Source organism: Centrocercus urophasianus, unplaced genomic scaffold (genome assembly GCF_019232065.1).
Source record: "Centrocercus urophasianus isolate 14NV4802_14NV808 unplaced genomic scaffold, USGS_Curo_1.0 seq_13, whole genome shotgun sequence".
NCBI lineage: Eukaryota > Metazoa > Chordata > Aves > Galliformes > Phasianidae > Centrocercus > Centrocercus urophasianus.
The window spans coordinates 32313374-32377456 of record NW_024884475.1 but is presented as its reverse complement, the minus strand read 5'-3'; the positions used below and the strand labels follow the sequence as shown (position 1 = coordinate 32377456).

General features: G+C 42.5%; 2 protein-coding genes across 3 annotated transcripts in view; one reads left to right on the top strand and one right to left on the bottom strand.

Moving 5' to 3' along the window:
- The window catches only part of PITX2 (paired like homeodomain 2), a 10961-nt gene extending 6764 nt beyond the window's left edge, over positions 1–4197 (top strand). Inside the window, exons 1-3 of one of the 2 annotated variants that reach the window (XM_042812151.1) lie at positions 263–517; positions 1524–1729; positions 2943–4197. In XM_042812151.1, coding sequence (XP_042668085.1) covers positions 286–517; positions 1524–1729; positions 2943–3506 — 1002 coding nt within the window. In that variant the 5' untranslated portion in view covers positions 263–285 and the 3' untranslated portion in view covers positions 3507–4197. Of the gene's footprint in view, positions 1–262; positions 518–1523; positions 1730–2942 lie in introns of those variants that run through there. The other variant, XM_042812152.1, reaches the window with a different exon arrangement.
- A 25930-nt stretch (positions 4198–30127) lies between these two features.
- On the bottom strand, positions 30128–61861 carry LOC122156792 (glutamyl aminopeptidase). The gene is made up of 20 exons (XM_042811909.1): positions 60955–61861; positions 56177–56318; positions 53522–53653; positions 51024–51144; positions 49088–49242; positions 48345–48458; positions 46446–46580; positions 43082–43147; positions 41267–41332; positions 39920–40071; positions 36845–36924; positions 36344–36471; positions 36144–36199; positions 35178–35328; positions 34341–34414; positions 34143–34244; positions 33878–34048; positions 32304–32444; positions 31270–31348; positions 30128–31024 (listed from the first exon to the last, which is right to left on the bottom strand). Exons 1-20 carry the CDS (start codon positions 61569–61571, stop codon positions 30887–30889), a joined length of 2820 nt encoding a protein of 939 aa, XP_042667843.1. The 5' UTR covers positions 61572–61861; the 3' UTR covers positions 30128–30886.
- Between the last annotated feature and the right edge of the window lie 2222 nt (positions 61862–64083).

Here is a 64083-nt window from a genome sequence, read left to right as displayed (position 1 = left end):
GCGCCGCCGAGCCCCGCGGCGGGCCGGGGGCCGCCGGCCGGGGAACTGCGGTGTGGCCGTGACGGCTCTTGCGGGACCGGAGCCTCTCGCTCGCCTGCCGCCACCGCGCCCCCCCGGGCGGCGGGGGCTCCGGGGCGCGCCCGCCCGCCCAGGCGCTAGCAGAGCCCCGGGAGGCCGCCCAGGGAGGGCGCGCCGCGACGGTCCGGGCCGCCCCCCCGGGCACACGCGCTCCTTCTCCCGTCAGCCCTCCCGGGCGCGCCCGTCGGCTTCGGCGTCCTTTCGCCGATGAGTTGCATGAAGGACCCGTTAAGCCTGGAGCGCCTGGGAGCCGGGAATAATAAGCTGTGCTCTTCCTCACCTTCCTCCTCCTCTTCCTCGTCCTCCTGCCATCACCAGCAGTCCGCGCTGGCCATGGCGACGGCGCTGGCGCCGGGGCAGGCTCGCTCCTCCCTGGAGGCCGCCAAGCACCGGCTGGAGGTGCACACTATCTCCGACACCTCCAGTCCCGAAGCCGCAGGTAAGAGGCGGCGAGCGGCGCGGAGCCCCCGGCCCGCAGCGCCTCGGTCCTGGCTCGGGGCGGGTGGTGATGGCTGCGGGAGAACGGTGTAAGTGGAGCGGGTGAGAGATCGTGTGTTGAGGGCGAGTGATGGGGGAGCGAATGGGTGAACAACGTGGAGAGTGAAGTGAGTACAGATGAGCGAATGTTGGGACGCAGAGGGCGGAATATATTGATACAGAAGGGTGAGTAATGTGGATAACAGACAGGCGAATATGTAGTGAATAACGTGGATGCAGATGGCCGAATTGTACGGGTACAGAGGGCAGATAAAATGGGTACAGGCTTACGAATATATGTCGAATCGTGTGGGTGCAGATGGGTAAATGAAATGGATACTGAGGACGAATGACATGGATACAGTGGGCAGGTAATGTGGGTACAGAAAGGAGGTAATGTGGATACAAATAGGCGACCGTATGACGAGCAGCGTGGATACAGATAGGCGAGTAACGTGGATGTGTATAGGCGAATAACACGGGCAGATGGGCGAATGGTACAGATAAAAGGATATAGGATACACAAATAACATGGATGTAGACGGGCGGATAACACTGTTATGGAACGTGAATAATACGGAGGCAATAGGGTGAATAACACGGGTATAAACAAACGAGTGATACGAACAGAGGATGAGCGGTAACGGACGACAATGGGCGAGCGCTGCGGTAGAGGCGGGCGGCCAGCGCTGGTGGGGACGGGCCGCACTTCGGCTGTCCTCCGGCCGGTAACGCGTTACGCGTACGCGGAGAGAAGAACACCGCCGGCGTCGGGAGCGCAAACGGACGGGAGAACGCAACTCCCGTAGCGGGCGGCGGAAAACCCGCAGAGGAGAGCGGAGCCGGCGGGGGCCGGGCGCGGGTTAATGATTAGCGGCGCGGGGGCAGTCCGCGGGGAGCGGGGCGAGGCTTAGGAGGCTGAGGTGCCCCTGTTTTCCGCCCCGCTGTTTTCTCTTCCCCCCTCGCAGAGAAAGAGAAGAGCCAGCAGGGCAAGAGCGAGGATGCGGGGCCCGAGGACCCCTCCAAGAAGAAGAGGCAGCGGCGGCAGCGGACGCACTTCACCAGCCAGCAGCTGCAGGAGCTGGAGGCCACCTTCCAGCGGAACCGCTACCCCGACATGTCCACCCGCGAGGAGATCGCCGTCTGGACCAACCTCACCGAGGCCCGGGTTCGGGTGAGTCTGGGGGCGGAGCGGGGAGAGAGATCCGCGGCCTCTTTCGGTTTCGGGTCGTCGTGGAGAGTGGCGCTCGGCCCTCCGGCTCTGTTCTTGCTGCGGAGCGCGGCCCTCCGCGGAGCTTTCTGCCGTCACGGTGCCGCTCTTTCCGACGAGAGCCTACGGAAACCACTGGCCGGGAGAGCGGCCGGGATCAGGCTGCGACCTGCGCGGCTTCTAACGAGAAAAAGATGTACAACACACGCGGGCCGTGGCCTCGCTCCCGACGTGCCCATCCGCACATTTTCTTTCGCTTCGCAATTCGCCGAGCGCCTCTCCGCCCTTTCCCCTCTCTGAGATTTATGGGAGCCATCGGTGCGCTGCGGACTTCCCGAGGCCACATCCTGCGTGCGTGCAAAAGCTGGGAAAATAATAATAATAATAATATATAATAAAATAAATTAAAAGATATACAGTGAGCTGAACCGAACCTCCCAAATGTTCGGGAAAACAAACCAACAAAACAACACCTAAACCTTCTCTTCTCTTGGAGAAGGCAGAAGGCTAGCAATGCGGCGCGGCGCTGGGAACTGTGCGTCGGTGTGCCCGGCGCTGTTCTCCGCTCCCTGCTCCGCTCTGCCGCCGCCGGCTCCGCACCCCCCGGGGTTCCAATCCACACCGACTCCGCGGCTTCGCCGCCGCCGCCCGGCGCTCAGACACCCGCGTGTGGATTGGAGAGAGCGCGCTGCCCTTTGTCTGCGGGGAGGCTCCCTCAGACCTCATTTAGCACGTTGTTAAGAAGCGATTTTCTTTTCTTTCTTCCCCCCTCGCCTCTCCCCCCCTATTTTTTTTTTTTTTCCTTTTTACTAAAGAGCGGTCGAACGAGTTTGTTTAGAAGTGGTTCCCGGCTCTGGAAGCTCTCTCAGGGGGAACTCGGAGCTTTAACCAAGTGAAGCAACGATTTATGAGTTGCTGGCTTCCCTCTCCCTCCCCGTAATAGGAAACATTGCCTTAAAGTTCCTCCGCTTTCCAGGCTCTCTGCCGTCCGTTTTTGCACTCTTGTATTTCCCCTGGATGGTGGTGCTTTGGATTGAGCCAAGGAACGGGGAAAAAAATAAAAGAAAGAGAGAGAGAATCGGGGAGGGGGAGGGAAGATACAAATCTAGGGATGGTAGGCTCGGGGCAGCCCCCACTAACACGCTTCTCCATCTCCCCCCCTCCCCCGTTTCTAAAGGTTTGGTTCAAGAACCGCAGAGCCAAATGGAGGAAAAGAGAGAGGAACCAGCAGGCCGAGCTGTGCAAGAACGGCTTTGGGCCGCAGTTCAATGGCTTGATGCAGCCCTACGATGACATGTACCCCGGGTACTCGTACAACAACTGGGCGGCCAAGGGCCTCACCTCAGCCTCCCTCTCTACCAAGAGTTTCCCCTTCTTCAACTCCATGAATGTCAACCCGCTGTCCTCCCAGAGCATGTTCTCCCCTCCCAACTCCATCTCCTCAATGAGCATGTCCTCCAGCATGGTGCCCTCGGCGGTCACCGGCGTGCCCGGCTCCGGCCTCAACAGCCTGAACAACTTGAACAACCTGAGCAACCCCTCCCTCAACTCAGCGGTGCCCACGCCGGCCTGTCCATACGCCCCTCCGACGCCTCCATACGTTTATAGGGACACGTGTAACTCGAGCTTGGCCAGCCTGAGACTCAAAGCCAAGCAGCACTCCAGCTTTGGCTACGCCAGTGTGCAGAACCCTGCGTCCAACCTGAGCGCCTGCCAGTATGCCGTGGATAGGCCCGTGTGAGCCCAACCCAACCCCGCTGCCACGGACTGAGCTGCGCTGGAGAGCGGTGGGCACCGTGGAGGAGGAGAGGGGGTAAACAGAGAGGGGAAAGAGGAGAGAAGGGAGTAAAGGAAACCACTGAATTGAGATAGTTCCTTTGTTTTCAAAGGACCTCCTACGGATCGGGAGATCTTCGCTAAGAGTATTTCAGCAGTTACAAGGACATATATATATATATATATATACGGACAAATGGTTGACTGGATATGATATGACATTTTAATGTTCCTATAAGCTTGTTATTTTTTAAGTTTAGCGTTGTTAACATAAAAAATGACGGAAAGGATGTATATATATCGAAATGTCAAATTAATTTTATAAAAGCAGTTGTTAGTAATATCACAACAGTGTTTTTAAAAGGGTAGGCTTTAAAATAAAGCATGTTACACAGAAGCGATTAGGAGTTTTTCGCTTGCGAGCAAGGGAATGTATATACTAAATGCGACACTGTATGTTTCTAACATATAATTATTAAAAAAAAAAAAAACATTGTGTGAATATCGGTTTTAGAATAGTACCTCTGGTGGATGCAAAGATGTTTCTGATATTGCAATGTAAAACATGCCCTGTGTATAACATTTCGTACAATATTCTCGTTTTACTTTTCAGCCGACATGAAAAATAATGTGTTTTATTTCATGGGAGTAAAAGATGCAGCATTCACTTCTTCTGTCCAGCGCTTTATTTCCGAAGGGGCGCGCAGCGGCAGCCGCTCCGCAGCCGCGGATGTCTTTCGCTGCACTCTTGCGGCGCCGCTTTTGAGCGCGGTACGAAACAACGACGCGCTTTTTCGTGCGGAAAAAAATACATATGGAAAACCCCTTTTCCCTCTGGAGGTGCGCGGCACAGAGCGGAGGATATCCCTCTGTCTGTCCCCCTGCGCACCCCAAGAGAGCGGTTGCAGTGGTGCGCTCGGGAATTGGCGGCCGCAGAGCCGCAGAGAGAGCTTTTATCGCCTTAAAGAAGAGGGAGGGGGAGAAAAAAAGAAAGAAAAAAAAAAATCGAGAAGAAGAAGCAAAGCCCGTCCGCAAAACAACCCGCTCCCGTGCGGCAGTCGCCCCCCACGCTCACCTTCTCAGCGGAGCGGCAGCTCCTTCACGCAGCGCTGCATCGCTATTTCCGAAGCCCCGCGCGGATGGTACGGAAACAAAGAGCGGGCGCAGCGCGGCGCGGGGTGAGAGGTGAGCCCCCGCTTCCTGCCGCGCCGCGCCGCGCCGCGCGCTCCAAGGGAAAGGTCGTGCTCTCGCGTGTTTTGTTTTAAATACGGGTGACCCATTAATTCTAAACCTGCTTGTTCCTGAAATTATACGGGATTATAGCTCGCGAGCTCCGGACAATGAGGCAAATCAAGATGAATTGCCGCTCGGCCCTCCCGGCGGTTCCCACCCGGGCTGCCAGGAGGCTCGGCGGAGGGAGCGGAGGGTCCCTCCAGAGAGCGGAGCGCGCTCGGGAGCGGGGGGGACTCGCGGCGGCCGGGCCGAGACCCCCGGGCGGGCGCCCCCCGGAGCGGGACCGTCGGGGCGCAGGGGGGCGGGGAGTGAGCACCTCCCGGCGGGCCGGGGGGAATGAGCGGCGGGATAGGAAGAGGGAGAGAGGGACCGAGGCCTGGGGAGAGATCGGGCCCACGGGATAAGCTCCCCCCGCCCGATACCGGGATCCCCCCGCTCTGAGGCAGGCAGCCTCCTCTCTTTTCTTTTTTTCTTCTGTTATTGTTTATTTCTTTCTATTTCTTCACCTTTCCCCCTACCCCCCCGACACTCTGTCGGGTCGGGGGGAGGTAGTGGCCCCCCCGTGCCCGGCCGCGCTGCCCGCTCGGCCCAGCGCTGCTCCCGTCGGTTTTCCTGCGCCGTGTCAACGCTTCGGACGGGTGAGTGCCAGCGGCGCGCCACGGGGCCCCCACCCCACTCCTCCCCCTGCTCTGCTCAGCGGAGCCGGGGGCGACCCAAGGAGTCCCCCCGCGGGGACAGCGCGGTGACGGCGGGCGCCTCTTTCGCCTCTCGGTTCTTCTCGGCGCGCGGTTATTTATACCGCTCTCCCTCCCTGTAGAATGTCTGCATGTGTGTTTAGAGGATGTGTGTGCGTGGAGAAAGAATATACGTATCTAATATATGTATATATACGTTGAGGGTAATATATGGGCCGTTTCCGGAGCACAGAAATATTGGATCAGAGTTTTCCACTCTACTGTGTAATGGCTCAAACGATGAAAAATCAACGTGACCGCTCGGAGCGGACATAAATCACTCCGAGTGTGATCTGAATTTCTCTCTCCGCCTAGCTGAAGCCTGGAGGGTCATCATTTTTCTGCGCCACTTGACCAAAGATATAATGTTTTGATTAGGTCGTAAATCAAAATCTTGGGCTGCGCTTTTCTTCCTTTTTTTCTTTCTTTTTTTTTTTTTTTCGGGGGCTTTCCTTCTTATCAGCGGTGGCAGCGCGAACCTGGAACAATGGAGGCCGTGCAGAGGAGAGGGGGGCGAAAAAGAACCACAACGAAACAGGGAATTTGCAGCAGACCTCTGTCGGGCGGCAGCCGCGGGGGGGTGAACCGCGGGGCGCCCACCCCCATCCGCCCCCCCCGCCCCTCGGCACGGCCGCTCCCGTCTCCTGCTGTGCGGCCCCCGCGCCGGGCGTGCGAGCGGGCAGCGCCGTCTGCTCCCAATCCACATCCCAATCCACAGCGCCGGCGGCCCGCGCAAACCCCGCGTAATCCCAGCGCTGCCCCCGCCGAGCCTTGCAGCCCCTCTGCCGCCGGGGCAACGAGGTGCCGCCGCGCTCTTTTGTTTTCGGACGCCTCCTCCGCGTACTTTCAACGCCGGCGGCGTGCGAATGGCCCGTGCCGGGCCGGGCCGCAACGAGATGAGCGGCGGGGCTGCTCGTCTGGGTCAGCGCGGGGCTCCGCGCTGTGCCATCGTTCCTCTCTTGTCTTCCCGCGTTATTTTCGCTCGCACGCACTCATCCGGCCCCTAATTTTCCCGAACGCGCAGGTCTCCCATACCTGCCCGTTTCTACACCTCCGAAATTAAAGAACCTTTTCACTCCTCTGCGAGACCCATCGGCATTTTGGGAAGGAAGGAACTTCCTTGGGAAAACAGCTGACATTCGAGCCCGGCCGAGTTTTCTGGAAGACACTCTGCAGCCGGGCAAGGGCGCAGCCCGCTCCCCCCAGCGCCGCACTCCGCACAGCGGGCGCTCAAGATGTGCTGGTGAGGAGATGGTGGGGCCACCCTGGGGGTCGGTGCAGTCAGGGTGTGGTTTTCCCCCTGCGGATACCCGCGTTGTAGTGGTGTCGGTGTGGGCAGTGTGCGCCCCGAGGACCGAACGGTCTTTAACCCTGAGCTACAATGGGTTTGCACCTACGGAGCTCAGTGCAGCGCCCGGTTAATGGATCGCTGCATCCTGGGTTTGTAAATGCAACCCATTGCCGTATTAATTGCCGCAGACATTCGTGTCTTCTCCTCGGGAGAGGAAAAAAAAAATAACAGGGGAAAAGAAAAAGAACCTTTCATTCTTAAATCACCGGCGGCAAAGCCTTTACTTTTTTCTTATTCTTATTTTTATTTTTAAGGTGTTGGAGGCCGCATTTCATGAGCTCGGCTCTCGCTCGTCCTAGGCAGAGACTCAGGGCAGCTCCGCGCCTGCAGGGAGAAATGCGGGTACGGCAGCTCGACTCCTGCTGCCAGGGGGCTTTTGCTCGCCTTCTCCCTTGGGGTCTCGGACACCTTTTGCCTGCCGCAAGGTGGAGGCTGAGGTTTGGAGTCGGGTCCGTGTAGGTGGCATCGTGCGAACGGGGCTCCGATGGGGGATGCGGAGTGAGCTGGAGGTGAATCCCCGGCCCGCGGCCCCGGTCTCGCGCGGCCCGAACCGCCGGCGGAGGATGGATGCATCGCAGCGCTGGCCTGAAACAGGAGGAAAATTATGCAAGGGGAAGTAATAAGAACGAAAAACACCGAAAGAAATGAAAATAAAAGGAAAAAAAATAATAACAATGAAGGGAGGAGGGGGGAGGGGGAAATAATACAAGAGTAAATAATAATAAAAGGTTAAATAATAAAAGGAAAATAATAACAGGAAGAAATAGCAAGAAGTAAATTTAGCAAGAAAAAGCCGCAGCTCCAGAGGCCAGGGTGGAGCTGAGGAAGAGCCGCAGCCCTTCGGCCTCAGCCCCCGTCCGAGTGGCGCTTGGGGCCGTGTGAGCGCGGAGCTCCGTGCGCAGCCGGCCCGCTCCTGAGGATGCTCCCGCGGGTGCCCACAGAACGCCAGATAACAGTGGCGGGGGCGGACCACCAGCACCGCCCCTCTGCGCTCCGGCGGGGTTTGGCCCCTTCCCGGGGCTGCCGGGCGATGCGCGGGGAGCTGGCCCGGCTGGCAGCCCGGTCGCGTTGAACATTAACCGGCTCCACACGCCGCGGAGCAAAACGAATCATCTAGCAGGTTCTAGCAAAACGTCCCGTAAAGGCCACCTATAAATCCTCTCGGCGTTCTCGGCTTTGCGTCTTGCCGGTGCGACGGAGTACCTATCTGCCACTCCGCTCCCTCCCACCCTGCTCCCAAATACCGCCCGCGGCCCTAATTCCGACCCCGCACGCCCCTGGGTGCCTGCGTGCGGCTTACGGGAGCTGCCTCATACAAGAGAGCCCCTATACACCCCGGCCTGGCCCCGCCGTGCCCAGTCGTTACGTGTTTTTCTCTGGATTAAAAGGAAAATAAAAAGATTTTTTTAAAATCCCAATGTGGCGCGGTGCCGTGCAACCCCATGGGCGGGGATCGATGAGCACGCAGGGATCGATACCGCTGCAGCTGAGGTTTGTGCGGGAAAGAAGGCGGGGAAGGGGGGGGGAGAGGTGGGAGAAGAACCCGCTGTGCAAAGCCCCGTCCTGTGCGGTGTGTGGGGGAATGCGAAAGCCGAGAGTGGGGCCGAGCTCACCGCTCCGCGTGTATATTCAGTGTGGCTGCAGTGCTCAGGCTCATAGGGACTACTTCCATGCTTAAAGTTATTCGCATGCCTGAGTGATTTGCTGGATTGTGGCCATATGTAAAGCAATAAATATAAGTGGCTACTTCTGTGCAAACAGATCCAGAGGTCTGGCAAGTGATTTTCCAGCAGATCTCGACCTTGCACCGTTGAGATAAAAGCCAAGAGAACTCTTGGCTTGCCTTGTCTTTCGTTCGATTAAACAAAAACCCAAGACAACAATTAAGGTCATCGGGACAACACAAGCACAAGTCGTTGCAGAGCACTGCACAGGGATCAGCAGCCCCACACCTGGGCTGTTGCTCTCAGCCCTCTGAGCTGGATGCGGAGCTGCAGAGCACCTCACACACACTGAGTGGTGACGGCTCTTTCGGTGCCCTCTGAAGCTCTCGGGGCTTCTCCTGCAACGCCGAGAGGAGAGCAGTTCCCAGGCAGCAGCAGCTCCTCCCGCGAGGATGGGGCAGATTCCCATCATTTCTCTGGGGAAGGTCATGCGTGCTTCCCACTCCTCAGCTGGGATGGGAAGGGCCATGGGCAGAGGTGGCTCTTCTGCCCTTTATTTGCGGAGCCAAAATCTCGAGCAATTTGCATTTTTTCATTGCAAAGTAAAACAGAGCTTGATTAAAATAATAATATCCAGCTTTTGGCAATGCTTCCTATAAATTCATAGCTTTAGCCTGGTCTGTCTCATGGCCAGACAGTAAATTTTTGCATTCTAACTTGCTGTGACAAATCTCCAGTCATTGTTATTTCCTTCAGCTTTCACATCCTTCTGGCAAAACCTCCAGCTCTGGTATTCTTCCCCAAAACAGAAATTCCTACCATGAGGACTATTACTCTGAGAACATTTTTAAATAATCTTGTTTGGCAAATGAAAACAAGACACACAAGTATATGAATACAAGTAACATCAAGTGAAGGCTTGGAAATGGTATCAAGTCACGTTACAGTTAGGAAATAGCTTTCCAGAGATAGAAATGTGTCCCATGTTTCGTGAATGCCAGAGCTTGGTCCATCTCAGTCCCCTGGCTTGTTTGGGCGCTGTGGGACACTGTTGCCCACTTGATGTGAGTGTAGCTGGGGGTTGAGCTGCGAGACTGGGAGCTTGGTGTTGCTAAAGTGGCTGGTGGTATCCTCAGTGAGTTGTGGGTGACAGTCACCCCCAAGGGCCAAAGCCACAGGAGCAAAGGAGGTTTTGGAGTGCAGATCCCTTCCCAAGGTCCTGGCCCGCATACCTGAGCTGCCACTCAACACCCTGACTCCATATAGAGCAAAAAAAAATGGCTTCTGCCGGCACCGCTGGTGTTCTTTTTACAAAAAGGGCCATTCATTACCCTGCGGAGCAGCCTCACAGCGGCTTAGTGACAGTCAAAGACTTTCAGCGTCTTGATGGGTGTTTTCTTTTAATTGTCTGTGGCATAGGGAACACTGCATTTTTCTGTCCTCCTAACAAAAAGACTTCAGAAGCTGGAGCACAGCTCTGACAGCTTTCTGTGACAATAGCAGTCTTGGTTCTGGCTATGGACAAACACTGCCGCTGGAGTTCAAATCCCCTTGGGCAGAGCTGGAAATGCCAAGGACATAAATAATGCAGTTGCAGGACTCCAGCGAGCACTGCTCACACATCAGTATCATGGGTCTGCTGCGCTCAGCATGCTGCTATCCCCTCGATCTGGAAAGGGAAGCAGCTGCAAGGCGCTCCTCAACCCAATGGGGTGCGTACATCTGTGTTACATCCCATCAGCTTCCAGGTTCAGATAACACACTGGAAGTCAGCAGGAGCTGCACTGCATCAGGAACAAGCTCCACTGCTGGACCCATCCATGGGCTGTGGAAAAACAGCACGAGCAGAGCACAGAGCACAGCCCAGTGCTAGAAATTAGCTGCACTGCAAATCACAAAGCACTTCTGATGCTCTTCTCTTCTGCTGGGATAAATGAGGCCAAAGGAGGAGAAAGAAGAAAAGATGAAGCAGCTTGAGAAGGAGATCTGGTTCTGGCTCTTGGGAAATTTCCACTGAGGAATCTGTCATGAGCAGCAGCCCTTGCTGAATGCAGTGCCGCTGAAGCCAAAGCGAGGTCATATAGATAAGGCAATACATTGTCCTGAGCAGCTTTGTGGGGTGGGTTACAGGAGTGAGTCTTGTAAGTCTGAGTAAGTCTTGTTCTTTGGCATCCAATCAGTTGCATATTAATATATATTTTTTTTAATGGCAGTTCTTTTCTTCTTAAAAAATATCTGGTTGAAATAAACTCCTGGAGGGAAAACAGGACAACTGAGGTCGTGATCTTGACGCAGTTTCTGTAATGGTGACAATGGTTCCCATCGTTTATTCATATTCTTTATGATTCCTGACTGAAATTTCACAGCAAAATTAAGTTCATATCTTCATGAAAGTAGAGTGTGTGGAGATGTGGGCAGAAGGCCCACCACTGATATCTTGATTATTACAGACTCAAGATCATTATGAGGAGCATGGCATAACCTAGAAGAGGCTCTAAGAGGAAAACCATGCGGTCAGCACCACCATAATTCGCATTAGATGGACACATGGGAATTTTTCCCTCTGGAGAATCCCAGCCCAGGGAACTGTACACAGTGGGACAAAGAAAAACCTTGCTCTGTCCATTGGTAGGTACCCATCTTGGGGCTGCAGTCAAGTGAATGAAAATCATGAAATCACACAAAGCAGTTATTGATACCCAGGAGAGGAATTCAGGACTGCATCTGACACCCAGTGCACATCATGCTGGTTTGATGCTACTTAACTCTTGGGGACATGGTGTTGGGTGTGCTGTTGTGGCTGGGGGGTCTTTTGGTTAACATGCTGCCATGCAGGGTAGTAGCAGTGCTGCCACCTGTCCTATACAACAGTGCAGCCCTAAGGCTCACTCCAAATGGTGCAAGAGTGACTGTACAGCTGCAGAACCAGCTAAACTCAAGGTGCAGGAGCTGGTGCCCATTTCAGGTGTCAGGCCAGTGAGAGATGTTTCAAGGGTCTGTGGTGCTTCAGCACTGGTATTTCTAAGCACTGCATGATTCACATGGTATGCAGACTTAGTTCATGTGTACTCTGATGTGTGCTAGCTTTTTCTGCTTTTATCTGAACTGGAATAACAATTGTCTTCTGGGTGATGTGAAGACAAAAGCATGTTGGTTCTTGTGAAATGCTCAGCTGACTTAGTGGGGAAGAATACTTCAGTATATGGAAGCACATCCATAATTTCTACCTAGTAAAGGGCACTTACAGGGCATAATGCACACATTCCTTTTAGTTAATGTTGCTTTATTGGCATAGCTAAGATTAGCACTTCCAGCTCCAGGTCTTTCATCCAGCTAAGAGCATAATCCTCATGAAAGGCTCTCTGGGCAAAGTGGCATATAGACCTGACCGCCTGACATGGCCCGCCTGCACCCAGCACACCAAAGGGCTCCATCCAAGAGGTGAAGGAGCTGATGACTCACAGGGAAGCAGCCACCTCACCACAGCATCATTAAGGAAAGACTTTAATAGGCTGGGACAGGTTTATAATAATTAATACAACTTGCTCATTATCTGAGACAAGGCATTTACAGCATACTGCATGTCTCTGCGTGAAATTTTAGACTTATTTGCACAAGTGTGGGCTGATTACATTACATGTAAGTAGCAGGGCAAAGCAGGACATTTGGTCCAAGCACATGTAAATAGAGTACCTAATAGCTTAAAGAAAGCAGTGCCACGGGTGATTTATGCCTCCCGCTCTGCCAAATCACAAAGATGATGTTAGACGCTTGCATTTCATCTCCCCAAGGAAAAGAGTGCAGCATTTCAGAGACTCATCTCCAGCAAAAGTGCCACCATGGCGATGATGCCAGCTCCTCATTTTCCCAGTGGGTGGTCTGCTGTGAAATCCCCAAAAGGCAAAGGATCTCAAGCTAGCCAGGGCCCCCTTAAGCTGGGGTGTTTAAGAGATTTTTATGTGTAATTTAAGATGTTTGCTGAGAAATAGAGACTCTGATTTAACTATTTGCAGCTTATAATTTTTCCATTAAAAAATCTTAAGGAACCATCAGCACATTCCGTATTTGACTGACCACAAAATCACATCTTTTTCCCCTCAAATCTAATGCCCCACAGCAGCGTCCTTTGTTCTTTCCCTCTCTCATTCGTCTTGCACTTATTTGGAAACTGTTGGGGTGGACACAGCCACTGTTATCCACACCAGGCAATACGAGTTTCTCAGAAGATTGCCATCACCTTCTTCTGGGACAGATTGCAAGATAGACGTTCTGTCTGCAAGGCTGAGCAGACCGGCATCCCTGCTTAGTGTTTAATTCAGCTCCAGAAGCACTGCAAGGTTTCCCCCTGCCCAACTGCACAGCCAGCCCTCTGCACCACAGGGACTCTGCTCTGTGCCACATGCAGTATCCTTGCACGTATGCACCCCAAAGTGCCAGAGGCGTTGGAAATACATGGCAGAAGACCATGCAACATCTCATTATCTCCTTATTTAAGCGCTGTATTTTTATAGGAGATGCACTAGTGTTGCCTGGCAGTGCAGCGGAGTAGTTCTCTCTAAGCATCCCAAACAACCTGGAGCTGTTTTCCTTTCTTGCTCCTCACATTAATTTCTTTGCAAGGAAGTAGATGTGCAAAGGAGCAGCAGACAAGATAGACACTGGAGCCAGATGTTCCTCCAAGAGCTGCCTCCTGACTGGGATAGAACTCCAGCTGGTGAACTGCAGGCAGAAAGCTCTGGCATTTGCCAAAGGAAGGCAAATGTTGGATAGGTCATTTATATTTTAACAGCCACGCTCCTCTGCCCAGACTCCTCCAGGCTGTAGATAGAGGGGGGAGGTGAGCGCTTGGCTGGGGAAAGGATGCTCCAGCCCCTATGCTGTGCTGATGGGGTAGGTGGGCACATCTCTGCTGATACCTGCAGCAAGAAATCCTGGTCTGGGTAGTGAACCATTGAAATCTGGGCATTTGACTCATTTAGAGGAACAATGCTGAGGAAACTGCTCTGCTATGGATGCAAGCTGGCAGCTTGTGCCTGGCTAGTAAAATGTATTAGATATTTCTGGGCATATTTACAAACATCTAGTTAGGCCAAAGTCAACATAAGATGCAGCACATTATATCCCTGAACAGAACATCACTTCCATCCAAAAAGTATGGTTTAACATCCAGAAAATTACCCCATTCAAACCTGCACTTAATACCATAGATCTGGGGGGAATATAGAGTTTTCCTACAGCATTATCCATCAGATGCAGTCCCTGACTTAGGAGACAGCCCCACAGACAGCACAGATTGCATGCACAGAGATGTCTGCAAAATAACATGCCATGAAGAACGAAGAAAAACCTGTCCTTGGAGTGATTTTCACTTTATACTACTCCTAACATACAAAAGCAACCACTAAACATGCAAATCCTCCACAAAATGGATGTTTGAGAGATGCCCTATTGTCTGGAGGACATGCATGGCAAATCTGAGTTACCCATACCTGTTCTAATTCATTAGGCATTTCACAAGAGGCACACTTTCACTCACAGCCAGGATTAGGAGCACCTCATCCTCACTGATAAACCGCAGCATGAGAGCAGACCTGACTTGCACTTTGGAGCAGTGCAGTTCAGCAGCCTCAGTGTGGCCAGTCCTGCTCTGTGCTGCCTCCAAAAATCTCTCTGGAAAGCGTTGGTGATGCCACATCACAGTTCCTTGATGGGAAGAGCAGCAGAGCTGAAGCACAGAGAACTCCCTGAAAAGAAACCCAGCCAATGCGAATTTTATACTAGTGCTTCAAATTGGTAGTGAAACTCACCAGATTGGCAGTGCAATAATCCCAAGGAAGGCATAGTCACATTCAGCTAAGGACTGCTAGGTGAGAAATTCCCTGCTCATCAGGGCTGCCATTTAGATAGATAAGGCAAACTGCAGGAGGAGAAGCAGGGTGAGAGAAAAGTGAAAAGACTTGCTCAAGGTCACATGACAGGGCAGTGGCAAATCAACAAAACCGTCTGGTTCTCTGATCAGTCTGTCTGCTGTCCTGCAAAATCCTTGGGGAAAAAAAAAAAAAAAGGCTCTAATAGCTGCTGCTATCCTCATATCCATGGTGAGGCTGCATAAAATATATATCACAACACCAGTTCTGACATCTCAGAAATCAGAACTCCATATTTTATGCACTCAGATTATGACCCCCTTAAAGTGTCTAACTTGAAAGCATAATGGCTTGTTGGATAGGTCATTTATATTTTAAAATTAACTTTTGGAAAGTTAATTTTGAATCTTTTGAAGTTTTTATTCCATGGGCAGAGAAACATGCTGGTGACTATAATCATGGCTAAAATATAGGATAAGACACTCTTCCCCCCCACACCCGTGTACTATTTTAAGCTGGCATGTGTTTACAGAGATAACGTTTGATGTCATAGTTGCCACATTCGACAGAGAAAAGCCTGAGAAAGAGAACCATTAACTATAGGACGAGTCAGCAATCTAAGGCATCTTTGTCCTTTGCTAAATGATTAGCTCAAAGCAATGCTTCTTCTGATGTTTCCACCCCAAGAAAATCCTGCAAACAAACACTCCAATAGCTATTATAAAGAATCCTTTATACATAACTAAATTTTACAACTATGCAGAATCAACTCATCTTTATTCCCCAGAAGAGAAAATATTTATTTTTCATTCTTCTCTAAACTCATTATAGCAATGTTAGCTACAGATTTGAAAGCATCAGAGAAAGAAAGAATAGGAACTAGAGACAAATAGGAGTCAGGGTGCCAGATTACTTTTTCTCCTCTACCAGTTGGTTGCTCTGAAACGTTGAGTAAGTCACTTAACCTCCCCACCTCAGTGCATTTGTACGCAAAAGGGAATGATGACTTCTACTTTACACAACAATTCTTATTCTGCCAGAGACCCCATTCCTTGAAACTCCAGGGAATAGCATTCAGAAAAAAGAGATTTACTTGTGCAAATTTTGGAAAAAGCTTTTCCTCTATGAATCCAGGTAATCTCCAGTGAGCTTAGTGAATTTCAAGGGATCATATCATTCGGTGGATTAGATGTTGCTGACAAAGATTTGAATAGCAACTATATTCACAGGAGGCTGCCAACCACAGCTGCTTCAGGAGGATGCTGGCCCATGATGAAGCCTTTGGTCACAGGTCTTTTTTCAGATACCTCTTAATAACAGAGGATACAGTGACACTTTTGCCTGCAATTCATTTGGCTTCTGGACTGTAAAATTCCCTCATCATAGCTAAGAGAAGGCGAGGATGAGAAAGGAATAAGAACAGCTTAATTTGTCTCTGCAAGGGAGGAGAAGACAGGCAGAAGGTCCTTTGAGTAATGGGATCTGAGCAGCTGGGGGAAGATCCTACCCCCAAGCATACTAACTGGCAATGGGTTGAGAAGAACGAGATTATTTTTAACTCACTACTTGTGAAACATTTTTGCTCTTCCTTGAAGAAGTACTTTGACAAAAGGTGTGGCACAGATGCTTGTAATAGTAAACGCGGTTACTGGGAAACATAGCACTACATCTCATCCATAAGAATGTGGAGTTTCCTTTTGTAAAAGACTATTTTAGGCAGTCAAAAATTTTCCATACTTCCCTTCATGCTAAAAACATCCCTGAAGGATGTCTATCTTTGGTTGACCATTTATTTATCTTTTGGTTAAAGATTCAGCAGAAATGGCTCAGCCATTATTTGCAAGGGTAATGAAATTAATCTGATAGTTGGCTCATTTTCCAAAGGGAGAAAAACTCCTCTGTCTGACTGCAAAGCACTGATTTGCGTGTGCTCAAGAGCAGGTATGCGAATTTGCTGACAAGGTTACTCTGATGTCAGGAACTTGCCCTTTGCTTTCCTACATACAATCAGCCAAAAATTGTGATATTCTAGTTTGTACATACACTGAAGAGACTTGTTAGAGCTGGGCAGCTAAATTCTCTGATGATTATATGTGCCTCTGCCAACGTTCATCAGTCTCCAGTTTCTCTATGAAACATGCACTGAAGTGTTACGAACCCAGGGTTGAGAATTTTCTCTGTAGAGATGGTAGAGAGCTTGGATGGTTATGCCCAGATGGGGGCCAGCACTGACAAAGACACCATGGCATTGCAAAGAACTGCAATGGATTATGTCCTTCCTGGAGTTTGTAAATGCTAGCAGTGGGCAAGCAGCGTGGATAGAGGAGGGATAGAGGAGGTGACATCATGGCTTGTACTTAGAAGAGATCTTTATCTGCACAGTGGAAAGCAGCCACACCCAACTGGTTTACTACACAGCTGAGGAGCCTCAAAGCCTACATCCTCAGGACTAGGAGTGCTTTAGACATCCACAGTGCAAGTGTGTGTCCCAGTGATGTCCTCAGACCACGTTAGGACAGGGCCCTGATGTTCAAAATGCTCTACCAGTGGTTTGGAGCTGCAGTAGGCCCAGGAAAGATGTGACTGTGTTGCAAGTGAGTGTTGGCCTTCAGTAGCTTATGTCTGCACATAAGCAGTTTTATACTCGTGCTCGGACATTTTTACTTGTTATGAAGGCTAGAGGAGAAAGATGTGAGGAGATGTTTTAGCAGCTTTCAGCTTGGCTCCATTCTCATTCTACCCCGATCTTCAAGTAACAGAGTGGGAGGCTATCAGAAGTATTGGTTCTAAGGAAACACCAAAAAATACTTATTTTCTGCAAAATTATTTCTTCAAACCCCACTAACTGCTAGATGGGATACTGATAATTAATGCCAAGAGAATTTGTACCGTGTTGTAGAGAGTACCCAAAGAATAATGTCAGCTCTGAGGTATCCTAGTTTTGTGCAATCTTCTGGACTCCAGCCTTTCTGTGCTCATTTTACCATGCTAAAAACAAAGACAATACTTTTCCTTTCTTTTCCTTCCCCTGGAAAATTTTATTTGCCCTCTACCCTCAGGAAAATAGAGACAGGAACAAAAGAAAAAAGGAAAAACAAAATAAGCAAACAGAATTAGATTTCTTTTTTTTTTTTTCTTTAAAACTCTGAACATTTTAAAAACAAAACATTTTTCATAAAAAAGCTCACATCTGTTATTTATAAAATTCCATTTTTATGTTTTTTTTTTTTTTTTTTTTTCCCTCCTTTTTCTCTACTGGCTCCCATTCAGATACCAACAAAGCTAATCAGACACAAGTGTTACATGTTGTACCAGTAAGTGCTAGAGTCCCTGAAAGAACATAGCAGCGATTACTTTTTTTTTCCCTAAAGACTTGGCAAGGGAGGTGTGTTTGGAGGAGGGATAGAAGGAAGAAAGGTAGCTTGAGAACAAAGAGAAGGGTGATTAATAGAGTACAGCCCTCTTTATCTTCTTTGTCTCCAGATACCAAAAATATTCAGGTGAGTAAGGAAAAAGGCAAGTCAGTGTTACATCCCTGATGAGAGCCTGAATAAAATGAAGCAGGCTTCCAGATAAATCCATTTTCTTCTTCAAATAAATATATTCAAGAAGGCACAAGCTTGTCAAGTTGGGCACTAGACTTATTTTTAAACATTTATCTAGTCAGCATGCCAAGCTCCCAGATACGCTCACCAGCAAAACTCTTAAGCTCGGTGCTTCATAGCTGCAGAAAGTCTCCCTTGTCTTTCTTGGGAAATTCACTGTTTCGGCCCTGTCTGCACACAGAAGCTGTGTTGTGCCGACTGCTTGGGCATAAGAGCACCGGCACAAATTTCCCCTCTTCCCCCACATCGTGGCTGCCATTATACCAACATAAAGACCCCATACTGGTATTATTATTCCTCGCCAGGAAAGGGAATGAATTGCAAGCACCTTCCTGACACTGTAAGTGAATTGATACCAGAAGCTGTGGACGCAGTTAAAAGACCCCCCTCGTGCTTCCCTGTAAAGTCTCCCACGCAACCGACACAGTTACACTCGTACAAAATCTACCTGTAGAGCAGGCTTTCAGGGACTAGGAATCTTTACTCCTTTTTAATCCACTTAGATTACCAGCGGCGGGCTGCTAATTCACATGGCAAAGGGCAAAGGGCTTTCTGCAAAGCACTACTTCTTCTTATAGCAGAAATAGATGAACCCACTTTCCTCCAATGAACTGATTACTTGATACCTTTGTGAGTTTTGTATAGCACTCCGGCTGTGTGAATTGCACATATCTTGGTGACTGTGAAAGCTTAACTTCCCTTCCTCCAACAATGTGCAGAGAAAGCAGGAATTTAAGTTCAGGATTGGAAATAATACAATAAGCTTCTTTTTTAATAGGTCATATTTTTGTTTTTATGCATAATATCCCACATTTTAAATGAAGAGATAAATAGAGCTTTCTAAAGCTTTCCTGAGATGTCTGTCACATTAAGAAACTCAATTCCCACCAAAGTGCCAGCACATTTCAGTGAGAAACAAATAAAATCATAAATACGTTAAGGGCTAACTTTACCCTGTTGACACAGCTACTAATCCTTGGACCATAAGGAAGTTCTTGTGAGATAGACAAGTCAATGTAAGGGAATTATTAAATATTAAAGGATCACTTTCAACTTTACATACAGAACTTGTGTCTTTAGGCACTCTGGATTTTCACTAACAGAAATTAAGCAATTCAGAATATAGGCTGTTGCAGTTGCTTCAGCTCAGCTATGCTGCAAAAGCCATTTTTAAGCATATGCTCTCTGAGTACAATCAACCATTCAGTTACATCACGATTATTTGACCACATGCAATGAAGATAGGCACTGCAATAATTCAAAGACAACAGAACTAGAAGTGATGGGAAGCTGGAGAGGTAATACGTGAAGGCAATTTGTGACCACTTTAATCCTTTTTTTTTCCTTAAACTTCCCTTAGAATTCAGGATTTTCTTTATTTTCTTTCTGGGACTTTCTTTATTTTTCTTTCTCAAAACAGTGGGAGATCTCTGAGTAATTAACTGAAGATGCTAATATTTTCAAATTTCTAATGCTGGGTGTATCAACTCAGTGACATTATTCATGTAGTTAAAATTAAGCTCATGCTTCAGTATCTGTCTGAAAGAACCAAACAGATTTTTCATTGCTCACTCAGCAAAGGAGTTACATCAGTGCTAACAAAAAGGGTTTATGCATGAACTGATTGTTAGTCATGTTCTGTCAGACTGTCAGATTTCACTTCCTCCTTGCCTGATGCTGCATCTACTAAATCTCCATTCACCTGTAGATTAAAGCAACTAGGGGAAAAGAAAAAAAAGGACTGGATTTTTTTTCTGTGAAGTGTTACCAGAAAATCTGAGTCTGGTATCAGAATGAAAAAATACTATGGATTAGTAGAGATTAAGACTACAGAAAGTTATTTTCTCCCAATATTAATTCATATATTTAAGGGAAGCCCTAAATCTGAATTTGCTTGTGCTTGCCATTCTTTCAATATATATATATTATATATTTTCAGTGAAAACTGAGATTTTATTTTATTGACGGTAAAATGCCTGTGACTGCAAAAGAAATATTGTTTTTCCAGGTTGTGATGGAGATAAATATTGCACCATCCCTCTTTTCCGTTTCTCTTCCTCAGATTTTGTTTCTGCTCCTTAGGCTATGATAAATGGTCTGGGATCCTTCAGTATCACAAGTGCAGCTTCCTTAAGTATAACATCGTGCTCTCTGTACCAGTACGCTGCCAGTGCCTACAGCAGAGTGCATACCTCCATCCAGCCTGTGTGCAGCCTTCTGAAATGCAGCAAAGCTGTAGTTATAAAGTCAGTCATCTACATAAATCAAATTTGAGAAGTAAAAATTGATAGCTGCTTGGGCGAAGCACAGAGCCAACATCATCACCAAACATAACTGTGATGTTGACAATTTCTGCTAATAATTACAATGTTGATCTAGTGCTGTATTGTACATTTCATAGGGATAACGATGTTAACATGCTGCTCATATGTAGACCTTTTCAGCTCCAGTTCCATAAATTTTATCACATGGCTGCTGCCCCGTGTACAAACAAATTCATCTTTTGTGGACCAGAAGCTAGGTTTAGGGCTTTTAAAAGCCTTATCCAAGACCCACAGAAACAAACAGATTAAATAATTTTCATCCAGTAACTGTTTACTTGGGACATGAAACGAAGAACTACTTTCTGCACTCCCACAGATGCACAAAGCTGATCATTTTGGAGATGCAGAGTGACTGCGTCCCCATACTTCATTGAAGCACAGAGGCAAGACATAGCTGAGGCCGTCAGCAGGACCCAGGAGCTAAGAGGTACTTCGGGTCAGGCTGCATAAACACAGTCAGTATTAAATCTGTATTGTTTGCTTACACCGCAGTGCCTCGGGTCTCTGAGAACCTCACCATGCTTGGCACTGTACAAGTCCAGAACAAACTTACCCAGATACAGATTTTGAATAAGGGCAACATAGAACTGTGACAGATTTAGAACATACCTGTAAAATATATTGTTAAAAATACTTTAAACTCCCCCTCTCCCCTCCCCTTTTTTTTTTCATTTTTTCTTTTTCTTTTTCTTTTTTTTTTGAGCAGTAACACCCCTCACTTACTCCTACTTTGGAGGGGAGACCTTGTAAGGAACTAAATAAATGTTTACAGAAAAGTCTTCATGACTCAACATTAAATAATTATTTAAGGTGCAAATGTTGAGAGAGCCTGAGTGCTAGCAATACATCTGAGAATCCTGATGCATCTGGAAATTTATTTCCTTTTACAGACTATGATAAAAGAAGAGAATAACTCTAAGCAAGTTTTAAAGTAAAAGAAAAATTTCACATCAAGTATCAATAGAAATGATCTGCAATCCCTTGAAAATAAGAACTCTACTAGAAACAGGGACAGAAACTCTACTGTAGTTGTTTCAGCATGAAAAACAACATAAAAGAAATCATGTGCTGTACACATTCCTTTCCTCATTCACAACTTTTATTTTCTGAAGTCAGGATTTTTAATTAGCGCTGTCTTTTCTCCATTCCTCTAGTTTGTCTGCTTATCTTAAAATGCCCATTTGCTTCTGAACAGCCTTCTTAGTTTTGACCCACTGGTGGCCCAGCTAAGCACTGAGCTAATATTGACTAATATTTCAAAATAAATTGCTCCCTCTAGTGAGACTGCTGCAGCACTGATGCTGGCAGATGTGGTGGCTCTGTGCAGCTCCACCAAGCCCGCGGCCCACGGCTGCGTTGGTGCTCGCTCCAGACGAGCTCCCAGGGAGCCTTTCCTGGATAAGGAGTGCTTGATAAGCCCTTCTGCGTTTAAAATAATATTATTTAAAAAGGGTTATGCCTCGTACATCGTTAAAGCCTTCCCTTAAACAGCAGACTGGTTAACTAGCAGACCTTTGGAGAGCTACATGAGTTCACTGAATATGGATTTCATAAGCATGTGGGTCCCATTTTCTTTTTGATTTATTAGAGCTGCTCTGGCAGCTTGATGCTGTTAGTATCTCCTGAGGGGCCCCAGACCTGGCAGAGGGCTTTGCTGTTCTGCTGTGGGGACGCGAATGTCTCTGTGTTGGGGCATGGGCTGGGCAGCCCCTGGCAGGGAGCTCTCCTCAACATGGTGAGCAGCAGGAGGTGGTTGCTGCCTTGGCACACACAGGTTCTTACGGCACTGCCAGGCTGTCATGGGCAGCAGGGTCAAACCCTGGTTGTGCTCTCAGAAGAGGCGTTTTCTTTAAAAGAGAAAAAAATGGTCTCTGTGTGGCGCAGCTGGAATAAGACAAGAATTTGGAAGAAGCTGCAGCCACTCCTGACTAGGAGATGACTGCCTCACAGAAGTAGGCCCAGGGGTTGTGACATGTCCATATGTAGCAGAATTGTCCTTCATATTTCCATTCCTGTCAGGGCAGACTCACCCCCCCCCCCCCCCACTGAGTCATGCAGCACAAATAATTCCCCAAACCCCTCCTTGCCTCCTTGCCACCACACAGAGGGACAAGGCTTTCTCCTCAAGGCTCTGCATTGTTGTGATAAAGCCCCACTGCCCCATGCTGCTGGGATGGGTGACTGATATCTGGATGCCCTCCCCCATGGGCCACAGACTGCCAACCTCTCTCGTGCTCCCCAGTCCCCCCTTTTGAACAATGTGAAGGTCTCATGGGATCACTGGGGACTGGAGAAGTGGTGTTGAACCTGAGTCTACTTCCTGCAATCAAAGCTCAGCTCACCTGGATAGTGAGGTCAAAGCAGGTGTGTGCTTGTGGGAGGACAACAGCCATGGACTGAGATAGCTGGCCCTCTGTAAATGCTGTAACGACTTAAAGGCAGATGGCAAGTTATCTTAAATAAATATTTCTTAACTTCTTTTCATTGAAGAATGAAAGAATATATCAGTCTTAAAAGCAGTGGATTAAACAAGATAAACACAAGCCTGTCTTGGAAATACTGATCCCAGACTGAAGAGCTTTGTTGCAGGCTGTTGTCAGATGAGCAGGATGATTCTGCACAGAGATGTCCTTTGGGGGAGGACGTGGCTCCTCAACCTGGGCTCTGCCATTCCACAGACCATCCTGACTGCAGCACAGCTCTTGCTGCAGCTCCATCATGTTTTGTTGAGTTCAGCGAGGCTATCTGGTAAGCTCAAGGGAAACTGCTTGTTTCCACAGCTCCTTGAAACACATTTGTGTGAATGTTTATAAAAAACTCAAGTTTGCAAGGAAGGTAATATCTTTTTAAGGAATCAGGTGCATACGTGGAAAGAGCTTTCAAATACATGGTGCAGAATGGTGTGAGTTCATGTGCACTTCTGACTGTTGCAAATCACATATGGCTGTTTTTGGAAAAAACAAACAAACAAACAAAAACGAAAACAAAAACCCAACGTTCTTTGGCTGCAAACAACTCCTTGAGGTAAAACAACCATCACTCCTGAATAACAGTGTATCTGCTGAGTACAGGTGTGCATCTTATGGCTGTCTCCAGTTCTGAGCGTTTTACTTCCTGATCCTTTATAGCAGTGCCTAGCATTTTTTGAAACATAACTTGCATTTTTAGCAGTTCCTAAGAACTCATATGGCTAAACAAAATTTTCAAAAGTGACGGAGGACCTGGTGGCTTTGTTTGTGTGTATTTTTTTTTACACGCTTACAAATTTTAGCTAAATGATAGCTGTTAATTTTAGGTTAAGGGTCTTATTCAGTGTTCCTTATCAGTGCCCACGTGTCCAGTAACCGGTGTTATTCCTAAGATCCTTAAGACAAATTTCTTTTCTTAGATGTATTTCAAACGATTAAGTACACTGTGTTGAAGCTCCGATAATTTAATGCAATGACTGCTAACTGTCACTAGAGGACGCTCTTAATACATTGTGGAGAAGCAAAACTAGGAAACCTTTTTTTCTGTGCATTCCCTTCTCTCCAACACAGGAGACTGATTTTTCTATCTTTCACGAGGAAACAAACCGTTCATTTATATTTCCATGATGCTTCTGCATAGCTATTTCCACACTTTTAACCATAAAATCATTCTAGATATTACATTCTGATGAGATTAGGCAAAACATAGATAAATTGCATATTCCTGATCATCAATATTTGTTTTTTTCCATCGTAATTTTTAAGTTGCATACTGAGAAGTATTTGAGCAATAGCTTCTAATTATAGTAGTTATGTTTTTATATATTGTAGGGGGAGAAATACCTTGCCTGTAATATAAACTGGATGCTATTATTTTTCTGGTGTTTCGATGCTTGCTGTTTTCCACCCTTAATCTTCCCCATCTGATTCGTCTTTGATAGATTGCATTCATCTCCTGCATAAGGAGTCACAACTAAAATAGTATGAAAAATATATCAGTATTTTGCTGAGAGCTCTAAAATAACTCATGTGGCTCTATTAACATCTAAAATAGGCAATACCCAGGGTAGGATATGTATGTCATCAGGACATGTACATCAAATTACTTCGGCAACTGTTATGCCTTTCTGGTACCCTATCCTGCACATTGCTTCCACATTCATTTGGTACTCTAGAAGGGTTGTTTGTTTGTTTGTTTGTTTTTCCTGAGTGAAACTGCTCATCCATTAGATCAGAATGAGCAGATTGTTTTGGGCTAAGGAGGTGTTCTCCAGGCTTTCAAAACACACAGATGGCCAAACATCTGTACTCTGCTCTGTTCTCTTTTAGCCATGCCTCTAAAGAAGTGTTTGTGGGGAGTGGTCTGTCCAGGATGCTCTGTTTTGGGAGCCGCATTGTTGCATCAGCATAGCAGCATGCTCACGTGAACAACATTCCTAATCCTGGCCCTGACTTTTCTGGCCAAGCTGCTCTGGTGCCAACTATGACATGTTATTTGGCCACATACCTGATTTCCTCCTCCTGCAATCTGATCTTTGCCATGGCTGACCTTTCCGTCGGTTATGTTGTTTCAGTGCTAATCGTGTGTTGTTGGCTCTGCTGGCTGTTCCGTATTTATAATAATGGAGTGACTGATTCAGAGTTCATTAGAACCAGTCCCTACTTGCATCAGCCTCTCTCAAATTGTGCAATGGCATGCTTCTGTTTTGTGGCTAGGGCAATACCTGAGGGTGCAGTTTGCACTGGTTCACTTTCCCGCCTGGAGCTTGTCTTTCCTCTCTCACAGTCTGGCTGAGGAGCTCAGCAGCCTGTGCGCAAAGCCTATTTTGGGCACTTGCTGGGGGAGCACATTTTTGTTTGTTTGTTTTTCTCCTGAACTAGGGAGGAGGGGGGGTAAGTCTGTGCAGCTTGAATGAAGCTTTGTTTTGTGTTGAGGAAATGAAAGGCTGAGATCTTGTCTAGCCTGACACAAAAAATGTTTCCTTCCACAGGACCGAGTCTTTTGGCTTGAGGTCCCTGACGTGGTGAGGTAAAAGAAGGGCTGCATTTACCAGAGTGCCAGAGCAGAGGAACACCCGCTACATGCAGCGGTTGGAGACCTTGAGTGGGAGGTGGTGAATTATTGTTTCTGCTGGAGAGAGTTTTTAACCACATGCCTTCCCCTTCGGGCTATTGCTCAAACCACTGTGCTATAGAATTTTGCTCCTCAACATTCCTAATTACTTAGGGCCTACTGATGCAGATCTGAGCTTATTAGCACCTCTGTTAATGACATCCATCTTTTCTTAAAGTAATGATGAAATACAAGAGTCTGGTGCTCCTGTGTTTTCAGATGCTCAATGACAGACCAAACTAGAGAGCTATTTGTTTGCTTTTAATCCTGACTATTATTTAAGCACCATGTGGGAATTTGAAAGACCAGGTTCAGTATACTGTTATGTAGAAGAGTTCATGTGCATTTCCGTGGAGGACAAAGAAGCCTTGACCTGTTTGCTTTTATTGTAAATGCTCCAGCTGATGACTTTTCATCTGTGATTTTGTACCTTTAAGCACACAGTGTTTTCTCCATCTGAAGTTACTTAACAAATGTGGGTGGCCTTAATTTCAGCTTGATGAAAGAGACTATTTACTAAAATAAATGAATCAAATCTGTGCTTGGCTACCCACCAGACACCTGCAAAATTTGCTTCCTAGATAGTCATAGCAACTATTTCAGCTCATATGAACTTGACCAGTGGCATAACAAGTTCCTACCATGATGTTGTCAGACTTTTGCTCTGGCTGATGGCTACACTGTCTACTTTCTGGAGAGCATTCTGCTCAAGGTGCAGACCTGCTACAGATACGAGATCTGTAGCTCTAGGATATGTAGTTCCTGATTGGATTGACTTACTAACCAAACTGCAGTTTGTGAGTGCATCTAACAGCAGGCAATACAGAATGGGAAAGTTGCTGTGACAGGACCTCAAATGCACTTGGCCTTGCACTCCCTGGAAGAAAATGTTATCAGTGATCAGTATCTTACCCACCGTAAACTGTCGAAAAAATCCAGAGGTACTGGAAGGTATGTTTAGAGGTCATTTTATCCATCTCCAAAGCAAAGCTAGCATGGATGGTTAAGCTCGAGTGAAAGTTGTACAGTGCATATCATGTATACAACTGCAGCATCTATTTCAAGTTGAGGCTTAAAAAGAAGAAAAATTCTGTACCCCCAGCCTTCCTCTTGCAGAGTTAGGCTCCAGTCTTCTCTCTTGTCTGAATCTCTTCCTTTCCCTGCTTCTTGAGACCACCTGTACACGTTGCTTCAGCATCATTAAATCATTTGTAGGCAGGTGTCAGCTGAGAGCAATCCCTGGACATCAATGTGTGAAGAAGAGAGAGTTGATATGGAAAGGTTTTCTGTGTGTGAGGGATTACTGGAATAAATACTTAAGAGTAGGATCTCTCAGATAGTATGTCATGGCTTTGTTTTTCAGGATTTGTTCCTCACTCACAACTTACAATATATTCCAGGAATACAAAACCTCTCAGATTTATCCGAACCAAATGCATTTCAGGTGTTCTTGTAAATAGACTTGTATTTTTTTCCAGAGCACATCTTGGAAATGTTCAGATGTTTGGGCACCCACATGAGCTTGTGAGCTGGAGGACATTTCCTTAGTCTGATCTAGTTCGATCTTCCTGAACCAGGAAGTGCACAAGTGTACATTTCAGCTGCTGAAAATGTGGTGTGAAATTGGGATACTTCCATGTCAGCTGGCTTCTGGCTAAATAGTAGGGGAAGTGAGCACAGCCATGTTTGACAGACTTTCACAGTGGGCACACACAGCACAAAATGAAGTCTTAGCCTGGAAGTATAGTATTGCCCCTGATAGCAATGGTGTGAGACCCCATCCTTCTGACCCTGCTGGGCTGGTCTCTCCTTTACACACCACAAACTGATTTTTTTCATCTTAAATCCTCAAAGCTGCTGGAAGATGCCATCACCCAAAATGAGGGTAGGTAGGAAATAGCTGTGATCACTGTAGGATGACTGTAGGGATATTTCCTAATAATGACCCTATTTCAACAGCGAGACATAGATATATGGTATTTCTTTATGTCTGAATACATGGTAGAGATCTTAACTGCTGTTTTAGAAACTGGCTCAGCTGAGGAGTTGTAGACCTCGTGGAATTTTCATCGTTGCTATTCATTTTATGTTTTCTTCTGTGAGGTAATATAATTCTGTGGGGTTTCAGTTATTTCTTTACCTGAATCATCAAGATAAAGCATTTTCATGTGCCTATCAAGTTTATGGTCTCTTGAGGCCACAGGGTTTATAGGATACGCAGCTGTGGCTGATATGAAAAAGATTTGTAAGGCCGGGGTAAGGCAACACTGGAACAGTCACAACAACAGTGGCCCCTCTTAAACTCCACACCACACTTAGGTTACTCAAAGCATTTCTCTATTCTGTGTACAATAGTTTTCACTCTGGTACAATAAGAGCAGCAGAGCCTCCAGAATCTTTGTGGGTCTAAGGGGCCAGCCAGTTCTGCACTCCCTCACTTGACTTTATCAGTGGAAATTCCTTCCTTGCTGATCGAATGACCAAGGGAAAATTATCTCTTTTTAAAACAGTTCACATTTCTTTGGATTCAGTTTCAAATTGGCGTTCTTAAGCTTATCACAGACCATTTGTAAATGCACTAGTTCCTGACCGAAAGATTTAGCATGTACCAGATTTGTTATCCATCTAGGACAAACAGTCTGAAAGAGACACATGCCATACAGAACATTCTCCATGAACCATTTAGAGGTAGCAAGAGCACTGCATAATCTAGAGAACATTATTTAAAATTGACAGGATCTTTATCCTGCTATAAAAGCAGCCTTCTTCTGGGGCTTTTGGATTTACTTCCACACTCACCTACTCACTTAAGATCAATGCAGACATCCAACAAACCTTTCTATAACATCAAAAGCACCCAAGTACTCGCCTAACATCTCTCTGATCCAGTACCAGTCAGACACAAACACTGCACATGGTCCCCCTGTTTGCTTGAGTAGAGAAGGACTTCGAAGGTGAGAGCCCATTGCTTAGTTGGCTACCTCAAATCCCCTTCTCCCTTTCAATGCTGCAAGGTCACATGCCCAGTACTTGCTCAGGCTTGTCCTCAGCTCCCTGCTCCCACTTTACCTTGGTGGTATTTTTCTGTCTCTCTCTCCAATTGACTTTCTTTTTTTCTGCAACAGTGATACATAATACTGCCAATATGTGCCCAGTGGTATGTCTGTGGGATTTGCTTGAAGGCTGCTTTTGCTAGAGCTTTCCAACACCGCAGTAAATCTTCCTGACTGCTTTCCCTGATGACAGCTTCCTACTGTAGCTAACAAGGTTGGCAAGCTTGATCCCCCTCTGTGGTAGTAGGATCTACATATAACAAAGGATAGAAATCTCTGGAAGTAATTATTTAATCTTACCTAATTCTCACAATGTCTCATACATTTCTTCCTATAGTGAATTGTGGCAGAAGCATAAGAAAGGCTGTAGGATCAATCATTTCTGCCAAATTTCATTGTCTTTTCTTAAAGGGGAAACCATTGATCTACATGCTTGAGCATCTTCATCTCAGTTCTGTATTGTTACATGCCATGCTTGGGTGGAGTTAAAAACCTTCAGTCAGAGCTTACAGCACTGGTAGTACAAAAGAAATTTCTGAACAGAGTCACAGCATTACAACATGCTGATAGTATTACAGTGTGGGGCAACCAAACCAGTTTGTGACCTTGAAACCAAGACAGGTGCCTTCTGTTCTTTCAATTCACTCCCTGAAAGAAGGAAACAGTGAAGGTGGATTGCCATATCTCTTCCTGAGCAGGCAGCTGAACAGGGCCAGACCTCTCCCCGCATCCTGATCTGCTGATGGTTCGCATCTGGATAGCTGCTTCACTCTTACAGTTCTCTGAGTGTCAGGGTGAGTGGTAAGGAAAGCTGAAAGAAATTGCTTGGCCCATTGCTGACTCTGGCTTGTAGAGAAGCTGGCATCTACATTAAGTTGTTACCACTGTTAGTCAACACCCTGTCGTGTTTTGTTTACACGAGGTAAATGGCTGCTGACATTTTCCTTTCACAGAATGACTGGCTTGGTCACCAGATCTGTCTGGACTTGTCAAAACTGTTTGGGTATCTTGGGAGAGGCCCAAATTTTTACCAGCCTGAAATCTCCTGGAGGAATGGGGTAAAGTCTTTCCACCTGGGCATGTATATGCTTCTCTTGTATCCCAGAATTTCTGTGCATTAGAACCATCTCTTCAATGCTATCCCTTGGAATGGATGAAGGAAAAACAAGTGTTATTCCATGCTTCTATCAACCCATCCCTCTGTAGTTTCCAGACAGTTGTGCCTCACCTCTCTCAGATATACCTAAGGGAAGATGCTTACAGTCCTGCTCCCAGGGCACTCAGACAGGAGCTGGCTCAAGCTGACTCACTCCTGCTGCTCCTTTCCACTCAGAAGAGCAGGGAAGAAGGTTATGAGGATGGTGCTGATGCTGATGTGTGCTATCTGTGCCGTGTCGGAGCACAACCAAGGGCAAGCAGGCAGAGATGCCCCAGTGCCTAGCAGTGACAGAGGGACTGGGAATGGAGAGTCATTTATTTTCTTCCTCTGCTTCTGCAGTGGACTGCATTGCTTCCTCTACCTCATTTTGCTGTATTTTTGTAGTTCTTAAGAAACGGTAAAAAAATTTTCCCCCTTTGAAGTCACTACAGATGTATGTATCATATAGCTGGACTATGAAATAGCTGCTTTTCTGTATGTTTTCTCCTTTATTAGAAAAAGGCAATTTTCCAGGTAGATTTTTGAATTTTATTTTTCCTTAAGAAAAGAGATAAAGTACCATCTGTCTTGTTTGCAGTAACTGCTGCCGTAAGTTCTTCTTTTGACAAGACTTAGAAGTAAGACAAAAATAACTGAGACAACTGCTTTCCTAAGCTACAGAATCTCAACTGATAACATTGAAAAAGAAGCCGATAATATTGATCACTTGTGTATCTGTAGTTAAACTTCCAGAATCAGTGCAGAAAGAAGCTTAACTGGCCTTTTTGCAGTATAAGAACGCAGAGCTAAATTCCAAATGTAAAATTTTTATGGATATAAATATGGGGGATGATTTTCAGACAAAGTTAGTATTTCTGCTTAATACCCAAAGGTCCCACAAGGTGCACTTGGAAAGGAATCCCTGAGTGTAGTAGGTATACTTCTGTGTGAACCAAGAAGTAGATTTTCAGAGTGGTTCATGGAAGATCTGAGACTAGCTTGATCGCAAAGGACCCCAATTCTGCCATCACTTCTGCCTTGAATAACTTGAAATATTTGTTCAGGGAAATTAATATTTCAAAATATAAAGCTATTCATGTTCACTGGCAGGATCCAGGATAAGCAGCTACACAAACATTGCTCTGGCACTAGTCTCCTGAATGTCTGTAGAAAAAAATGTTATACCTTGGTCCTCTAAGTTGCCTAGTTGCGAAATCCACATTGCTAAATATCTGAGGATCTGCATGCCCAGAATGAGTGCCTGATGTTTTTAACAAAGACTTCAAGGGCCTCTTCATGCCTCTAGCCACACTCGTATCTCCTCCCTGTTTTCTTTCAGCCACTGAATATTGTTCTTCACCTGCTCAATTGACTGACTCCTGGACGATTCTCCTGCTCCAGCATTAGGATATTTCTCAAAGAAATACTCCATCTGGAAAAGAAAGAAAGAACTGACATGAAAAAAATAACACTAGTGTTGAGCAAGTATGTTTTTATGGGGACCAGATAAATGCAGTTTTGACTAAGTGAAACGTTAAAGTTCTGACTAGTAGTACTGGAATAGTTTTACAGTAATCCATGCTGCTATACACACTTGGTGAATAAAAAAACAAGCTTTCCAACCAGTAGATTACAAAATATGCTGACATAAAACCAAGAGAAATGCTGGCACAGTACCTGCCAAAGCTGGAGGTCAGTGTTGAAGTTTTGGGTGATAGTTACTATGCGACCAAGGGTTCTATCATTGATAGTGAATCTAGGAAAACGAAACAAAACATCAAGCAGCATTTGATGTAAAACTGTTCAAAATAAAGGGCACAATCAGTTATCTGAAGCTTAAACTTCTAAATGCAGTACAACAGAACATGCACCCAGATTTCGGTGTTTTTGGAAATACTTGAAAAATAGTGCTCCTACAGAATATCTATACTGTTCTAAAATACTTCTACTAATGGAATGATCTTTTCTGTTTGTTTTATTTTGCTTTGCTTTTTCATTTCACAGCCAATAGCTTATTGTTTCATATTGGAAATAGTTTAAAGACATTTTTTTCCTCCCAGGACGTCCTGCTGTTTTGGAACCAAACTGCTGAGCAACAGAAATGCAGTCTGGTTCACAGCTCTAGACTATCAGGTGTGTTTGGCTTCTGTGCCTTCACACGTTGTTTAAAAGGAAGGAGAGAGAAGAGTAAAACTAAATGGTGTACTCTTAATTCAGCTGCTCATCTTCACCTATGCTGGTTGCTATCACCAGCAGAAGGAATTGTAATATTACCTCTCTGTGCACCAATTTATTGTTATGAAATCCATAAAAAGAAAACTCTATATCAGAGTGGAGACACAACTATTGCAGAGTATTTCCATCCAATTACAAGATTTCTACACATTGGTAGAACTTTTTATATTTTTTAAATCACAGTTTCTTGGTAGTGGTCATTTAGGGAAAGAATGTTTTTTAAGTTAGTGGCAAAATATTTTTTCATTGCAGGTGGTCATGATTGTATTGAATATGCTTTTTTTTCCATAATACAAAGAAGCTGACTATAAGAACTGCTTGCTTTTACAGAAACTATAGAATGATCACAAACTCTACCTTTCAAGAAGAAAAAAAAAGGCAATGATTATAGCTGTAGTGAAAATGTAGGACCTGGCATATGAGAAGATACACAGGTGGATGTAGATCTAAAATTCCAAATGAGTTCCTTAGCATACCTGTCAACTAAGTATTCCCAATTAAGACGAATCCAGTCCCAGGCCATTGTTTTTCCATAGGTATTATAGGAAATGTATCTCACAACTGTGAACACATCTTGGCTTTTGATGAGGCTGGAGTTGAAGACGTATTTCAGATACCTAAGAGAAATCCCGTAAGAATCTATCTGTTGAAAACTGTATCAAGAGATAATAGAATACTGAAAGAAACCTGAATAATTAGACATCTCCTGAGAAAAGAAGCAGAGCTTATGCATCTCTAGCTTCTTCAAAATACCTAAAAGACAGTAGTATTTCAGTATTTTAATCATGCAGTGAAAACAAAGTTGGAGCAGTCAGCAACCCGTCCAAACATCAGAAAGTAGTGGTCCAGGCTATAAAGATCTTATAGGGACCATGAGGACACATGCTCATGCTGAAAGCTGAGCTGTTGCTTTGTTTCTGATATCCTTATTCACTCAAATGAATTAATTTGGGCACAGCATGTCTGCAAGTGCTGCAGTTGTTCTCCCACTCACAGCAGAAATGATTTTGACTGACAGAGGAGGGGACCCTTATCATGCACACGTGCAGGGCGATGAGGAGCATGGTCTTAGCTTCATAGCAGCAGCTGTAGAAGACCACCCTTTGGCTGTCATGTGCTGGGATTAAGGCTCTTTCTTTCTTTCCTATATGCTAGCGACTGGAACAATTTTCTCAACCTGTTTGCTCTTTTTCCCTCCTTTATTATTTTAATAGTAAATAGATACATTCTCCCTAATTTAAGAGTAATTTTTTATTTTCTGCAAATTTAGGTTGATCTAGATTATTAATTTACGTCCTCATCCTGACAGTGATTAGTTATCAAATGGCTTTAGGTTATGGCTACAAAAATTATGAATAGAGTTGCCTACTACCACTAATCTAACTATCTTTTATATTTACTCTTTCCTTATTCCATCTTGTCTGAACTTGGAACTCTTTCAAGCAGACCGCTCCATTTTGTGGTATTTAAACAAGGCTCCTACAAAGAGGTAAATGGCTCCAGTGAGGGCATTTGCCAGAAGCTCTGCTGTATGGTACAGCTACATACCAAGGTGTGCATCCCAGAGTGGCAGCCTGGGGAGATGCTCACCTGGTCTGACAGCTGCACAGAACAGTACAGTATCCAGATTCCCCATTGCTGAATGCAATTTTTCCCATTGATGGGTTCCTGTTCCTGGTCTGGGATGAACAGTGCTCTAGAAGTCATGTCTTTCTTTTCTAATTATAGAGGAAATGTAGAAAAAGAATCTTCTCCTGATGCCTCACTATTAGGCAGCTAAAGTTACACAGGGCATTGTTGGAAAAGCTGAGGGCTGTTGATCTTTTGCAGAAGCTACCATGTGTTCAGTATCTGTTCACTAACGTATCAAGGCTTTTTTTCTACTATAATGCAGTCTCAGAGGTGGGTGTTAAATAACGATGCTTGAAAATGTGCTGCGTTCTGCATGCTGTAATATGACAAAAATGCACAAGAAAGAGGAGAAATGAAAGAGTAAACAGTGAATAGTTGCAGCTCTAGGGAAAGAATGATCCTTGTGCATTGAAATCACCTGTCCAAAAGGGTGATGTTAGTCACCGATGCCAGGCCATACAGGAGTTTTTCTTTTTCTTGTGCTAACGAAGTTTCCTGGTATGTCTTGAACATGTAATTCCATGATGACTCATTGCCTGAATTCTGCATCCCATAGCGGTATACCAGGAGTCTGAGATTTACATCAATGCTAGAATAACAAAAAAAGTATTTTAATATTCTTCCCTCTTTTTCTGCTGGAGATTTGTGACCAAGTCACTTTGCCAGGACCCATGAGAACTCACGTTTGTCCTTGTAGCCATTGCTCAAACTGCTGAGAAGCATTGTTAAGAGATTCTGCATCATTCATACGGCATGCAAAGCCTAGAACAGCTGCACGAAGAAGCCTTTAAAAGAGAGAGAAAAAGAAAAAGAAAGATTTGCCTTAGCACTCCTTGAATCCATCAATAATATGATAAAAAATAGTAAAAATATTGTTCAACCTGTCCAAATGGCTTCCAGAATCAGTCCAGCTCAGTTTATCCACAATGGGTTTTACCAGAGCTTGAAAATATTGCTGAGGTAGAAAAAGAGAGATGGTTATTTGTATAGGTTTCATTGAATAGCAGTATATTTATAATTTATTCCCTTTCATTTTCCAAGAACTACCATATCTTAAATGAAAAGGGATACAAACACACATGCAGATGATCTTTTCAGCTCACCATGACATGTCAAATCTGAACACGTTTATGCATTCTTTCTTGCAACACTGATATGCAAGTAGAACAAAAGTCACCCTGCTTCTCTCCGGCTTTGTCTTTGCCCCAAAATGAAAGCCAGGGCATAGCAATGGCACACTGCCATAACTTTTTCGCAAGGGTAATCTTGACTTGAGGACATAGTTATTTTAGTGACCATTAAATCATGTTCAGCTTCAGGTCAACTATCAAATCTTCTGACTGCCATATTGAGATACAGTCATCCTTTGTGCTGAGGACAGGTGCCAGAGCTCTTGCTGCCCTGTACATTCTTATTTGTTGTATGCAGGACAGCCTTGACAAACAAGTCTCTGTACTGTGACTTATGGTGATTGATTATAAGAATAAGCAGGCATAATTTATTTCCTCCAAATGCATAGACCTGAGCTGGCAGTTCAGGTAATTCAGAAATCAGTGCTAAGCAGTTTTCAGCATTTCTTTAAGAGTAGAGTAACAAAAACTAATTACTGATAGCTCAGCAACACTGAAAATCAATCAAACTTCAATATTATTGCCATTACGGATTCTCAGCTGTCAGATCCATTGATCCCATGCAGGAATATATTTTTGCTTCATCACCTGAAACTGGAGGTAGAGATCTGTATCGTCTTCAAGCATGTCTGCGATGTAAGTCACAGCTGATATAGCTCTGTGCCAAGGTAAATAATCTGTTTCATTTACTAGGTATTTTGTGAGCTCCAGGGGAACAGAGTAATTCACAAGTCCAGCTCTGAGAAGGGAAAAAACAGAACTTGTGTTATTTTGATGGATTTGGAGAACTTACTTCTTTAAAGATGCCGGAATACTACTCACTTTAGAAGGTCTGAAATAATAAATTTTAGGAGGAGAAAAATAGTCTGGAATGGAATCTGGGAGGTGTTTTTCAAAGACACCACCGAGAATCACTTTTGGTCAATGCCTAATTGCAGGAGCTCTTGCTGTAATGAGGAAGTTGCCCATATTATGCAGGGGCCCAGAGCTCCCAGAAGTGAGTAGCCTGTAACTGACTACACTAAGTCCAGTCATACAAAAGAAATCATTAGTTCTGTAGAAATACTGAAGCGCTGAGGAGCTTCAGACTTAGAGGTTGTTACAGAGCTCTCCCAAAGTTTATCTGTATCAGTGAGTTTGGGTACAAGAGCTAGGAGTTTCCAAGCACATTTCTAAGAAAGATATCTGAGGTGGTAGTAACTTCCTAATGCCATGCTGTGCATTGTAGGCATTACCTCTGATTTTCAGAATGCATAACTTCTTCTGAAGTGCTTCTATCATCGTTTTCTATGTGATAAAAGTACTCCTTTCTGAAACCTCTGCAATTAAAGAGGTTTTTTTCCTCCACCAAGTAGAGAGGAGCATTTCTCTTGACTATGTTGATACTGCAAGTTAACAATACATACTCTTATTTGCTTTATTTGCTCCTTCTAGAGGGCAACGTAAGGTGAGAAACAGGACAAATTCAGAAATTATCTTTTGGCCACTGGATTCTAGTTAATAGAAAATGGAAAGTGAAAAACTTCTGTTGAACTCTGCAGGGAATTAGTTTACCTTGCTAAGGAAAAGGCATCATCCAAAATCCCTGCACGGTCAGCAACTGAAAAAGTCTATACAAAAAGAGGATGAGAGTCATTAAGAATACATGGATTATTTGCAGGAAACAAACAAGCAAACAAACAAACAAACAAACAACCTGCCTTTATAAACCTCTGTTAGAGACCAACCAGATAGATTAATATTGTGGCACTCACTTTGTGGTTGCTGACCAGAAGATTCGTCAATTCGTTCCAGTTTTGACTATCATAATTGACACGATAGAATCCAATGTGGTCTGGATTAATGTTCAGAAAGGCACTATCAGGTGATGTTATTGTAATTCCTGAAAAACAAACAAACAGTGATTAGTTGGTGCATCTTAAATAACACAGAACTCACTGGAGATACCTTGATTCCAAAATACCTTGATTCCAAATATTTGGTTTTAATGAATATCAAAATAAGAGCTAAGCCTCAACTTAGTTTTTTGTTTTTTGTTTTTTTTTTTGATTTTTTTTTTTTTTTTAGTGGCTTTGAGTAAAGATTAGTTAATATGGGCATTATGAACTGGATATCAACACCTGTGTTAAAATGGTGAGTTACACTGGGGCAGCTGGTTTGTTAAATTTAAAATGGACACCTCTGCGATTAGACTGAAGAAGGATACTGAAAATCTTTGTCTATTTATTACTCATAAAAGAGCCGAGGAAGTTTACCTGAAGAATCAGAGGCGTTGTAGAATGTGTAATCTGTTGAATTCCCCAGTCCCCATTTCACTGGTATATTCCATTTGTAACTGAAATTATTTAAAGGGAAAGAGAATCAAATTATATTTGAAATCAAATACTAAAAAGAAGACTCCAGCGTATGCTTTTATTGGGCTAAATGTGTACATCACATTTTATGAAGCAACTGTGTGTTTGTGCATATATTCATCTACCAAATATCCCTCATAATTCACCCTCCCTAGCTTTTTACCAATAGCTGTTGTCTATGTTACAAAGCCATTTCTGTACTGTGATACTCTATTCAGAGAACAAAATGTCAGACATTGCTGTGGTATGATTGGGGCATTTATATTCCCTGAAAAGTAAAGTAAAAAGCGTGAAATGTCTGAGTGTGTTCATGTTCTAGAGATGGAGAATAAAAATAGCTTCTCTTATATTTCCTATTTATAGAAAGTTCTCAAATGCATCTGGTGGAGAAAGGGAGTAGAATATGGTTTTGTCCAGAATCCAATGTTGATGTGTTAGTCTAAGTTACTGCAGTACTTTGTTGATCATGTGCCTACAGAGAATCCTTTTTTTTTTTTTTTCCTAAGGGTATCAGTGTGTTAGGGCCATATCTTTCTGAATACAGCCTCCCCCTCTTGGTAACTGTGCTGGAGAGAGTAATTACCCATAATCAGAAATTGTGCAGATGAATTTCTGGTGTGCTGTGCTGTGTAGCTTATTATCATAACACTGGAACGTTCAGCTCTTTTAAGTAGCATCTTCATGTCACATCAGATAATAACAAGGAGCACAGCAATTAATTTAGTAAAAGATGATTGCACGTGGATGACTCATGTCAGTGTTAATATGTCCAGGGCTCTGTGCAGATACTAGTTAATCTTCACAGTGCTCACTTGAAATAAGTGGCTAAGTGTTATTAACAAGTGGTTAAGTGTTATTAAACCTTTTTTACAGATGAGAAAACTGAAATACCAAATGTGACCTTACTTCTCACTCTTCACATCTGTGAGTAGTCACAGTGGCTAGATGCAGGCTTCTCAGTCTGGGCTGTGCCCCATATCCAAATGTGTTGAGAATAGTTTGAAGGTTAGACACTAAGGCTGTAAGAGAGCCACAGCACAGCCTGACCAAGACTGTGAAGGGGCAGGCAGTGGAAGAGGATGGCAGAGCATGCTGAGAGCATGCTTGCACAACTGCCTACATAGTGCTGCTAAAATTATTAAGCCCTTTTGGGTAGTCACCTGCTGTTAGCATCCATTTTAGCATATTACAGTCCAACCCAGGGAGATTTCTCTTCTATATAAACACCTTTGTGACAAATGCGATAATAGGAAAACTTATTTACAACTGTGTATTAAATGATTAATTGTTAATTTTCAGGAAATACCAAAATGAAGATGATTGTATGCCCTGTTGTCTCCATGAAGAAACATCAGCTATTGTTTTGTATCTTCTAAAAAATATGTACATATTTAAAGGGACTTATACTCGTTGAGTTTTTACGAGTTCTCTTATGTAGCTTATTGCAATAGAATTTAGAGAGGTTATTTTTTGACCAGAAGCCTCAGTATTGAGTTTCCTCAAGAGAAAGCATGTAAAAGATTGTTTTTTTAAAATGGCTTGCAAATGCATTTAATAGGGGAGGGATTTTATTTAGTTTTCATTATATGGTCTTGGGATTGCACATGGAAATGCTTTTTCCGAGCATCAGATATAATAGCTGTGTTCTCCCAGCTGTGCATATTGAGGTCACATTCCTGATGTGCTATGGTGCAGTTACGTATTTGCCCAGTAGCACTATTTTAAAAGCACAAGATTTCAAACTTCTTTTTCTTTTGAGTGTCAGCATTTAGGGGAGGTCACTTTAGCCAAACAAGCTAGAAACAAACAGGCAGACCAGGATACCACACCTGAAATTTTCAACAAACGATCTCTAGCAGAAAGAATTATCTAGAAACTTGAACTCAGACAGAGGAAATGAGAAGTATGTGGGAAGGAGACTGGCTGGTAACATGGGCAAGAAATACCGAGGGAGGCTCTTTGAGGGAGGCCTCTTACAAGGATAAAGCATATACAAGGCTTAATAGTTTTCACTGGTTAAATCAAAACCCTGCATCCAGACATTAAGTGGCCTGTCCCATTTTGATGTAGAATCTCTTCAGGACCTTCCTCATCCTCATCTGTGAGGCTGTAAGTGGGAGGTACTGACTTTCAGTAGATCAGCTTTTAGGCAAGAGGTTAGGTCTGTCCCAGGATAGATAATATCAGCATTAGGATATATGTATTATTGCAGTTAATTTTCAAGTCATTTATAAACATTACACAGTCAAAATCAGATTCCGTCCTCATTTTAGGAATAGTATAACAGTATAAAACTCAGCTTCCCAACAGGCTAAAGCAGGAACCATGCTGGGATTTCTACTCAAGAAATAACAAATGGCAAGGTACTCCAAGTCTTGAATTCAGGCAAAAGGATTCCTGAGTCTGCTATCCCAGATCTTAGTGCAGTAACGCTAAGTTTAACAATGTTAGCCTGAGCTAAATAGAAAGAAAACAGCTCTGGGTAAGACTCGGTATTATTTATTAATGACTAACTATTTCACAGTAATTTGTGCTTTTAAAAGATGTAGAGAAGATCCTGTATTGTGTTATGTTATACATCCTATGTCATGTAGGAAAAGGAATAAGTTTGTACAGTGTAAAATACCTGGATCATGACATCTGATTTCTGGGTAGAGACAATTTTGTGGCAGTTTTCTTTATTCTGACAGACTGTAATTTGCAGTACTTCAGCAGGTATCTTGCAAACATCTGAGATGTCTGCATATGGAAATGAGGTCTTGTGAGAGACCCTGTCCAATTTCATTCTATGGTGGTTGATGATGAAGCCCTGATTCAAAGGGCTGAGGCTGTCCTAAATTTGTAATATTTCATCTAAATTCCTGCTATTAAAAAACAAAAAACAAGCTCTGAGTTTACCAAGAAAGTAAAAACTGCCTATTTGTATGTCAGTAAGAGGGTGTATATTTTGGACAGGTATTTACAGCAGGGTCTTACCCAAGATCAGAAGGAGGATATGAAGCATCTGCACTGGGATCCAAGAGAAAACGTTTCTGTGTAAGTACTGAATTACTTCCCATCTCCAAAACAGGGTAGCCCATCTGCCTTGTCCATGTGTCCATGACTTCACTCACAGGTTTATTACTTGCCTGTGAATGATGGGAGAAGGTTGCAGGGCAAAAGCAAACTCAGGCCAAAGAGAAAAAAAAACAACAACGAAAAACAATCTCTAGCAGAAAGAATTATCTAGAAACTTGAACTCAGACAGAGGAAATGAGAAGTATGTGGGAAGGAGACTGGATGGTAACATGGGCAAGAAATACCGAGGGCTCTTTGAAGGAGGCCTCTTGCAAGCTGCAAGATCTCTCTCTTTTTTTTTTTTTTTTTTTTTTTTTTTTTAAGCAATAGAACAGGATAGGAAGGACACAAAAAGACTTCCTAAAGCTAGAAGTTGCATTGCAGCATGCTTTGTTTCAAGTGTGAATGGGGAGCCGCTGTTATCACCAGCAGCTAAACTAATGTAAGATTGGTCTGTTCTGTGGACCAAGAACTTCTGTTCAAAAGGCTGGAGCTGGAGAAAGTTGCTTTTGCCTCTCAGACTTCTGAGTGTGAGGGAAGGGTTATGCTCTGCATCCTTTTTTAGATAAACTTGGTGATGTGAAGATGCAGAAAATCAGAGAGAGCTTGTAGTTGAGTAGGAAGAAGCATGAGATCAAGAAGAAAAAGGGAACTAGAAAGGGGACACAGGTGCAACTTGGGTTGGGTGAGTGTCCACCCTGAGTGAAGGGAGGGAAAGGAAATAGCATTAGGGAAGAACCTGGTTCTTAGGTAGACTTCTAAAGGATAATGAGATAGAAAGAAACAGGACAGCAATACAGAAAGGGAAAGATCAGAAAGTGCTGTGGCACAAAACAAGCACGCTGAGAATTGGAAAATAGAGATGGAGACAAGCACCAAAATTAGTTGGTAATTTATAATATTGAGAGCTTTCAAACACGTGAATCTGGTTAGAGATGACTGAGGATGTGGTGTGTAAGTTTGTGGTGAATGAGGAATGTTTTCACCCATCAAATGAGTGTGAAATGCAGAAGGGATGTTTCAGAAGCAGGCTGTTTGTTAACAAGTTCTCTTTTCTTTTTTCTTATTCCACTCCCCACACTCTTGTGCCAAAGATAAAGAAATAATGTAAAGTTCCTAGAAATAAGTTATGCTGTAATATGCTGGGAGGCTGCCTAGCTTGTGATCTCTCATTGACAGAAGAGCCATAGAATATAGAATGTTTAGGAAATTGAAATCAGTAGAGTGAGACCTGGAATTTGTATAAGTGAGAGTTTGGATACGTACCATTTCTAGAGCTTCCCAGAAATCTTGTGTCTTGGCATTCTGGAAATGGTGGTTCTTCAAATATGCCTAGGGGGAGGTAGAAGACTGTGAAAATACTATCAGTTCTTTCTTTGTCTCCTATGAAAACAGTGCATGTATTCAAATAGGATCAGTTGCGTGGAGTATCTGTGGGTGACATTTTATTGAACCTGGAGAGACCTTAAGCTGTTTGTACACTGGTTTATTTCTCCATCTTTACAGGCCACAACAGAGCTCCTGCACAATACCCCTGGAATGTTTTAGGCTGTCCTAAAAAAGGAGATCTGTTGCCTTAATTTCATGAGTACAGGAAGCAAACAGTTGCTTTAAGCGATTCTTCTAGCTTTGCCTAAGGTGAAAGTATGGAAAAGTTCCTCAGAAATACTGAAAAGGTCTGTTAAATAAAAAGAAGCATTTTCTAGTGATAATGTTGTAGGTGGGAAAGTATTGAAATACTTTAAATCACTCATAATATATTATGATTTATTTATCGATATACACACTCCTACATATGTATCTACACATATTTTCCAGATGAGAACTTCACATCTTATGAACAATTTTGTTAAGTATATACATCTCAAGGAGAAAACCAGCAAAGTAAAAAATAATATTAGGGAAGATAAAGCTGTTCACTGAAGAGATGTTTCTGTCAGAGCGTAAAACCCCTTGATGCATCCATCTTGTATTACCACATGATTAAATGGATTCATATTCATCTGATAAACTTCCTTTTTATGTATCCCATAATGAAAGTCAGCACTTTTTGTGTGTTCTTTGTATTTCATTTGAATGGATAGCAGCACACTCTGCTGCAATTTTCTGTAGAACGAAAGAGGTTGTTCTAATGGGGAAGCTATTTCAGGAGATTTCTCTAGCTGTGGAAGCAGAGAAGTCTGGTCACCTCTAAGCTGTGGTCAAAATGGAATTGAAAAAAATAGCATTATAAGAAATAATGGTGTATCTGCCAGCTTTAAACACTGTTCCTATCCTGTGCCCCTTCTGTCGGTTTAATGCGTGCTTTCCTACCCTGTCAAGTGGACCTCGTGAGATTTAGTCAGTAGATGGTGCTGTTTGTCTCATTGTTAGCTGCAGCTACCTGTTTTTGTGTTTGGAAAGCTGGGAAAAGAAGAAGCTTTTATCTTTTGTGGACAAGGTGGTTTTCCTATATCATAGGACTGTCCTGACTGAATGTATGAAAGGAAAAAACAAGGAAAATACAACTTTCCTGTAGTTGCCCATAGATGTGCTTTCCAGAAGGGAAGGAATTAAAAGCGTATTTGGTAAATCTGCATTGTAACTTTCCAGAGACATCAGATGTTAATTTAATGGAAAGAGCAGATAACCTTATTTCTAGATGGTCTTCTCTATGCTATTTTCAATTTCTGTAGTTTAGTAGCACCATTTTTTTTTACAACCACAGTTTACACCTGTAAGAATTTTCCTACAAGCTGGCTGGGGTTGGCTAGTCTCATGAAGCTGCAGATATGCTTTACAGCTGAATGCAGGAATTCTAGCTGACAACAGGATCAACCCAACAGTTTAAGAAGTTCCTCTGCTATGAGCTGTCATAAATTTTGGTTCTCATTGGCAGACTATCAAATCTTCCTGCAGTTTGTGTTCCTGTTTTGTGGGAGAGTGGAGCTTTACTTTGACATTGTCCTCTCAGCACTGAAATAAGCTGAATGTTTCTCCCACTAATAGCAGAATTTCTCATATTTGCTTTTTGAATAACGACTTTGCTACTGCCCCATGAGGAAGGGCTGCTTTCCTGGCATGTTTTGGTGCTATTCATACCTGACACCCTTTCTGGAAGAGTTCTGGTGTAATCCAGTCTTGAAGCATCCTGAGAATTGATGCACCCTGAGGGGAAAGGGAAGAAGGTCATTCCACACTGCTTTAACATCACATTTACATTCACCTGAAAAGCAACATATGAATGAATATTTTTTAAAGCAAAAGTAGAAACTATCCGTCTAACAAAGGATGTGTTTTATCTCATTCCTTTGCAGCACTGCCTGCACAAAAAACTGATTCTGCATGTGAGAGTTGGTCTTTAGCAGTGATCAGATGCCTGCTGCTGGGGGTGACTATGCCACCACTCTGCCTATTAGTATAAGTAGGGCTCCCTGTTGCACTTCAAATAGGAGCCAGTCCCATCCAGCCACAGCTTGAATAAGGAAGCAAGTTCTACTGTATGCTCAGCAGATAGGGAACTAACACACTGCAATTCTGGGGGCATCACATAGTGGGGATGTCAACTCCATATTCAGAATGAATTTTGCTGATTACTGATGCAAAAGCTTTAGTTTCTGAAGCAGGGTAGAACAAGGATCAGAGAAGAGACTGACTTTGGTGTCTCAGAAATAACTAGGACCTCGAAAGAAGAAAGACACAGAGGGAATGCAGATGAAAGAAGCAAAGAACAGTGCAGGTCAAAGAACAATGTAGGCAAAAAATGAGGAAAGTGAAAAGCAATGCAACACAAATCTAAAATGCAAAATATGATTTGGGGATTAGTGTGTTTTCATTTTTCCAACTAAATCAAATGGCAGCTGAAAGCCTAATACTATGAATGGTTTAAAAATCCAGTTGTCCCATGAAAACATAAATGTTACATATGAGTTCTTGGTAAATCCTGTCTCCTTTATTTATGTGTCTGAGAATAAAAACTTGGCTGCACTCATCTAAGGAAAGTAACTGAAGAGGTATGCCTCAGAACCAACTGTTGTTGTGAAGTCAAGGTGATTAGTAGATGATACTTTCTCTGATATAGTAACAAATCTATTTGACACAAAGTATGTTCAGTAAATGGTTGAATGAAACTTAGCCACTAATGAATATCTGTTCTTTCATAAGGCTACTGATGATTAACAGTGATCATAAGGCTGTGTGTGTGCAGTAGGGTATCTCAGCTTTATCTATGAGCCACTTCTTATGTGATATAACCTCTCACAGACCATCCCCTCCCATTTATAATAAAAAGTCAGAGGAGAATTAAGCACTTGTGCAAGCATTTGAGGCCCGTGAAGTTTTATTTTCCTTTAATTTGCAATGCATAGTTAGTTGATGTATCTTAATACAGTTGCTTTTCGGTTTTTTCTCATGTCCATCCTTTGAAGTTAATAACAGAGCATATACGAGGAAAAACCCATGCTAACAAAATTACTAGTTATAGGAACCCCAGTGTTTTCTTCTCTATATTTCAAATATTTGAGAAGATTCAAGAAAACAACCTTAACTTGAGTAGCTGACATCTGATAGTATCTCTACTTTTTTGACTGAGTTAGAGTGATTATCAAGCATATGATTGGACTGTGTGTAGTGGAAATGTGGAACTTTTAATCCTAAGCTTCTTTGGCTGGGAGGTTCCGAAACTGTGGGGCTCCCAAGAGAGAATTTCCAGCAGAACTCTTAAATATTTGTTTACTAGAAAGGTAATCAATGCTTGAATTACAAAGATTTTTTAAAAAATCATTATTATTTTAACAAGACTTTCTGCACTAAGAGGGATGATTAAACTGGAATACAATTATTTATATTAATTCTGCATTCACCCATCTCTGTTCCAGTGTGGTTTTTCTAGTGCATAATGCCGTCCTGATCATGCAGAAGCTAGAGGTTCATTTACAGAACACACTACAATGGCTCCACAGATCCTGAGGCATTTCATTAGACTTCTAGGATCATATAAGCCTTGTAATTGCTATGGTAAAACTAACAGAACATTCCAAATTGTGCTTTATTTGTTTATTGATGGATATTATCATGAGGAGATTGTTTTTCTAAGAAAAATGCTAAAGAGAAGCCAAAATAAGACCAAACAGAAAACAAGTTAATTTTGTCATGCATTTATATATAAATACCAGCAGTAATTTGAGCTAAATCTACGTGAAGACTTTCTCATTCAAGCCAAATTATATCCTAAGCCAAATTATATCCCAAGCAGAATTTCCCAAAAAAATCATTATTTTTAAATTTTTTTTTTTTTTAAAAAAAAAAAAAAAAAAAAAAAATAAATCATGTGGCAATTATGTAGGCACAAGAGATGAGTTGAAGCTATGATTTTTTTTCTCAATTATTATTATTATTTTTTTTTTAGACTGCGCAAAGATGTGCCTCTTGCTTAGGCAATAAAATACATTTTGGTCCTGTGTATTTGATTTAACTCTGGATGTTTCCTTGATTTTCATTAGCTTGATTTAAGAAGTCAGTGTTATACAACATAGGTTTTAGTATGGTTTATGATTTGTGTGTGAGGAATTTATGATGCAATAAATACTGATTGTATTGTTGGATAGAGGATTTAACAGTTGAGAACAGAAAAGTGATGGAAATGGATGGATCAAGTCTAGCTAATAAAAGTAATACCTAAGGCTATAGATTTTAGCTGAAGCACGAGTTAGCTAAAATCAATGAAATACATACTTTTTCTCTAGTTGGAATGAGAACTTGGAGAGGAACAAGTGGAACTTAACAATGGGGGATTTTGCATGTTCAGTGAAAACATCAGATAGAAACCACAGATAATCATAAGGAAGCTGTCAATACAACCATGTTTATCAGCATCATAAGCAATATGGTATGGGAGATGACTGCTTGAGCTCTGCAGCACTCAATGGACAGTGTATTTAACATCTTCCTGTTTAGGGACAGTGCTTGTAGAGTCTGGAGATAGGCCACATTTGTTCAGACTTCTAGGGTGCCTGGGATCCTTCGATCCATACAAGACGAAAAATTATTTTCCTATTTTCACTGCTTGATTCCCTGCCTTGCTTCCTAAAAATAGAAGTTATGGTGTCCCAGAGTTGCCCCAGGGAAGACAGAGAGCAGACACATGGACATCTGCCCTTGTATTAGACTGTGTCTTGATTTAACTGGGCTGCATCAACACATCAGGTGGGGGGAGAGGGAGCTGTTCAGTGACAGGCTTAATTTAATTCAAACTCTAGTAGCAGATCCTGCTGGTATCAGTGACTACTCTCACCATCACTTTTGATTGAATCATCAATGATAACAGGAAACATCCCAGAGAAAAGCTCTGTGCAAACACAGCCCCTGCTGGCTTAGGAACTGTGGCTATGAACTCCTCTGACTTTTATCTCCTCTCCTAAGCCTCCACTTTCTTTGCAGGCGAAGTCACTGCAGGAGGATGTCTTACCTTACTGTAGGATATCCCATCAAACACAGAGGTGATTTCAGCTGGGGTTGATACGTCAACCACGATTGGATGGGAAGAAAGCAAAGAGTCATCCTCCATTACTGGGAGAACATCATCAATTAAAACCTGCTCAAGCTGACAAAGAGAAGGTGTTAGAAGATTAACAAAGCAGGACTGTATACTTCACAAAATAAATAGCTTGAGCTGCAGCTTCTCTAGGGGGAGGCATTTGGAAGTGGAATGAAATGTCATACCCTATAAAGAGGGCTTGCAAATTCATACTTTACCTCTGAGATGGCAGGGATACAATTTTTCCTTAACTATGATAAATCACCTTTTGCAAATCCCATTTCCCATGTGTATCATATCACAGTATAGCCCCCAGTAGGCATAAAAGAAGTCTTTGTTATAGATTTGAGCAGTGTGACAATATCTCAAAGCATTAGGGGTTCCTCTTGCTAAAATGGAGCTGGGAGAGAGGGAAGGAGGTTTCTCCATTGTACTGGTAATTATCATTTTTTAAAGGATAAAATAACCTGTAAGCAAAATCCCCTTACTTCTTTATCAATATTGGTACAAGACTAAATTTCAATTTAGTTTTTCTCTACTAATGCTCCATAGGATGAAAATGCTGAAATGGTGCTCAATCTTAAAATGAATATGACATTTACATATGAAAAGGACTTTTAAATTCTAGGCTCAATAATGAAAATTGTTATTTCTTATGGAAGCAGCACAGCAGATCTCCTACTTCAAAGTCCAAAAGAAGTGCAAGAATGATTTTTGTCCTCAGATATTTTTTGAGTAGCAGGTAGATGCTGCCTGCTCCAGACATCACTAGTCTTGATGATGGCGTTAATCTTTACAGCACATATCCACTTCCTTCCAGGGTATGTATTGTACATTTTCTAGTATATATAATGTCATTACTCCTGGATGACTAAGGGAAATATGAACGCCATGTGCCATCACATTTGTTTGTCAGAAACCTCACTTTCCTTGCACACTGCTATCATTGCTCACAGTGTAATGATTATTTAAAGCTACTCTTTTTTTCTGGAAGCCTTGGAAGCAACTGTTGTTTTTGCTACAGCTAGCACCACAGGCCATTCCCTGTCACTGCCTAACTTTACATTGTGCAGATTAGAGGCACTTCAAGTTGTAAAGAGTTACTACAGCCAAACAACCTAAATAAATGAGATTCTCTGTCTTCCAGTGCTGGATATTTGAACAACCTTTCAACAGCTCTAAGGCTCTGCACAGAATCCACGTAGGTATCGTCTGCCAAAATAATAACTAAATACTTCACTTGTTAGAAGGAATAACTGTTCTCAGTGGACTAAAATTTTACAAAGTTTATTTTGATTAGTTTCAGAGTATAACATAGGGAGGTAGAAATGTTTGATCAAACCTTTTCTTTATATTGCACAGTACCACACTGCTGTTGTGGTTTCTTTTTTTTTTATTCAATACATTTTAAGTTGTCATTGTTGTTACCTTATTTTTATGCTGTAGTGGAAATGCTAAGTTATGGCTTGAACCAGTGATTGAGCACCTGGTGAGAAGGCAGGGCCAGCCTCAGGGAAGCTCAGGTGCAAGCAATGCTCCTGAGTAACTGGAAGGGATGGAGCCAGGATCTACTCCTCAGATCTCATTTAAGTGCTGGCAGTGGAGGGAAGGGTGTTCTGCTGGAGTTGTCTGCCTATCAAAGGCCTTCCAAGGGTAAACAGATTATTTTTTTTGTGTCTGCTGCAATTGAGCATATCCTCACTTCTTTTAGCCTACAAGTTTGCTACTTTGCTATCATTGCTGTTCTTTCCATCGCATTATAACATTACATGTGCTCTTCCGAAATGCTCCCCCACCCCTGATATCCCTCTACAAGACAGAAATAGTTACCATTTGCCATTCTGGTTCTGCAACATTTACTCCCAGGAACTCAAAGTAGCTGGCAAATCCTTCATTTAACCACAAGTCATCCCACCAGTCCATCGTCACAATATTTCCAAACCACTGTAATTATAAACAGTGAAAGAAGAAGTAGCTGAGTATTAAATGTACATTTCTGTATTTCACATCTTCACATAGCATATTTGTTTACATTTCTTGCTGTTGCCAGATGAAAATTATCCTAATTCTGGGGTTTAAGTTGGAATTCAGTCCTTGCCTGATGTTAAAAACTTACTTTTTATTATAAAATTACATATTACTGGGGAGATTGCTAATGATTCATATGCCATGAGAATATTTTTAGTTACTTCCTCTTGATTTGATGATTTGTGCTTGTACAGATATGTTTTCAGACAGCCTCCAGAGTGTGTAGTTGTTCCTGTTTGCTTGCCCAAAAGAGACATCTGCACATGCAAATTAGTTCATTTAAGACATTTCAGACAGATTTTTATAAGCTGGTTCACTGTATGGACCCAAGCTTTTAATTTCCTGAGAAAAATTCAAGGGCAGTTATAGTAGTTCTGGTAGTGTGAAGTTCTAACACGGAGTGGTTTTAATATGATGTTTGTAATCAAAGTGTGAGCACATGAAGAGTATCCTGAGATGTGATTAATTAATGCCACTTTCCCAATTGAAAAAATGCTACTGCACATTTAAAACACTTTAAAAAATGAACTGTGTCCTAAACTTACCTGATGAACGAGCTCATGGGCTATCACAGCTGCCACTCTCTGTTGATTGGAACTGGCAGACTCATTGGGATCATAAAGTAAGTTTGTCTCTCTGTATGTGATCAGTCCCCAGTTCTCCATAGCACCTGTTCCAAAATCTGGAATAGCTATTTTATCTGCATGGAAAGAAAGAGAACATGATTACTACTGTGTCTTTTAAGTCAGCTGAATTACCCTCTTTCTGCTTTTTTCATAGCCTGTTTTGCTCTGAAATGCTATGCATGTTTTGCATGTATGGTTCTGGCTTACTGCTGTGGACTGAGTCCATCATCTTTGCTTAAGAAGCACAGGACTGGCCTATAGAAGCTGAAAGCAAGAGCCTAAGCTCTTCTGGGATTAACAGAGTTATAGTCAGTTGCACTAGCTGAGAATCTGCCCTGAGACAGGATGCTATGCCATCTCCTGAGAACATGCATATCATACCTTACTTAATTTTGGCTCCAGAAATTAATGGTATTATCTGGGGATGTGGGCAGTAAACCACCTGAAACTAACTGTGGCATAGTGAGGCATGTCATTGTTTGTCACTCTGTTGTATTAAAGATATTTATTGATGCGTTAACTGAAGTAAATCCCCCATGCAGTGAACAACATCTGCTTCTACTCCTGACAATTTGTGAGGGTCACTCCTTCATGGTCAGTAATCAATACAGGTTTAAATGAGAATTGTGAATTAAATTGGACTGGCATTTTCTTCTGCGAATAATGACCACTACCTTTCTATTCAAGTGAGTGGAAAAAGTACAGATGGATTTAAAACTGAATAGAACAAACAGCCATCACTCCACCCTAATAGAAAACAGAAATTAGTAATTTTAATTTAAACAATATGATAATAGAATCAAAGGCAATAGTCTGGCAGGGGCTTCACAGAGTGTTAAAATGAGGATTGCAAGGAGAATGGCAATTACAGAAGCTGTAACTCAGGTGGAAATATCTCAAACGCTTTGCAGAACCAAATTTGATTCATCAGGTTTGTTTACTTTTTTTTTTTTTTCCTACTCTAGTACAGTAATTACATCAGCTGAACTCCTGTATATACTATAGCATCTGTATATTCATTGATTGTAAACCAGTAAACTCCTCCAATATTTTGAAAGGAGGTAAGTATCTATCATTAAAGTAATGTTAGATGTGTTTATTTGTAGTTAAGAGGCTAGGGGGAAAAAAAAGTTGAAGTTTATGAACCTCTTTGGAGGTTTTAGGAGGGGATGTTTCCAATGCATTTTCACAGCTCAGATTACATTCCTGACTTTATTACTTCAAGCTACATAAATCAAGTCCACAGTCCATATAGCCCAAGCTAAAGGATGCCCAATGGTACTTTATTTTTTGGCTTATTTTGTAACCATGGGAATCATCTGATATTTTACCTGCTTTTGTTCTGTCTTTTGTCAGTCCAGCAGTAGCAACTTGAATTATATACTGGGCTACGTTCGTCTTTCTAAGATGTGGTTACACACCCACTTTGAGATTAGTAAATAGTATGACATACACTCTGGGAGTTTATATTTTTACTTATCTCATGGCTGACTTTTTTCCAGACATCCTCGTGAAAGTGATACATGTTTTTCTCAAAGTTAATCTGGCTTTATTTTAGCTCATCATGTTCCTCTGCTGATGTCACCAGTGATTCCTTTAATTTTCCACAAGTCACTCTAAAATAACTGTGCCAGGATCAGTTCATCTGTGAGAACTAACTGAATTGTTACTGACACCAACTCTCTTTCCATGATATTGAAGAACTACATGGGTACAATTTTACATCCTGAAAGAATAGTAGCAGGTAGTAACAAAACGCTTTCATGCTCTGTTTTCCACCAAAGCACAGGCAATAGTAGGAAAAACATAATGACAGTGAATTAGCAAAAAGAAAAATGTAAGTACTAATAATCACCTAGTTTTGGAAGAGAGTAGCTCAAATTAAAGTACTCTTCAAAGAAGTCAAACACAATTTTTGTTACATTTGCTGCATATTCCGCCGTGTGTAGTTGCTGTGGCTGGGCGTAAACTCTCAGCTGTAAAATAGAGAGACAATTAGAGTAGTCTTCAGTTAAGGGGAACCAGAAGGTAGCAAACATTGAAAAATAACTTAACATGCACACACATAGCACTGCATTTTTTTCTCTAAGAGACTGCTCTCTGAATGCTGAATTCTATCTCCTGACATTCAAAAAAGTTAAATGCCATTTTGTTTTAAATGTCAAATGATATATAATTTTTTCAAATCTCATACATAAGAGAGACAAAGTCAATGTTATCTGAGAATGCTGCAAAACTGTTAAGACCTCTTTCCAGCAGCTGGCAAAGGCCATCTCCCCACTCCAAAGCTTGGGTGAGGGCCTGAGTGCCTTACCAGCCTCTCCTTCTTTAAGGCCTTGTTTTCTCAAGAAGGATACCTGCACAAGTATCCTGAAGGAAATCCTCTTGATCTGATCTGTTCATTAATTTGGAAGTCCCTTTGAGAAGGCACATCTTTTATCTCTGTGGGGGGGGGATCATTTCCATGCTCCTTTTGCATATCTGAACTTTGATGGAGGGAAAAAATGATGTCTTGAGTGCTGGCTTTTCCACCCTTGGATTTGGTGTGCTGCTTTGGGGCTGCTTTGGCTGTCACTGTCAAATAATAGGAAACCTTGAGCCCAGGAGTCCTTACGGTATCCATAACCATGATGAGTAGTCCTACAGTGTGAAAAGGCTTTTTGAGACATTATCTTCATGCTGGAAAGACAAAGTTTCCCTTCAGAACTCAAGAAGAGCCGTTTATTTTTCCTCCTCTAAATTTCTTTGTCCAAGTACTCCTAGGTATATAACCCCAGAGCTGAACTGCAGTGCTGTGCTTGCAGGAACTGTGGGCTGTCCTCTTTCCTGTCCCTGAATGTCCGTGGTGTTGAGTGAATTTTCTGGCTTTGGGATAGCTGGTACATCTTTTTGTAGGCTCTTTGTCTCTTATAAATGGGCCACATTCTTCTGGCTGTGTTTGCGTGGCTTGTTTACTCCTCGGTCCTGTCTAACAGCCAGACATTTAGGATCCCAACTGAGCAAAGGAGCTGCCCTACACTAGGAGCCTTCTTTGAGCCTGACAACACATTGGTCTCAATACCATGAAATTACACTTCCTCCAATGGAAGGATGAGAAAGTGATCAGAAATAGGAAAGGAATTAAAAATAAATAAATAAATAAATAGAAACCAAAAAAAGCTTATGAAATTCAATTGGGAATCCATCCCAGCCAAGGGATTTCCCTCAGGGTCAGTTCGCAATTACAATCTGTAATTTCTACTTCAGTAAGCTCTTTACCCAATTTAGCAGTCTTCAGTCCACTAACTGATTCATATTAATGGGTTCCAAACCTTCAGTGTGCAGTAGAACTGATTTTGAGTTTCAAATCTCTTCTTGTAATCTCTTCTGTTATTTCCAAAGCAGATATTTGGTACCTGACAGATAATTAGATCAGGAGAGTTGTTTCCAGCTGTGGGCATGTTTTCCACCATGGATTCTGTTGAGGTCTTTGCTAGGGAAATGATTTTCAGGGATGATGGCAGAGTTTTTAAATAACGTATTGTGAGTGAGTTACATGCTATTGTTTATGACAGAAATATATGGATTGTGGATACTTTCCATTAGATGATTTGTTGCTAACAGTTTATATAGCAAACTATGGAATGTTTTTCCCAACAGTCAACAGATCTGAATATCTCATTCCTCAGCTAAGCAAATCCATAATCTTCCATAATCAGGAGTGTGGCATGGATGAGCACTTAGTAAGTGAATTTTTATATCTAGAAAGCAAAGTTTTCTGCCTTATTCAGCATTTGTCTTTAGCAATTCTTTTTTGCAATTTTTTCTACAACACTGAACAACTTCTAAAACTTTCTACAGAAGTTCTCTTCAGTTTTCTTTCAGGTGATGAAGGATAGGACACAAGAAAAGTGTCTCAAGTTGCACCACGGACAGTTTATATTGGGCATTAGGAAGAATTTCTTCAGGGAGAGTGTGGTCAAGTGTTGAATGGACTGCCCAGGGAAGATGTGGAGGCCTCATCCTTGGAATATTTAGGACCCATGTAAATGTGGCAGTAAGGGCATCCTTTAGTGATGGGAACTGGTGTTCAGTTTGATCTCGAGGGCCTCTTCCAGTCCAAATAATGCTATGGTTCTACAGCTGTGAAATTCTTGTTTTTGAAATAGCTGAACTCTAGAGGAATCCATTGGGGCCAAAGAAGACTGGAGGGACCACTGTGAACACTTAGTTTGATCTACCATGTAAAATACACTATAGGAAAGGAAAAAAATCCTGCTTATGTTATAAAAAGAGCTGATTCATTAAAAATAAAAGTGCAAATTACAGTATATCTGTCATCTGAATTGTTGTTTGCTCTGTAATAGAACTTACAGGTATTCCGCTATTAGATCTTCTCTCTACCCACTCAAACTGGTGCACTGCAAAGCATACCAAGTAAGTGCTCATGGGAACTGACTTCTGAAAAGTTGTCCGATTCCAGCCGTTACCCAGTGATACAGTTTCCTGCAGAAATGAAAAAAGAATTGAGTCTGAAATTGCAAACATATGCAAAAGAAAGTATAATGTTTTTATGAGGGATAAGACTACATAGATACGATAAATTACCTCTACAAATTTACCTCTTTTTGGCATCCCATTTCTGATGGCATGAGAACAGACAAAATACACAAAAATAAACTGTTTTTCTCTGTTACATAAGTTTACCTGATTCTAATTTTGCAACAATGATTTGAAATCATTCACATGCATAGGAATTTGGTCAGCATGAGTTTTACACTGTATTTCAATATGTTGTATTATTGAAAGTTTATGCATCTTGAAATAGTTGCATAAAATAATATCTCTATGGACAGGTAAGAGGAAATGCTGGATTCTGTCCTCTTTTAAATCTGTGCAACATGTAGGCATCAGGGAGTGCAGAGATGTTAGTTAGGTTAAAGTCTGCACTAATAAATCTTGAACTTGTTAGCACTGATAATTGGTGGGTTCTTTAAGACATGATAGTAGCTTTTATTTCGTATATTAATTAAAAAGCACTCTAGGTTTTCTCAGCTGAACTACATGAACAAATTCATAAATGTTTTTTATGCGATTCGTTTTCTGAATACTAATTTCTGCTATCCATTATCTACTATGAACAGTCTGATAATTTTTTGAGCCTCTGGATGACTAAAAGTCATCCTCTGGATCCTCTGGATGACTAAAATAGGAGAAAGGCAAAATATATAAAAGGCACTAGTCTATTGGAGATTCAGTACTTTATAAGGTTCATTTGTTATAAATGCAATGTAAATGAAGCATACAAACTGGATGTTACCACTAATGTGATTTCATGAGTAAAATTTTTTTTTTTCACAGATATATTCACAATCTGCTTTTCACTATTTGACTCCAATTTACTGTATTTTCTGCCTTCAACAAAGTCAGGGTCTCACTGAAAAAAAGTTAAACAAAATTCACTCCGGTGAGAAATAAAAATGAACTGTACATGGTCCTGACTTTGCTGAATTGACGTTGCCACATGGATTATAAAGCTCTATACAACCAAAGCTGTTATGAATACATAATGTACAATGTGTCCTGTGCACTATGTGTCTGTGACACCTGTGTCTATGTCTATTGAATTGATTCTCCAGAGATCCCTCATCCCTGAGCAACTGACCTTCTAATCTCACCAAGTGAAAAATGGTCCTGCTGTTGTCGTTTAGTCAAACCCTAGGATGAACACAGCATCATGTTTCCCTGCCTGTATTTGGATTTTGGCAAATTAATTAACAAGTGGCACCTAGACCTTTGAAAGCTTTATGTTTGTATTAGGGACAAGATATACACTTTAAGATTTAAAGTAAATCTCAAAAGCTACTAAATCTTGAAAGCATCTGGTTTTACGCTCTTACATCCCTTGCCGGTGCCCTCACTTATCTGAGGTCTTTAAGGAAAGCTACCATAAATGCTCTCCTTTCACATGTGCTGCTTACCAAAGCACCTGTTTCTCTTTCAGGTATCTTAAAAATATTTTTAATAACCATAGGTTGGAGATTTAAATTTGCAAGAGGCCTGTGAGTCTCTGCTGTGTCAGACTGGTTATAGTTCTCTCAGCTGCACTGCAAGTGCATGGTTAAGATTTGGGCAACTCCTTAAGTAAAACAGTATACAGCAAAGCAGACCTTTGTATTTTGGATGGGGAGCGGTTGGAAAGATGCAAATGTCAACAGCTCCAAGGCTGGAAGTTGGTGGGTGGTTTTTTTGTGTTTTTTTTTTTTTTCTTTTCTTTTTGTACTTGGCACTTTATCTCCCACTTCAGAACACATTCATTGGAAATTGCACACTGGACTATGCATTCAGTTAAGCTATTCATTTGAAGCTGTCTCTGCTGAAAGCCATTCAGTCTTCTAGAGTGCCCAGATATAGATGCCACTGAATTTCATTCCAAGTTTGGAATTTGATGCAGCAGTTCCAGAAATAGATTATTTAGAAAATTACTGTTGGGGTGGACTGACAAGTGTCCATAGCCCTGAGCTGAGAGGGATTTTTAGATTCCGTGATATTAAGCGTAACAGTACCAGACTTTCCTGCTAATGGTTTCCTTTGCCACGTGGTTGTGATCAGCAAGTCTTTGCTTTGTAACATTATATAGTTACTGATTATTATGGGACTCGCCACAAAGGAAGCCACTGTATTCCTGAGTATTTCTTCTCAGAGTCCACCTGGTTTGACTGAAGAACCTGCTACTACCTGCATATGCTTAGTAGGGGTTACTCATCTAGACTATCTGAGGAAAGGGCCAGCTAGCTAAAGACAAGATGTATGTCGTATCTGCTTTGAATGTGGCTCTATAGTGTTATGTAGTGTGCTGACTGGCTGCTGGGATTTCTAACCAAACAACCACTTGTATTTTACGGAATATTTATCAACCATTTGTTTTACTGTGTTTAGGTGGTAGAGTCTGTAAACGTACAAGGGCTTCGTGATCCCCTGGCTTTACGGAATGATTCCCTGTAGGCAGTAGAGTTAGGAAATACATACCTGTACTGGCATGTTTGAAAGTGCTCCATATGTGTCTTCATGGATGATAGATATATTGTAAGTTGCTTTTTTGTTGGGCTCGTCAAAGCAAGGAAAGGATTTCCGTGCATCTGTTGGCTCATGATCAGTAGCTGCAATGCTCCTTAAACAAACAACAGATTGGCAGATTGTTCTAAGCCTTTGCTGCATACTTTCTGAATCTTATCTGCAATGCATAAGTATTTAGCAACTTCATGAAGTAAAACCAAATACAAATATTTTTGTGCACTTGCCCATTCATAAAAATGAGTGATATCACAAATGCACAAGTTAACACCATATAGGCTAGTGGAACACGTGTACCACAAAACCTGTCATCAACATCCTCTAGGTTTAAAGCAAAAATTAAAGACAATTACTCTTCAAGGAATATTTTTAGGAGCCAGAAATAAGAGACAAATGACCCTTTCCAGGTGGTAAAAAATTTGCTCACCTTTCTGTTGAGCATTCCCACTGTTTTCTGTACCAATCTTGGGATTGGAGTGTTGAACATCTCCAGGAAGACACCTTCCTAAGTGCCCTTGAAATCTCACCCTGCCTATGTGTTTCTTTCTCTATAGTTACCAAATACATTTATCTCCTGCTGCTGTTACATTTGCCTGACTCCAATGAGAAAACTGCTGGGGAAAGCATGGAAAGTCTAGGTAAACATCCTAGCACAGAACTTACGCTGTGTTCACTGTGGTAGGGTGAGTTTAGAAAGATATCTCACTTTTGCAAAAACTGCTGGAGGAAATAAGGAGCCATGGAAAAAAATAAGGTGAAGGTTATGAAAGTTTGTATTGTATGCTTGCTTCTCACAGTGGCATTAGACTCCCCCATTAATGAATTGTTCAGTGGCAGAGTGTGTTCTCCAGTGATTAATGGTGAAAGAGAATGCAGATGCTTCTTCAATTAATCTGGAATGTTGGGCATTTTCTGACAGCAATTCTACAGCTGCTCTGAATATGTTAAGGTAGTTTTTCTTTCCAAAAAGTAATTAAAAGTGTACATCGTAAATTACAGATCTGCAGTTAGACTACAGGCTCACTTTACAACCAAACTTTCAATTTTTCTGTTGCCTTTGGCTTTTCTCTGTGTTGCTTAAATACTAAACTGGTCATTAGGAACTTAAAGCAACAAGGTTCATATACAAGCCTGTTGGAGATAAGATCTGCATTTTCACCATTTATGCTCACTGGAATAGTAACTAAAGTTAATGGTCAGAAAGCATGATGAACATTCACCTTAACTTCAGTCTCAGTAGAATTTCACTTGCTTGGTAAACTGTTTGATCTCACTCTTTACTTTTGGTTGGATTAGAAAGCTATTTCACAATGAAATTAACTGCCAAGTCCTCAGGGCAACGCTTCACATCTATTGCTTAAAAATTTGCCTATATATCTTGGCACATTTATATCTTGTTCCTAAAGATTGATGACACTATGATAGCTTTTTTGATCTAGAAGGTGATTATCTATCCTCATATATTTGTGGAGACAAACAGATATCAGCATTGCAAAATCTCAGTGCTGCTGTTTCTATATGAGAAATCCAGGATATGGTCTGCACAGAAGTAGCACTAAAAACATGTGATGATGCAATTTCCTTTCAAGCTGTGTTATGTAGATCTTAGATAAGATTTTTTTTCTCTGCATGGTGGCTTCCACCCTTCTACTTGCTTTTGATATTCAGAACTTTAAATATGAACTGGAGGTAGCAGTTGTAAATACAGTAGTAATAAGGAATGAAGATCTGAGATTGCATCCAGCTGTTGTTCCCGATTATTATTCCAAAACACAAGGTTTTAGTATATAAAGTTCCCCCCTTGAGCTAAATGAGGTGTGTTGTTTTGTTTTGTTTTTTTTTTCTACCAGCCTTTCCTTAAGTTCATATTCATTGCTTCTTTCGAGAAAATATTGCTTCTGAGCCAGAGGCAGGAGTGTCACTTCCTTACAACAACAACAAAATATTGCCTTTCTCTAATCAATAAAGTTCTAAATGCAGATCCTCTTATATGTTAGAGATGTGCCCAACTGAGTATTCATTTACGAGCTTCTTGTTCCACTCTTATGAAGGACAGATAGAATTCCTATGAAAAAGAAACCATAAACTGCCACAAATAGCAATGTCAAATCAAAATCAGATGTCTTGACATGTTTCTATTTCTGTAATATCTATGCAAAAATAACAGAAGATTTTAGCACATTCATTGACAGGAGCTGGTGAGTTAAAAGAATCAATAATACAAAAACTCTTGTGCCTTTCCCCAGTATCTGAAAACAACACAGTTGTGATATATTTATACTTACTACATTATTTTTAATAGGCGAAGACATTCCCCTTTCATCAGTGGGGAACGAAGTGCCCAGAGACAAAAGAGTAGTTTTAGGAAAAGACTTCAGTGCTTACAACTGGATTCAGGCACCCTCAGGAGAATCTAGGCAGGTCTATGCCTAAAACCTTCATTCTCAAAGTTTCTGCTCTCCTGTTCCCTACCTGCTTTTCCATGTCAATTTAAGCAGCTGTGTTTCCAAGGTATCTGCAAATCCACTTCAAGGTTCCTAGGCTTGCAGGCACATTCATCACAGACCTACATGTTTTCCACAAAACGTGATGGGAGATTTGAATCTAAGCAACAGAAGAGTCTGGACTTCTGCCCACTTTGTAAACAAAAGGCATTACAGCAATGCTTTGGCAAACCTTTGTCCTTACATATAGATAGCTCTATCCTGGAAGCTGACTTCCAGGACCACTAATTTTCTCAAAAGGTCCCACTGCTTCTCATGCTGTCCCAGAAAGGCTGGGGGCATAGGTTAATTACAAATTGGCTCTGATTTTCACCTCAGCTCCCTTCTCTCTTGCATCCACTGTTAGTGGATTTCCTTGAAATTTGCTATCACCTGATCCAATCTGTACCCATTTGGGTTGAAATTTTTCAAGGGTAATTATCTGCATCAAATCTCAAGAAAAATTTAATGCTAGTCATCACTGGGTTTGAGTAGAAAGCCAAGGCAAAACATATTTAATAAGTAAGAAAACATTTTCCTCACCATCCTTCCTTAACCTGTCATAAAATCATGTAGGCAGGAAGAGACTTTTAAGATCTTCAAGTCTGACCCTGCTGCCAAATAGTAGCAGCTTGAAATCTGGCTGGTGGTTGCTCTCATTTCAAAGCTGTACTTACCACTAGCATGTACATGGTCTCTTCTGCCTCAGAGACAGTCTGCTTAAACTTAACCATGTTGAAAGCATCTCAGAAATCAGCATTCACACATTCCTATTAGAGTCCTTGTCAAGCTTAAGAAACAACCTCACACACCTTCCTTTTTGTCTTGAGCATTTTCAGACTTCATGCTAAGGTCAAGGAGTAGGAACTCAATGAAGTATACTCACTTTGTAAGATTTTTTTTAGATTATTAAGATCTCCTTTCTGTCTACCCTTAGGTGCTTGGTCCTTGTCTTTCTACGCTGTCTGAGGAGTGGACAATCGCCTTACTGCTCTGTGACTCGAGAGACCTGCATTCTGGTCCTGCTGTTCTATTGTTGTGACAAACATGGGATAATTCACCCAATATCAAGGTTTTCTTCAACAAGATGGAAGTAGCATACCCTAGTTTATAAAAATTCTAACAGGTTACACTTTAAAACTGCTGTGAAGGTGTTAGTTGCTCACTGTATAAAATCAAGGCAACTTCGAATCAGAACAACACTGAGGTAGTAGTTGGAGGAGCAAGAGAAGAATTGGTGGGGTTTCATACTGTTCTCCACGTGATTGCTTCCCAGATCTGATAACCCATGTTTACATATAAAAAATGAGTGCTTGCTTTTTCCTCTGCCTCTTGGATTTGCTGCTGCTGGTGCCAATCACTGCTGCTGCTTCCAGTGTTGCCTGTCAGCAGCTGTATGGAACTGATGCAACTCTCACACATGACACCATTGTCCCAGGAGGGCAAACAAGTGTCTGGAAAACAGACCATGGTTTTTTGGCTTGCTAGAGGGCCCTAGGAGAGTCTAGCCAAGTTTATCTTCTAAATGTAAAGGCTGGAATAAATCACGTCAGAAATGTAAGTATTGTAAAATGGGTGGCATTGTATCCTCTCTGTATACTGAGAAGGACTGCCTCAACATGAACAATAGCTTTTTCAGGATCCCCCTGAAGCATTTCAAATCTGGGAAGTGAAATGAGGTTAAATGCTCTTAAAAAAAAAAAAAAAAAAGAATGGGGATATGGAGCACAGAAACTCCAAGTCAAGTATAATCATCATAGTTTGGATCTCCCTAACTCATAATTTAAACCAGCTGCAGGAATGACAGAATTTAGACATTCCTCAAGCTTGCAACATCAAGGAAGCACGATGTCAGGAAAACTATCACAAGAGTGTTTCACACCAAAACTATTACGTTGGGGAATGACAGCAGAGAGTGGTGAGAGCCATACTCTATTTATTGGACTACAGAGATAAAAAACAGGCCTCAGTGCCTCTGTCTCTCTGAGGGAGCCTTCTGCAAATCTCAAGCACAACCTTGGACTGGTAGTTTGAAAATAATAAATAAAGCCCCCAGCTCTCTTGCCCACTCTTGTCAACAGCCAAAAGGTTTAAATACAACATCTTCCTTAGGGGAATGAGAAAGAACAGCTCAGAAATGTCAACAAGTTGGTGAGAGACAAGGTTGCGAAGCTGACACAGAAAAAGAGCAGGTCTTAGAAAGCAGGAATAGAGAATAAAGTTTAATAAATAAAATAAAATCCGCTTTACTTAGTCTCTCCGTTCTCAGTGTAGGTGGTCCTATAAAAGCCAACCAGGGAACCATTCAGCCAGCCTTGAAACTTCAGGGTGAGTATATAGGGATCACTTTCATCAGTGACAGTAAGTTCCGCTTCTGCCTTCATCACTACGTATTCTTGTGTCTCATACTCAAAACAGTCAGTCAGAGCAATTTGCTGTCCTGAGGATTTCCTGAGTGTAGGCATTTCTGTAATCTTGGTGTCCCTCAGGTGGAGCCACAGGTGGCTGGTAGATTGTTCCAAAGCAATAGAAATATTGACTGTCCCAGTGTAAATGTCTGTCTCCATCTCAGGCTTCATTTCCAGGTCATAGTGGATAGGCTTCACATAGTTTGGTAGCCTGAAATTTATCCAGTCTCCAGAATCATCACTTCTAGTAGGACAGGGACCTGCATCCACAGTGGGAGGAGAAGTTGCTTGCTGATCCGGCTGGTCTGTATACTCTGGAGATTGCTGGGATTTGCTCAATCCCACACCAAGACCCACAGCAAGACCTACAACAACAACAACGCCACAGATGATAGCCACGTGCTTTGTCTTGATGCAGTACTTCTTGGACTTCTTATCCTCAAAATCCATGCCTTCCATCTCAGCTCCCAGGTCTGTTCTCAGAGCAAAACATGAATCATTTAAAGCTTTTAAGTCACTTCAGCACTTACTTTCAGTAAACTAGCAGACTTGGGTTGCACATTAATTGTGTAGCTGTAGCTGTTCTCTGTCTGTCTCCCCCACCTTGCTTTCCACAAGGCACTCAATTAATTAAAGATAACATGCATTTAGAGGAAACATGCATTTAGAGGAAACATGAATGATCAAAAGGCATGCAGCGGGGCAGAGAGACCGAGGGAACCAACACAGAAGAACATTGTTCCTACTGCACTCCCCTTTTAAGCAACACAACCCCACCCCCAGCCCCTCCTGCACTGGCCTGAGTTAAATATAAAACAGTGCTATGTTAATCAGCAGTTAGGAGATGATCAGATGCCAAAGCTCTGTCAGCAGCTTTCTGAAGGGGTTCCACAGCTAGAGGTGTAACTGCTCCAAAGTCTCAACCTTTGCCACTACCTTTTTTTTTTTTTTTTTTTTTTTTTTGTCTTCTGAGCTATGTGTTGTTTGGGTTTTTATGATTAGGTTTTTTTTTTTTTTTCCTTTACTAGCAAAGATTTCCTCAAACTTCCCCTTAATAGTTTGTGAAATGACATCTCCAAAGTCTCAAAAATCCAGCAAAATCACATACATCTTTCAAGGCAATTTCAACCATTCTCCTTCTTTCTAGGCTCATTTACCTTTGTTGAGGAATTTGAGGCAGTCATGGGCAGAAGAATGCACAATGGGATGGTCAATCTTGATCACCAACTTTAAACTTTAAAATGTGTCAGATTTTTCTCCTTGTCTCATAGGGCCAATTTTCCAGGAGATTGCTCTTTACTGTGTGCACACTCAGGCAGCCTGGGATATGCCTGTTCAGTGCAATTGTGGTGCTGCCTGTGAATGCTTGCTGAGGGAGATACTTCTAAATATGCACTTATGTGATTTATTCACTGAAGATCTAATTCAGCATTTACTGCATGCCATCATAGCTTAGTACTTTGTTGAAACAAACTAATTGAATAGAGTCCAGTTCTGTCTGGAAAACCATGTTGTAAGGAATGCCTTGCTAAGCCTGCAAGCAAGGTGTTGCTAATGCAACACCAATCTGCATAGGTCTTGACCTTGTTTGACACTGAACAGAAGGAGAACAAAGTAGAATGGAAACTTCAGTTTTCTTAACCCTTTTCCTCCGCTTACAGAACCCATTTCAGAAGATTTTAAACCAGGCACATCTGTTTGGCTTCATGTCTCCTATCCTAGTTTGTAAGGAGACAGATAACACTGCTCTTCATATCAGTTAGAATTCTCTGACTATTTAGACACTTTTTTGTTTCTTTTTGTCTTCCTTCCTTCCTTCCTTCCTTCCCTCCTCTCCCTCTCCTCCCTCTCCTCCCTCTCCTTCCTTTTTCCTTCCTTCCTCTCCTTTCTTTTTCCTTCCTTTCTTTCCCTTCCTTCCTTTCCTTCCTTCTTTTTTCTTTCAAGACAGATAAATTTTCACAAGCACAGGGAAATTCAGGACCTGGACTCAGTGAACGTACATTCTCAGTGAGACAAACTAGCTCAGGAAAGGAGCCTATCCAGGCTAGACTTCATCCCAGTCTGTACTGTCTTTTTAGAAATGAATCTGCTTGCAAACTTTGTAAGTCTCACTTTGAAATATTGCCAGCTGCCACCAGGATCTTATGCCACCTCATCCACATCAGCATTCTTATAGCACACTACTATTTATATAGCTTCTTGTTTTAAAGGCAAAGTTTTCCATCATGAATTGAGAAAAGGTCTTTTTTTTTCTTTTTTTCAGACCATCAAGTTAACTCTTACTCAAATATTTTCAAAAGTGAAAAACCAATAAAACAATAATAAAAAGAAAACAAGCTGAAAGCTGAAAATCTGTTTCTTATTATATCTGGTTTTATTGTTTCCCATTTCTTTCTCATGATCAAAACTAGATATGACAAGGGAAACCAATGCCCTTTAATGGATTGGGTAAGAGTTTAACTTCTAGCAACAAAGCCAGCACTGAAGATCATGATCTTAACATTTAAAACCATTTCTGCCTTTGTTTTGTTCTGATTGAAGATGACATGGAAACAGAAAGAGAATAGATTTTAAATAAGACATCTTAAGCCAAAACAGACCATAAATGATGAGATATTAAATGTGTCTTGATTTCAAGCATGCTTTTTACATCAGTCTGATTTTCGTCCTCCATAGTCAAGAGGTTTTTTTGTTACATTTTTAATTTGAAGATTAAAAATGCTATCTAAGCCTATGGGTTGCAGAACAAGCTATTTATTTTAATTACGAAGAGTCTTGCATTTTTCTCCACTGTTAAAAATTACCTCCTCCAGGAAGAGCTAGGAAACATATCTAGATGAGTTGTTCCTAAGTAGTAAAAATATATGTATTTTCCATCCTGGGCCTTAAAAAACCAGTAGCAGTAAAAGCTATTACAAGCTAATGAGGAGTGACAAATGTATTAGCTCGACAAGTAATAGAGATTATTGGT

Coding starts and splice junctions, on each gene's coding strand:
- LOC122156792 (XM_042811909.1), bottom strand. CDS start 61,571: ATGGAAGGCATGGATTTTGAGGATAAGAAGTCCAAGAAGTACTGCATC. Junction 36,925..39,919: donor TATCCTCCTTCTGATCTTGG/GTAAGACCCTGC, acceptor AAATAATTTCAG/TTACAAATGGAATATACCAG. Junction 36,200..36,343: donor TTCTGGTCAGCAACCACAAA/GTGAGTGCCACA, acceptor CTTTTTGTATAG/ACTTTTTCAGTTGCTGACCG.